We start from the raw sequence: 72,089 nt of genomic DNA on the forward strand, positions 1-72,089 counted from the left end.
CTGCACTTAAACAATAAACCTTCACTGAACTGAATCTGGAGCTGCAATTTACGATCACGACAGGACAAGGTTTACACTTTGATTAAATGTAGATACTCCTTTCTGTTTCACATGTCAGATGGTGTGCCAATGTCTGATAAAACACAAAACATAGGAGCCAAGATGATTACAGCAAGCTCCCTCGTACATAAGCCATTGGGCTGATTAGCGGTACAAGTTATGAGGTGCATTTCCTCAATGGAACTGATTCAACATATTATTCAAATCTGCCACTGCTTGAATGGGAGCCCTCCAAAGAACACGGGGCGCTGCTGTCGTCTATGAGGTGATGATGGGGGCCTCACCATTTCTTTCTTATGGGACGTCCCAGGATTTCGTTAGGGTGCCACTGTGCTGTTAAAAAGTGCTGTCCAACAGCACAGTAACACCGAACACAAGACAAGATCTTGCTTTAGTGTATTAATAAAAAACAGCAATTTAAATATTACTGTTATGGCTGAATCCACACACACATTTAAAACATAAAAAGCACAAACAAAAGTTGGCAACACTGTAGATTAAGTGTCTCTAATTACTTTGTATTTACATAGTAGTTACTTAGTAAATACATGTGCACTTACACATCATTACAATGTTATTATGCAAAGTTACAATTTACTCAATGTGTAAATCTTTTTGCCGGACAAAGTACACAATTGTATCAGAAAAGCGTTAGGGTTAGGATTATATCAAAACAAAATGACACATTAGCACATTGTAACCATGCATAATAACATTGCAATTATGTGTAAGTACACATGCATTTAGTAAGCAACTACTATGTTGTTAATGTAAAGTTTTGCATTGGAAGAAGCTGTTCAGCCCAGCAAGACTCGCCCCTTCTAGCACACCACTTGCCCTGGCTGAAGAGATCTAATGTAATAGGACACAATCGAATTGTTTTTTCAGCAAGCACACAGTGGAAAGTGCTTGTATAGCACACCATGTTTAGTTGAGGTTAAACTCTGCATATACTTTTGTGAGGCTCTGATAAAAAATAGTGCTTCCGAACTTCAGTTCTAAAATGATTCTGACTCTTCTCCCGTAGCTAAAGAAACAAGTCTTACCCTGAAATCCCAAGTGTGGTTCATTGGTTCAGTGGGTCAGCGTTTCTTGGACACAAATACACTGCGGTGTGCCACAGTAAAAGCGTTAAAATATGTGGCAAAGCATAGCAAAAGCATACAGTACACCAAAGTCTTTAAGTGCAGACAGACAGGCCTGGAATAGCAAAGATATGTATGCTAAAGCATTGGGAACACTGTGGTTTATCTTTAGTATTGTACAATGTACCTAGGCATGGAAAATGCAAAATTTACCCAGAAAGTGTTCTATGGTCAATTTTAATAGGTTCCAATCCATTACACTTCAAGACAACAGCTTAGTGGCCTGTGCTAAGCCCTTTAAATAAGATTGTTTAAAAAAAATAATCCCTTAATAAGGAAACATGGCGCCAAAACTTTGCAATGAAGCAGTAACTGTCTAAATACAATAAGCATGCAATGAACACCCCCTTTCTTTCAGATCAATTCTGAGGAAACTTAAAATAGAAAGGAGAAGCAAATGACCTTTTACTTTTTATATTGACAGGTTGATTCAGTCAATCAGTCACTGAAGCACGAGACACAAGAAAGGCATCTGTGTGACACAGGGAAGAAAGGACAATATCAAAGCTGTGTGTCCGAAACGCAAGCAGACGCAGGAAACCCTGCTGACTGTTGGTCACAAGGCGGGGTGCCACTTCGAAAGAGATTTTGGTTTTAAAATATAGGAAGTCTGATGGAAATTGGAGCCAGAGTTCTTAGATGAAAAATAAGGTTGTCACGAGCTAATTTTAAACTTACTATTTATAGAAACAAAACAGTTTTTTTTTGCTGTGTGTTTTTTTATTTTCATTGCAAGGAGGCTAAAGGCAGGAGAAACGAGTTTGAATTTGTATTTACTGTCATTTTGTTTCATTTCATCACTGCAAATCCGCTTTATCAGACTGGACTTTCCAAACATGAAACAAATCAGCTCGTTTATCCATTCCGACAGACTCCTTTTATCTTCCTCTAGTTAAGATCTAATGTCTTTGTAACTCAATTAGGTTAATGTTTTATCAGAAAATCACAGCTTGGTGCATTAGGATTTTATTACGTAAAATGCCTTTGAAACTCATTCAAGACAACAATCACATTTTGAACTGCTGGCTATGTAAATTGTTTGTTGTTAATACCTTAACTCAGCACTTGCCCAATATATATATAATAAGAGGTTAGCATTTTTTTAATGGACTCATCCAGTTGATATTTCCCATAATAACTGTCTGGTTATTACAGGAAACACGCTCTCATTAACACCAGCAACAGAGCGCGACTCCAGCGTGAGCCAATAACTCACTGATACAGACCAACTAGAGGAAGCCGCCCATAGCAAGCAACACACAACTTTAGAACTCTGCCAGGCCAGAATGGCTCACCAGAGATTCTAAAAAATACTGCATGGAGCAGTGTGTGAGAAATGAGCACTGAATGGCCACCCTCAGGGTGGGATGCTTGGATATGTAACATCCCATCCCTTGGGTGGGCATTCAATTCTCATATCACACACTACCCTGCATATATCTCTCTCTCTCTCTCTCTCTCTCTCTCTCTCTCTCTCTCTCTCTCTCTCTCTCTCTCTCTCTCTCTCTCTCTCTCTCTCTCTCGCTCTCTCTCTCTCTCTCTCTCTTATACTGTTTTTCGCTCCTGAAAATTGCACAGTTTACCCGGTCTCTTATGGTATAACAGTGCCTGGGGAACTCTCAATAGTCTCAATTATAAAACACTTTTCATGGCTTGGCTTCTTACAGATCGTATTCACCTTGGTATATCGTGTCTGTAGCTGCTTTAGGAGTGGATACCTGGCACTTATTGAGAAGGAAAAACCCAGCTGAGTAAAATCAGAACAGGTCTCGTCAAGGATAGAAACTGCAGCTGTAAGTAACATGTATAGCTATGGTCAAAAGTTTTGCATCAGCTAGTATTTTAGAATTGAGACACATCAATGCGGTGTGTCATTCAATATGTTAACATTATTCAGCAGGTTTCATTCGACTTTATAAGCAAAATGAGTTCATTCTATAGGGTGATGCAAAACTTTTGGCCATAGCTGTAGGTTCTTTGTTTCCGGACTAGGCTCCTTGTGCTGTCATCATAAAAAATACTGTAAGTTCAAATTATGAACAGAAGGTCATTGTACAGATACAGTTCAAGGCTGGCCAGCAGTTGGGGAGGCTTTGAGAATCAACAGGAAAACAACAAACAGGAATACAATGTCAAGCTGCTGGGGAGAATGGAAAATAGAGTCAAGGGTTCAAAGTCAAACCTGATATTCTTCCTCCTGTCAGAAACTAGAAGTGAAGCTGACAACAGTTTGGGCAAGCGCCTTCATCACTACATGGCTTCTAGTCAAAACGGTTGTCTGATTTTATTACTGTTGTGGGTTTACTATATATATATTATATTTTAAAGGTATAATTTCCAATACCTTCGAGAAATGTTATCACTGTTGAGCTGAAATATTTTGTTAACTGGTGCGTGGACTCATACTATGTCGAAAAATTACGAAAAAGTCATCACTCGACTTTTTTCTTTGAATTGATCTGCTTTAAATGTCCTTCTAAAGGTGTGTCTACTTGACCTAGTTTCATTTTAAAATATAATGCTGTTTTACAAAAAACAAAGTGTGGAAACAATTAGAATGATGGAATATGCTATTCTTTTAACAGCCAGATCCAAATCTTTTCCATATGGTGAAATGAGTCCAGTGATTAATCTCTAAAACACCCCATTCGAATGAGAAAACAGACTCACAGCACACTGAGAGAAGCCGTTTCTCCAAGCTTGTCGGATGTATCTGGATTTACCTATTCAACCACACCTCGGAATTCAACACAGCTTTCAAACATCAGTCCTAGGCTGACAGTAAAAATAAAAAAAGGGTGGGGGGGATTACCAAAATTTTAAATGACAGCCTTTACTGGATAACCCTTTTCTGGTTTCTATATGCCAGTTTAATTATGAAGAGTAGCATGCTGGGACCATCATATACAGACATAAACAAAAAAAAAAACTATGATGGCGTGTGCTGATACCCGCACCCACAATTTCCTTTACTGTAACAAGTATTTATTGGCTTCCTGATGGCTTTTCAAAGTTAATTGCCATTTGCTTGGCACGCAATTGTAAAGGTGAGGGAAGGACAGCATTTCTCGTTTTTCAAATCACTGCATTAACAAATGGATTTATTTAATACCTGCCGCTTAATGAGTACGAGTATCACCTAATTAAGAGTAGAATATCTATAAATATTTGTGCCAAAAAAACAAACAAGCAAATCACTTTGGTTTACTGAAGTACGGTCAGGAGCTTTCCATGCTCTGAAGCTGGCAGCTGCTTGAACACAGCCGAAGCCTCACCTCCAGGATTTGTTTAGAGTCTGAAATGGATTGTCTGTGCACACAAATGCCAGATGCAGGAGAGTTTTTGACAGAGTCTTTCACAGATTAGACCTGGTCTTGGGCTACCTTACTTAAGGGGTCGATGAAACCAGATGTCTATATCGCAGAACTCAACTGTATTTAAGCTACAGTATTGGTTACTTCTCAGTGTTGCGTATCTTGGAATTGGAGCGTATTCAGTCATGTTCTGGTGATAAAATCAAATCAGAGTGGCTGTATAATCCAAGTCAATACGCTACCCATGCTCCCCGATGTAGCTCTCTGTATAACCCCGGGGGTGTTTCGTCATGTGTTATCTGATTTCACAAACTGACGGGAAAAACATTATCTCTTAACTGCTTATCAGCACAGGCTTGTTATCTGATGGTCGGCGTTGATCGGCACACATATGCTGCAAGACCTTTAACCCTTTATTGTCAATGCTGATCACAGGAGATCAGGGGCTCTGGCGTGTGTGCGCGTGCATGTCTGTGTGTATCTGTGTGTGTGCGCATGTGTGTGCATGTGTGTGTGTGAGTGTGTGGTTTTAAGAGTTGTACAGACAGCAGCGTATCAAAAGCACTGTTGAACCAGTATGCTTGAATCTGTGCAAGCATATCTCATTGCAACCAGACAGAACCCATATGAAAAGCAGCCGGGGACTGTTTGCCTGTGACTGTGGTTGAAAAGTACTAAACACTTAGCCCTGGAGAGATGACTTACTAGGGCTGATAATGGCTTCGAGTTTAAATGCATGCAAGCCATACAAACAGACCCCGATTAGTGTATCTAAATTAACATTAGGTATTAGGTATAAGATTAGTGATAATCAGGGTCTGTGAAACCAGCCACTAGCTTGGACACAGCAGTAGGCGGACAGTGTAGTGCAGTTAATTAATGTTTATGATTTCTCCACTTTTTCATATGCAATCAAACGCTGCATATGTACCATCTTGCACCGAAATACATGCCATTTGTAAAAATCAATGCAGGGTCCTCTTACGATGGCTTTTTTGAATACAAGCCGTTGTAAAAGCATAACAAATATGGTTGTGCAAAAACTTGCTACTCTTACACGGAATTTATCGGCATGTATTCACTAAATCCATTTATTAATGTGTGGATTTCAAAACAAGACAAGCTGTCCTTCCCTCAGGTTTACAACTGAGCACCAATCAGTGACTATTGGCTTCCGTGGCGAGTGTTTTAAAAGCAGCTTTGAAGTTTATTTTCCTCTCATCCGGGGCGCTGACATTTTTACATAAACTTTCTTTTCAATTCTGGGGAACGCTTGGTTTTAGAAGAGTGCCTGTTTCCCCCCAACCATGAAATATAAACACACTTTCAGATCAAACCAAAAGGGCATATCAGAAGTTACAGGCATCAAGTTGTCACCCCTGGCTGACGCTATAGTATTCTTTACTCTTTCAGTCCTATTCCACAGATAAGCCCCCAGCGATGCGCGTTGATAAGCCGGCTGGATTTCTGATCCGCGTGCCCTTAAACAATGTCCCCTTGCACACCGCGGCACGCCAGCTTTAGCAAGCTCAACCACTTTGCAGGCGCAACTGAGTGGAAAATGTGCTCTTCTTGCTTTCTTCCGCTTCGGCGAGGTGTTTGATAATCTGTCTGGCTTCTGTTCCCTACCAGTTACAAACAGATACCAGAAACGTTACTCTCGCATGACTGAGTGTGAATGTGTTAGTCTACTGTAGTTTACCTGTAGCGTGCAACACAGGAAAACTCTCAGACTGCAGCTCTGCTAGTCTGAAGTCATAGGGCAGCTGTGTTTTAGTTCTGGTGTATTTAAAAGACTTTAAAGTTATTGGATTTGTTTTTTTAAATGTTTCCAGTGTTTTAGACCCGTCACCTGATAGGCTAATCCATGCATTTATAACTCTCTGTGTAAAAACAGTGCTTCCTACCTTCTGTTCTAAACTCTACTTCCATTTACACCCTCCTGTTCTTCTCTCTGTGCTAAAGTCTTGGGTTAACTTTGTCTAGACCATTTATGATTCTAAAGACTTCAAATCAAGTCCCTTCTTTCCCTTCTAGGCTAAAGAGACTCAAAAGCAGTGGCATCGGTGTGGTTTTTGTCTCTCAAATTGAAATGAAAGTTTTGTAATAACAGGCTGTTCTTGAAGTATCAACAGCTGAAAACTATCCCAAATAACACAAGTAGAGCTGAAACAAACAAGCGAGGGTCAGGGTGCGAGTGCTCCATGTGGGATCGCTCGTTTCAGTTCCAGTGAAGTATGCTGCTGTTTGGTTTAGCTCTGGGGCTCCGTATCGAACTTGGAGGCTGGAGGTTGAGGTGCTGGGGTCGCGCAGCAGGCTGGCTGGGAATCACGTTTCCTCTGTCTCCAGTCAGACTCACATCCCAGCCCCGAGGGTTATCATTATGCCATATGGTTTGAGCAAAGGGAACGTGCCCCCCCCCCCCCCCCCCCCATGCATTTTTCATTAACAACCCCGGTTTAATAACTTAAGTGGGGTAAAGCCATCACCCCAAGAACCGATCGTCAGGGGTATACCGGGGCTCCTTGTAGTCTGAATGTGAAACCAGCAAACCAGTGCATGACCTGGGCTGGAGGCTCAGACAGGCTTCCAGCTTGTTAACGCGCTGTGCTTTCCACATCCTTTTAATCATTAAAATGTGTTTTCCAGGAAAAAATGACACCGAGATGCACGCCTGACGCATGGCTTCAACCATTGCAGACATTGCTAACAAAATTGCGCAAACAACTAGGCCAATATTATTTGTTTATTTAGCAGACGTCTTTATCCAAGGCGACTTAGAGACTAGGGTGTGTGAACTATGCATCAGCTGCAGAGTCACTTACAATTACGTCTCACCCGAAAGACGGAGCACAAGGAGGTTAAGTGACTTGTTCAGGGTCACACAGTGAGTCAGTGGCTGAGGTGGGATTTGAACCGGGGACCTCCTGGTTACAAGCCCTTTTCTTTAACCACTGGACCACACAACCTAAAGGCCTCTATTTATCATGATCTCCCTTACTGGACAGAACGCCATGCTCTCTATGCTTAAATCTGCCATACACAAAATACAATCCAGGATTTTAACCATTATCCAAAAGCTGAATGGACGCCAACACCACTGCACTGAGTCTATGGTAGGCTTCGGACAAGCTTGCTGCAAGAGCAGTGATAGGAAACTGTGTCTGTTATCAACAGCTATGGCGATACGTTTTTAAATCACCCTATAGAACTACTGATTTGTGCTTCATAAAGTCGAATGAAACCTGCTGAATAACGTGCACTCTGAACGCTTAAACTGATATTCTGCACGTTTAAATATGAACAGAAATTGTTAACCCATCACAATAAGCACTCCACCAGAGTTTAAAATAAATGACTGCATATTAACGTGCATATGGACTGGACTATGAATAAATACTGAATATGAAATAAGCAGACTTTATAGTTACTACTGTAGAAAACTAAGACCAACATCCTGGATTTCACCTGCATATTTCTGATCACATGGTTAAGGCAAAATGCTAAACGTTTTTTTAAACTCCAAACTGTTAAGACTCCTAATGCCTATTAAAACACCCTGTTCAGTCTGCGTTTTTTTCAGCTTTACTGCTCCAAATGTCAAGTGCTTTCAAAGGGGTGTCCAATCCCAGTCCTGGAGGGCTATTCCACTCTAGGTTTAGCAGGTAAAATGGTATAATGAACTACTTCAGGGTCTGGATTGGTTCAATTAAACAATTTAGAACAGGGTTGGAACTAAGACCAGGAGTGGAACGGCTAACTTTGGCCACTCCTGCTCTGACACATGGCTCTAGGGTAAAGTTGGTTTTGCAGTGACATTATTTTTGGGGAGGATTTCGAAAGGAACTTGAAACCACAAACCATCATGAGTTTGCCCTAGATGCTGGGTGATACTGTTACGACAGGTGACCTAGTTCTCTTTGATTAATTGATTTAATCACAGAGTTAATCAAAGTGTAATAGTCTAGACAAAGTACAGCCATGGACAAAAGTTTTTCATCACCCTAGAGAATAAACCTGCTGAATAATGTAATGTTAACATATTGAATTACATACCGCTATGTAGTTTTCTCTATACTTAACGTGAAAAATGTGACATTTTGAAATCTAACATGAAATACTACTGCACTACTATTATGGCTTCCGGTAGACTTTTTCTGATATCATGCTGTACTTTCTTTGCTTGCATGTTAAATCAAAGATCAAAATGATGTTCATATGGTTTATTTTTAATTCTTATTATGTCTCAATCCTAAAACTCAAGGTGATGCAAAACTTCTGGCCCTAGCTGTACATTCTAGGTGATAAACAGGATACCCTGAGTATCTCTAAGTCTCTGCAGAATCTTTTAACACGCACAAAGAAAGGACCACACATTCCTTTTTTTTGTTTTTTACGTCGTGACTTTGCGGCGAATGCCTTCTGTTTCACTGACACCCGATACATTTCTACTCTCGGTTCTGAGTGGGAGAGCTTTCCTGTGTCTCACACTTGCACTGAGCACCTACTGGGGTGTAAAAGTGTTCCTCTGCCTCAGACACCAGGCATGCTGAATCATATGTGGAAGAAATGACAGACAAAGGAAAACTGTCACCTTTAAAACACTGCTTAACGCAATAAGTCTCAGGCGACAATATTCTCTGTTGTTACTGTCGAGCCTTGAAGAAGAAAAAAAAAAAGATTCACCACTCTCTGAATCATCTGTTAGTTGTTCTTCACAAGATTGTCGAAGCATCATGTGAAGCTATAGTTTTTTTAAACCTTTTGTTAATGCTTGGCCATTGTGAAAGGATTACAGGGAAGGCAAGTTTAGCCACAAAAATTAGTGTGGCACAGTTTTCCCTTATAATACCACATTTAAAAAATAGTGAAAGCAAGGTACAGCAGAGGGGTAAGCATTGTAAAGAATAGCGAGGTATGAATTAAAACAAATATTGCACACTATGGTAAATGATTAGTACAGAAATGCGATGGGAAAACTGCACATTTTTAACATGACAATTTTCTCTCTCTGCCTCTCCCTCCCTGCTGGACTCTGTGTCTTTGTAACTGTATACAGCACAACCTAGAAAGGAGAGCTAAGAACTCAAAGCCTGGCCTCCTGTCAGCCCACATCTCCCTAGCGCCAATGTGGGGATGGTATTAGCCAGGCTCTTCAGAGCCTTTTCCTGTTGTGGGGCCCCGTGTAAAATGTAACCTCGCCCACTGAAATAAAGAATCCCTCCTAAACTATAACCTTGGGAATCTGATGTCAGCAAATGAGCATGCATTTGCTATGTCAGTAACCAGGGTACAGCTGGTGTTTTCAATTTACTTCTCAATCCGTAATGTCAGTATTTTATCAGTGTTACATTTCCCCACCCCTATCAAACCTCCAGTATGTTAGAATTAACAGCTATTAACAGATGCATCAGTTTCTTTTGTCCCAATGTCTTGGGTAACTGTTTGCCCGGGATTGCTCAACTCAACTGTCAGGCAGGCAGCATCTATTTGCAGTGAATGTCTACTCCCACGGACCTCAAGTCACAAGAAGGTCAAGTGACTGTCTGTGCCAGGGTCACACAGGAAGTAACTGTGACTGATCTGGGATTCGAATCCAGGACATGCTCTCAGTCATGTGCCTCCTGGTACTACCAGATCTATTAACCAGGAACGACTACCCTTCTAAAAAAGCATGGTGACAGTGTGGTAAAGCATAGTTAAGCACTGTAAAGAGAGGTATGGTAAAGCATTTTAAAAGACAAACCATGGTAAACAAGTCCTTATAAAAAGTTAAACCACACTCCAAGCATAGCACATTGTAATAAAGCACTGTGACAGTGTGGTGAAGCATAGGTAAGTATTGTAAAGCCCAGAGGGGTATGGTAAAGCACATAATAAATAAGATTAAAAAAAACATAGCAAACCATGGCAAGTTCTGATAAAAGCATAATATAACCATCAGCAAGTAAAGGAACATTTACTGGGGTAAACTGCTGGTAAAAATAACTGCTGCCCCATATAAAAACCTGCAATGGATTGTAGATCAGTCAGAAGGGGAAAAAAATGTCCTTAGATCCCGATGGTATTCTCAATTTCTTTTCGTTAAATGAATGCCCTAAGCTAGTCTCATATCCATTAGATAAGTGGCCTTCGAAGCAAATGCAAAACATTACACTGCGATGTACGCACATACCTTTGCACGGTTCCACTATGTAACCCCAGCGGGGGCTGATAAAAATTTATGGCAGACTAGGATTGTTTGAGCATGCCTAGGAATGCATTGGAAAAGTACACAGACGCATGAGCAAAATAAAAATACAGCACAATGTATTATTAGCCCAGATCTTCCTCTCCTTTCCCTCCTCTGGCTCCCACATCTCCTCCTGTATCTCTGCCTGTCTCTCGGCCCTCTCCTCCTGGATGCACTCACATCATCTCAAACTCATCCTCTCCAAATCAGACCTCCTATTCCTCCCCCCTCTTCCTCCCCCAACCGCTGATCTCTCTATCTCTATTCCTCTTGAATCCATCACCCTCTCTCCCTCCTCATCCACCAAGAACCTCGGTGTCACCCTCGACCCCTCCCTCTCCTACTCTCAGCACATCTCTGCTCTGGCATGCTCCTGTCGCTTCTTCCTCAGCAATATACGCAGAATTCGCCCTTCCTCACCGACTACTCCACACAGCTCCTAGTTCAGGCCCTGGTACTGTCCCGCCTTGACTACTGCAACTCCCTCCTGGCCGGCCTCCACGCTGCCGCTATTCGTCCGCTCCAGCTCATCCAAAACTCTTCTGCTCGCCTTGTCTTTTCCCTTGTCGTTTCGCCCACACTACATCACTGCTCCGCTCTCTGCACTGGCTCCCTATCGCCATCCAATTCAAAATTCTTGTACTCGCCAAACGCTGTCTTGACCTTTCTGCTCCCTCCTCTCTCCAGACTATTATTTCTGCCTACACCCCCTCTCACCCCCTCCGCTCCTCCGCCACCGGCAGATTAGCTGTACCCCCCCCCCCCCCTCCGCTCCCCTGCTTCCAGAGCCCGCTCCTTCTTCACCCTTGCCCCTCAGTGGTGGAACGACCTACCCACGGATATCATGACTGCTCAGTCCCAGACCACCTTCCGGCGCCTCCTCAAGACACACCTGTTCAGATAACATCTGTAAACCTCACAACTCTCCACTATACTGGACTATATGGCACCCAGTTGTACCAGTACTTGCATCAGCTTGTATTTGCACTGAACTGCTCCACACTTTGCTGTATTCTACTACTGCTGCTCTCAATTATAACTATTTTTTGTATCTTGTACTTGAAAGTAACCGTATTTACATTTTTTGTCATTGCTTTTACTGGAATTTACTCTTATAAGCAAATATTTGTACTATAAGTTTAACTGCTCTTAGTCAAAATCGTTCGCAAACATAATTATTTACTGTTTGTCTTTTATTTTCTCTTATTTTAATTTGCTCCTATTTACTACTGACTATTGTATAACTGCTATTATCTGTAATGTGATATTTTGTAGTGTGATATTTTGTAACAACTGTAAGTCACCCTGGATAAGGGCGACTGCTAAGAAACGACGCTGTGGGAGTTTAATAAAGGAGTCTGATACACACACTTAGCATGTCTGGGAAGCGGGCCAGCATGAAGAGTAAGAGAAAGGTCAACTACAGATGTATAACCCACAAGGTAAAGTTAAACTGTCTCTTGCAAAAACCTTAAGCGCTGGGAGCTAAAACTTTCAAGGAGGGTTTCTCCTTATTGCAAGCAGAACAAGAACTGTACAAACCCAAATCTATATAAAAAGAAAACGTCATGTTGCTGAATAGGCAGATCTCTGTGTCCCAAAGAATTGCATTGTACTTTCCAATAAGGAAGCAGATGGTACTGTATTTAAATGCCTAAAAAAAATAACTCATTTTCAAACAGTTTTTTCTTGTTATTTATTCAGATATTTGCATGCTGTTGTTGTTGTTGTTGACAATAATAATAATAATAATAATAATAATAATAATAATAATAATAATAATGCATGTTGTATTAACTGCAAATGATAATGCAATGCAATGGTTCTGTACTGAGGTGCAATGGTAGAATAAGGGGATCTGAAATGGGATGAGCAGAGTGTACCTAGTAGAATGCTGTTATTATTATTATTATTATTATTATTATTATTATTATTATTATTAATAATAATAATAATAATAATAATAATAATAATAATAATAATAATAATAATAATAATAATAATAATAATAATAATAATTAACAGCAGCCTGTAAATGGAAAAATGACCAGATGAAATTAGCATGGAGCAGTAAACTTAGTCCCAGGAGTTATAGTCTGATTTGCATTCAATTTAATACATTTAAAAATGACCACAAGGCATTTTGTCATTGAGCAAGACTCTCTGGAATGTGCATGTAAATCTTAGAGGGAATGTAAGGAATGTTTTTTAAAAGCAGTGTTTATACTTTGAGGCATTCTGTGATGTGCGACATGATCTATGATGCATTCCTAGAACAAATGCAGCAGCTGGGTTAGTTCATTTGTACTTAGAGGGTAATATAGCTGGGAGTATATACAGGGTTACAATGCAAGATATTTAAATACAGCATAGTTTACAGTAAGTGCAAATAATAATACCTAAAATACAATATGAAATATGATGCAACAAGTTAGGATTACAACAAGTTACATCTACAGTGACAGATCAGCAGTGCAGCAGTGCAAGGAGAGTGCATCAGCTCAGGATCCAGTAACGTGGGGCAGAGTCCAGTGCCGAACAGGAGGGGCGGAGAGCTCTACAAGTGCAGATCTAGACTGCACTGGATTGGAAAGGGTTAACTCAGTGTTATGGTGCAGTTGCTGGATACTATTTAGTTGCTGCAGGACCAGAGATCAGTTCAAATGCAGCTTGTTGATGTGAAGAATCATTGTGAAACAGGCTTTGCTTTGCTTTGCTTACAAACATGCTGCAGACTGAGAGTCTGAGATTCTAAAGTGGAGGGAGGGGGGAGGGGGGGGGGGGGCAAGTCAAAGCCGCGTTACTCCAAAGGATTGAACTTTGAAACTGCCTCTGTCCTCGATCATAAGCTAGAGCACATGAGTTATGTACTGAGAGTACGGCAGTAACGACAATGAGAATAAAACAAATCTTACAGTTCAATGGCAGGTTTTAGGGAACATGTTTTTAAAAAGATTATATGTGTGCATAAATACTGTTTAAACTGTCTCTTTATTTCACTATCTAACTCACACATGCAGGCATCGTGCAGGTATTGCGTCTATTCATCCTAGACTATTATATAATATTCATCCTAGTCTATTTATTATTACTCTTGTATATTTTGTATATTCTATATTTTTGTACATCATCTCATTTGATTTATTCTCAAATTCTTTATCGTGTGTACACAGCAATCGATTTTTAATATCATCTGTGTGGATTCGCTTCCTTCCCAGGTTCTGGTGGATTTCGTCTCCAGGGACTGGTTCAGCGTTGTGTATTTAAACAGGATGGATCCCCTTAACATACTTAACATACTTCCTACAGTTAGGATATCAAGAGCCGGGGTGATGCTGGGAAAATCTCCTCTGGGGGGCTGGCTTGACCCAAAACCAGGCTACGTGAATTATTAAAGGTTTTGTTTAATTTCTCAGAGGAAGTGAAAGCAGTCGTGTGTGCACTTACAGAAGAGTCTGGAGCATCTCTCTCAGAACAACAGACACACAGCATCTCCAGCAATGAAACCCCCAATGAACTGCACAGTAGTAGTTTTTTTGAGGGTTGGTAAGACCACAAACACTGAGATATTTAGATACAAGAGCAGGTCTCATTTAATGATGTGAACAGGGGCAAATATAACAGTGTCCTACATACAGTATATATATATATATATATATATATATATATATATATATATATATTGCTCATCTCTTTCCATTACAGTTAGTAATGTTAACATAACAAGGGGTAGAGGAAGTCAAGCTTGTGTGGGGAAAAAACCCTTATCAAAGTTTTCCATAGTAAAAACACATCAGGGTATAATAAAGCACAGTGAAAGCATCACAACGCATAGGTAAGCACTGTAAAGACCAGACAGGTATGGTAAAACGTATTTTAAAAAAAACACAACAAACCAGGGTATACTATGGCAAACGCATAGTGTAAGCATACAGGAATTGCATGTATAAATACCATGCAAATGTACCGTGGTAAACTTCTATAAGGGATGGCAGCATCGCCTAGCAGTGTGTATTGGGTTATACCATTGTGGGGGTCAGTCTGCCAGCATCAGCTTTGCCCCCCAGTATTGAACTATTGCAATGCAATTGTGGAGCCATTGCATTATCATTGAAGATCTTTAAGAGGTCATTTATGCATTGGTTTCTTTTGCATGGTATCTTTTCTGTATCATCACTTCAAAATTATGCTATGAATATGAAGGAACGCAATACATTTCCCAGCAGAGTTTGCTACAATATTCCAATATTTAATCCAGCACAATTCTTATGTAAATCCCCCATAGTAAAAGCATAGCAAAGTGCAATACAGAACAGTGAAAAGCATGGGGGAAAAACTGCAGAAATACGGTGCACATTCATCGAGGTAAACTTTTATGAGAAATAAATGAATGAGAAATACCTGCATGTTCACAGTATCCACTCCTGATTAATCTTGAAGGCAGATCCGGATACCTGGAAACAAAAAACCTTTCATTTCTAAAATCATTATCCACTGTTTTGTGTTTCAATTTGTCATGTTAGAAAACCGCCATACCTTAGTCTCCTAATACCATTATCTATGGGAGCCCTGAAAGGCATGACTTGGTGTGTGAAGGGCTATACAGTACAGTAGGCTGATCAAATCAATTCCCTGTGGACTCTTGGTTCAGTAGGGTTATCCAATAAAAATGCTATGCCCTCCAGGTTGGAGTTCAGTCGGCTCATGTGAACTCCCAGCTTTGCTGCCCATGAGAAAATCTGTGCGCAGTTCAAACCATTCACAGTCAACATGCCTACAGGATGCTGGCCCTCGGGGGACATGATGCTACTTACAAGAAAATGAGACCCTTCTGTCACATGTCATTTCCACAGTTTCTGTTTTCAATAGTGCAAAACTGTTGGTTGCTGTGCGGGGCAGTGCGGCTCCAAGCAGCGTCATTGGTCTTCAACTCCTAGAGTCCTGGGTTCAGGGCCGGATTAACCTATATGCAAATTACGCTATAGCGTAGGGCCCCCCAGCAGAACTGGGGCCCCCGCGAGGTCGCCATTTGTTTGGGGCATTTTACAAAAATTGTATGCAGGCGGACGGGCCCACACACACAGGAAAAGAGGCGTAAAGAAGCTTGCTTTTGTAATTTTGTTCTTTTATGACGGCTATGCATTTCTTTCTCGATTACAGCACACCTGGTCTCTGAGTCTCTCACGCAAGCAGCTTCCTGCTAATGTACAAACAATACCAAATGCCTCACGCGCTCTACCTCCTGGGAAAGATCCGTCCCTAGTCCTACTATGTCAGAGGCATCAGGATGAAATGTATGAATCAATTTATTTCAGTTTTAGGGCCACCTGTCCGGTCTCAAATGTGCACAGTATGCCTCTTTACATTTCAGAAAAAATAAAACATTGTTTTTGTTTTGCTCTCTCTCTCTCTCTCTCTCTCTCTCTCTCTCTCTCTCTCTCTCTCTCTCTCTCTCTCTCTCTCACTCTCTCTCTCTCTCTCTCTTCTGCTATTGCATATATTAGCTGATGGACTTTCTGGTAAACTAATAAAACAAATGAGCTTTATGATGGGCTTGTTTGTATCCGAATATCTCACAGGGAGCTCAAATCAACCCACGAACACACATGAGTCTCAACAGGGCTGACGGACCTCCCTGTAGTGTATGAACTATCCTTAAGAGTGCAGAAAATATAACCCGTGTTCACAGCACTGTATTGGTGCATAACCATAGAACTGTGTAAGAACAATACAGGCTATGTAATAACCGCAGACAGATGGACACACTGATGACATTTCTCACATTTTCATATGGCAGCTCCTGAATTATAAAGTGCACAATCACATTGAATACAAAAGCTTTTTTTTTTAAAACAATAAAAGTGCCTAATTTTGGTTTGAAACTGGAAAATGAATGGTTACCATGCACAGGCATGATGGAAAATACCGTACAGTGACTGCATCTGTATTTGTCACCTTATTTTTTTGTGCAAACTCCATGGCCGAAAATGTATTTAAGAAAAATAAAACCGTGCTCAGTTCTTCTCCAAGCTGTGAAAGAGCGGGCTGGAAATATCCGATCCGTTCCAGCAACTACCCTGCTCTGCTCCAGAAACTACCTGCTCTGCTCCAGCAACTACCCGCTCTGCTCCAGCAACTACCCCACTCCGCTCCCCCGCTCCATATACAATTGGCTCGCTCCACTCTGCTCACACTTTCTGTCCCCATATTAACCAATATACCAATAACACCATTCGCCATAATATGCATAGGGCCCCCAAAATATGGGTTATCGTAGGGCCCCCATGTCGAATCCGGCCCTGCCTGGGTCCGATTGTTACTTCTTGCACACCACTGAATTATTAACCCTTATGAAAGTGTTCCGTGGTGTACCGTGTTTAAATCATAGCACAGTTCATATGAAGCAAGACCGGTGAATTGTGCAGTTTGTCCATTACAAAATCAACAAGATTCAGCACAAGATTCAGAGAGGAGAGAGAGAGAGAGAGAGACGAGAACGAACAGAGAGAGGCCCAGGGCTGAAAACACTAGAAGGGGGGGGTGGAGTCCTTCGTGTCAGTGTTAAGGCACATTGGCCTTAGCAGAGCATTGTGGGAAAACTCAAAAAATGCACCTGCCTGAAACGCATCTGGCTGTAAGCGGTGCCGTCGTCACAAGCACTAAAATAGATTTGAATTACCGACAACAATGATAAGAAGAAAGCAAAAAACACATAAATAAATAAGAAGTGAAAACGTATTTTTGCTCGGAGGGGTTTCGTTATACAAAGGTTTCAAAACCACAGCTGTGTTATCTTAATGATGGCAGGAGACGGTTTCTTGCTGTGTACAGTTATTACAGATTAATTTCATAACAGCGGAGAGAGGGTAAGAGACAGTTAGACCACAATATTCACTCATCAAAGAGGAAGCCTGCATGTGCACCTGTACAGTCTGTTGCACATAAAAACTACTGCTGTTTTGCATCACCCTATAGAATGAATTCATTTTGCTTCATAAAGTCGATTGAAACCTGCTGAATAATGTTATGTTAAAGTATTGAATTGCATACCGCTTTGTAGTTTTCCATACTTAACGAAAAACTGACAATTGAAAAAAGTGATATTTCGAAATCTAACATGAAACACTGCTGTACTACCATCATGGCTTCCGGTAGACTTTTGTGAAATCATTTTGTAGTTTATTTGATTACATGATGTTAAATCCTAAATTTCTAGGTGCTGCTAAACTTTTGGCCATAGCTGTACACACACAAACCTCAGAATGCTTTCGGAGACTAGTCTATGATAGAAGTTTGGAGAAGATTTGTGATAATTATCATGTTCACCATGTAGAGTTTGACAGACAGACAGACACACAGATGGACGTTGTTTGAACCAGGACCTTAACTAACAAACAAACCTGTCCTTCAAGCAATGAAAAGCCTCTTGCTAGCCTTATGTGACTCTACCTTTGTCTTGGCACTTGTTTAAGTAAAACAGGGCTCTTTGACGTTAAGCGTGCCCTGTCTTGAAGCTAATCAAAGAGGCCGGGAGTTCTGCAGTGAAGGGCCAACATGTGCAAATGACTTGAGTGTCAGAAAAGCTGCGATAGCAATCCGTGGCCCTCGCTTCACATACTGTAGTATACCTTCATCATTATACGTAACCCGGTTAAAGAAATTATCACTAATGCTTACACAATAAGTTGCTAAGTAGATGTATCATTATTATTATTATTTATTTCTTAGCAGACGCCCTTATCCAGGGCGACTTACAATTGTTACAAGATATCACGTTATTTTTACATACAATTACATTATGTTTTACACATTATTTTTACATACAATTACCCATTTATACAGTTGGGTTTTTACTGGAGCAATCTAGGTAAAGTAGCTTGCTCAAGGGTACAGCAGCAGTGTCCCCCACCTGGGATTGAACCCACAACTCTCTGGTCAAGAGTCCAGAGCCCTAACCACTACTCCACACTGACACTATCCCCCGGATTGCATCACCCACCCATCTGTGGTTATCCCAGGACCTCAAAATAAGTGATTGATTCAATCCTGAGGGATTCCACAGTGCTGTAAAATGCTCTAAAAATAATCCAGCTGTAGTTTATCCAGCCGTGGTATGGGTGGATCGAAATCAGCCCCTCGATCCCTCAATAAGTAATAAATGTGCCAGATGCATGTGATGAAATTTGCAGCAATGTCCGTGTTTAGTTTACATGATCCACCTCTGTACCAGTAAAACTATGAAATCACTACAGTGACATGGTGGGATCATTTAATATATGATTAAATATATGAGCATGCACCTTGGCAACAATATTCTGCGCAAACTGCAACCTGCAAATGAGAGACAAACGGACGAATCAACCCTTGAGGAGACTAAAGCATAAATGAACTCCTCAGTGTCTCGCTGATCCTTTCCACGTAGATTTTTCACATCCCAGTTGTTGTAGGGATTGCTTCATCATGACAAAACACATACTCTTGAGACTGTGTATCCATCATGATGAATATGGCTGACTTGTTCAGACTGTCATATGACCATTTTCCCAGCTGCAAATACAGTACCAGATGCAGCTGCTAATGTTTAAGTTTTTTTTCAAGTAAACGCCTAATTTGCAATTATCAAAAGTGGGCCCTTTTCCAAAACAGCAATTTTGTTTTCCTTACCGCAAATGGGGGAACTATATTTGCTGCTATCAAAACATAGTGCTTGTGACCTGAGATTTTGTTTGGCGAACATCCCGCGCTTCTGAGGCTGTTTTTGAGAAATAATAAAAAGCCTTTCTCAACAAACCGCGTGGTGCTTTGTGTGTTCACATAAAATCCCACGTCAGAGAAACGAAAATAGAAAAAAGATAAGCGAGGTTCAAATTGCTACCTGCTTTCCTAGCTTTCATTATCTTTTGGAATACTTTTCTCCTACTTTTATTACTGCTTAAATATTCTCTTTAAAATCTCTTATACTGGGCTCTTATACTCACTCAGCAGCCTCCCTCTGCTCTGAGCTGGTGAAGCAGAGAAGATTAGGCTATTATACTCACTAAACAGCCTCCCACTGCTGTGTGCTGGTGGAGCATAGGGAGGAGTTCTCTACTGGTTTTACAGCTTCACTCTACTGTGTACTGGTGGAGCAGGAAAGGTAGGATATACTCACTTAACAGCTTCCGGTGCTGTGTAATGGTTTGGCGTCCCAGCCCAGTGAACTGAATGGAAAGGAAGGGCTGGACTTGAACCAGTGACCTCATGACAGCCCCGCCGCCACTTCAAAAGGGGTTAGATCTTCAAAGGTTGTATTGTAATTATAAAGCACCTCAGAGCTGGTGTGCGACTCATGGCTGGGGTTATGGGAGGCTTGGTGGTCCAGTGGTTAAAGAAAGGAGCTTGTTACCAGGAGGTTCCAGGTTCAATCCCAGCTCAGCCACTGTGTGTGACCCTGAGCAAGTCACTTCACCTCCTTGTGCTCCGTCCTTGGGAAAAAACTGAGGTCCTATTGGAAGTGACTCTGCAGCAGCAGTTGATGCATAGTCATCCCGTAATAATATCACTGCAGGCTGCAAGGAGGCATTATTTCCAGTGTTTAATTTTGGGTCCATCATTTTACTGCGTTTATGTAATCTGTATATATAAACCTGAGGATGATGGGAAGACAACGGCTGCAGAGGTAATCAATATGCACAATAACCCAAATGTTCCTGTCAGGACAGCTGAGGTAGTCTGCACCTCCGGTCACTCTTACTGACCTTAAGGTTAGGGTTTGGGTGTTTGGAGAGGATTATTCATTGTTTTATTAATATGATAACCAATCAGAGTGCAGTGTCCTGACAGGAACATTTGGTAGTACCTTTATAAGGGTAAGACGGAATTGTGGTCAAGTCACGTGACCTCCGCTTGTGCTTCAGTCCCAGCCCTGAGGCGACACGGGGGCTGAGTCCAGTTCCCATCAGAGGAAAGGACCTTTTGTGTGTCATGTGACGTGTGGTTTCACCCGAGAGACTGCTGTGATACCAGTGATTATATTCTAAACATACCCCTCCCTCCCTAAACCTAATATAACCAACACCGAGACAACGTTGATTTTGATCTCAGATCCACCTAGGGGGGGTTAAAACGGAAAGCAGGGGAGTTTTAAAAAAGATTCCAAAAATCTGAGAAGATACATCCAATCACAGCAGTCCCTGAGCTGAAACCACACCCTCGGTCCCTCCCGGAGACCGTTTCCTCTGGAACTAGGCTTGCTTGTGATACTAAGTAGCCAAAGCAATGGGATCCAAGCATGAAATGTGCAAACAATTTAATCAATGTGGCTAAAAAAAAAAAAGAACCTCCCCTTTAAACAGTTTTTAAAAAAAAAAAACTAATTCTTAACCCTAGCTAGTTTACAATAAGTACTACGGTTTGGACAAGCACACTCTTCTGCTGTTCACATTCCATTCACATAGTTGAGTTCACAGAGCTCAGTGCATTGTACTATCAGTAAGAAGGCCTTGTCGACAGTCCAGTTTGTGTTTATGCCCCCCCCACAAAACAGCGACCAAAATAACTATTGCCCAACTTGTGGTTCAAGAGTGCACCACTGAAATGATGTCACCGGGTCCTTTTATCAGTCACGTGGGAGAGACCTGTCTGATAAGACCTTCAGTTTAGCCTAGTCCGTATTGATCTGTAATCCAATAGCTGGACCTAAGTAATGGCCTTGACAACAGTGGATAGTGCAGCAGGACATGTCAAAAATATCTGGATGTATGGCTGTGGCTGCGTGCGGCGTATGTAGGTGGAATACTGCGCCTCTCAAAAACTTTCTAAACGGAGGAAAGCAGGGGGCTGGAGGGCGGGTTATTAAATATCTCACGTTCAGCTTCCACCAAGGGAGCTGCTGGTGAAAGCAAAACATCTGGATTAGATTTTCTGCCAGAAGAAAAAGAGCAAGACAAAGAAAGAGAGAAGGAAAGACGTTTTCATTGGCTGTAGTAGTAACACACATCGAAGGGGGAGCGGTTTTAAATACAACAAGGTTTTCATACGCCTGGTGGAAAAATGCGTTAATACTCCACAACTCAGAGAGGCGGGTTCCGTGTGTGAAAAGGATTGCTTTGCTCAATACAGGATTGTTTGGGGGATTTTTAATAAGAGACAACAGATTTCAACATTTGGAAAAGCAGCATATTGCATAGCTAATTTTTTCCTCTATTTTTTTAATACGAAATGACTGCGCAAGTCGCCACAACTGCGTAAACGAGAACATTTTAATGACATTTATCATTAATTTGCGGTTGGGACATTTTCACATTTGTTGTACTTTGACTTACACTGCATTTGGATTCCGTGAAGTTTCAAGTTAATAAACGACGTGCCTGGACGATTAAAAAAAAAAAAAAAACCTTTTTCAAGCTGTGTTGAAATGTTATAATCACCGAACGATCAACCTGGAGTTAAGAAATCAAACAAGAGAAGACTTCTCGAAAGAGTAAAAAACTAAAATACTAATAATCTTTGGATTACAAATTGCAATACATGGGGTAAGCGTGCATCCATGTTTTATTATTATTATTATTATTATTATTATTATTATTATTATTATTATTATTATTATTATTATTATTATTATTAAATACATCGATACAAAAGTGCATGCCGAATTGCAATGTATTTTTTTCATTTATTATTATTATTATTATTATTATTATTATTATTATTATTATTATTATTATTATTATTATTATTACATTAATAGACCTCAGACTGTCAGTTGCTGGCATCACCTGCGTTGTGAGAAGCGCCACTGGATCAGTCTAATACAACATAACACACAAATCGACTATATTTTAATAAACAGAGTTGCTATGCAGATTTTCAGAATGCAAAAGAACCGACAGCCGCCTGAACAGAAGTTCAAATCATATTAATATACAATAGCTCGTTCATTTTCAGCACCAGTGTGGCTGTTTAAATTAGAGAACCCTTTCCAACGTGTTTTAAAAGGGTTACAAAGGTCGCTTAAAAACTGTTCTTAACAAAACAGCTCTTAAACCAGTCCTTATAGTTCTCTTTTAATATGTGTGTAACCTCAAGTCGATTACCAGAATGCATTAACAAGCAGGTGAAACGTGTCTGTTTGTCTGGTTACTGGTGGGCGGTTGTCACAGTTAGCCGTATAAATAATGCACCTGCAATATCATTCTACAGATGTGTAACAAGAGGGTTCCTGTGTTGTAGAACCAGGTGATGGGACCCTCATTGTATAGACTGGCTGTATAGAACCATTCTAGAACCACACTGAACAATAGTGGCATGTTTGAGGCATCGAACCGGTGACGCACAGACGTGTTGGGGCTTGTGAAATGTGATCACTAAACAGGGACACTACAGCAACACATCCACGGTGTGGAAAACACAAAGCAAACATCTTGCACGTTAAGTAGGCGTCGGCTCACGCACACCTCTTTAATAAAATAGGTAGTACTGGGACCAACGTGTTTATTTTCGTATGCAAATATTCTTACAAAAACTTTTTTTGTTATTAAATAATTCTTTGATTTTTGCCTCATTTTATAAGCTGTGCGTATCTATCCCAGCACTAATAAGAGACACAGGCAGGGCAACACACAATAATGGACAAGGCATCTGACCCTGAATCTCTGTTGTGGTGCTGAAAATATATTTCTTGTGGCAGCCAAAAAAAATAATAAAAAAAGTTGCAAGGCTAACCACCAGCTATAAATACCTTTAAATATCTTTTACGCATGGAAAACAAATCGCCCACAAGAAACACTGGTTGGAAGGTTGATGTTAGGGTGCAGCCAGCAGCAGCTTTGTGACACAAACCAGTCTGCTAAAAAAAAAAAAAAAAAATGTAAAATTGAGTTCAGGGAAACAAATGATCCTCTTGACGATGTTCTGCACTGAATGCGCAAGCCACAGCTGTCTGGATTTGGACGCCACCATGAGTCCTGCAGCCTGAAGGCTCTTGTGTGATGACACCAATAGTCTCCCTTTAGAAGGACATGTTAATGTGATTGTAACAGAATAATCCCATGCGTTTTACCTGTTCGGCAGGTGCTGTATATTTGTATCTGACTTGAGCTAGTGCGTGTTTTGTCCGTGTTATTAATAATGATAAATAGCCAGCTAGGTAAAGGCAGCTCTGAAGGACTCCAGGGTGTCCGATCTGACTGCTGCGCTAGGCAAGGAGCGTCTGCAGACCCACTCACTCCCAGCAGCCTAAGACAAGCAGACGCCTTTATCCAAGGTGATTTACAGAGACTAGGGTGTGTGAACTATGCATCAGCTGCAGAGTCACTTACAACTATGTCTCACCCGAAAGACGGAGCACAAGGAGGTTAAGTGACTTGCTCAGGGTCACACAATGAGTCAGTGGCTGAGGTGGGATTTGAACCGGGGACCTCCTGGTTACAAGCCCTTTTCTTTAACCACTTGACCACACAGCCTCCTCAGTGGTGTAGTGGTCAAAGAAGATGAAAAAGTGTGTAAACTGACTGTCCTGTTTGGTGCTCAAGGCCAGGCGGTTGGTTGGTAGGCACTAAGGGCGTGCAGAATTGTTAAATGTGCCTGAGTCACTTTATACATTTCGATATTTTAAAATTGGAATATGCTTTGCCTTGGAATAGCCATGATCACAGGAGCGAGTAAATGCTTTATTCCTTCAAAGGAGATATTTTCCCCCCAATTGAGAAGTGGGTAAGGTCAGTTTAGCCTTGACTACAGCACTGGTATTCGGACACTGGCCTTGTAGTAGAAAACAAACAGAACAGATGAATACTACAGACAATTTAACTTGTGCAGCTTGAGAAGATAGCATAGTGGCATGCAAAAGTCTAGTTGAATGGCTCCAGACTACAACTTAAAAGTGTTCGCTAAAAAAAAAAAGAAAATGAATTTGATTATACAGGTGAAAACAGCAGACACGATCTCAAGCTTTGCTTTTCTGACAGCGCACGGTTTCTGATGATGAAAGGCAGTGTGAACCTGTAGCGTTGTCATTAGAATGTAACACAGTTGTCCTGGATGTAACCGCAGATGTGGAGCCGATGGCGTTACACCTTCTTTATTTTCTTTTTTTCAATAGTTCCTTTATTTTAATTCCCCTAAAAGTAACTCCACCAATAGAATCACTATAAAACCCACTTCAAACCAGAAACAGCTTAAAACAATATCGCCAACACCTTGACTAATGTCAATTGTGCTATGAATGGTGCCCTATATGCAAAACAGGCATTTTGCAAGTAATAACTGTATACAGTACAAAGAAGTGTGAAAAGTTTGAGAGGAGAAAAACGGCAGGTTGACAGGAAAGCATTCAGACAGCACACGGAACAGGGGAATCCCTGACCAGCAGTCATGTGGTGCCATGCTTGCCTGACATTGGAGGCTGGCTGGATGCCATTGGTTCCTAACAAGGGTACCCGGCGTGTCACTGTTTAATGTGTTTGGCTCAGCGGCGAGACTCTTAATCTTCAGTTCCGCAGTGAGATTTGATATCATTGAAATCAGCGGTGTTAACAAATCCCATTTTACAATAGAGTCTCCGCCTCCCTGGGCCAGTGTTCCACCCGCAGTTGGGTCAAAAGGCAATATCCTTTGTAATTGATTTCCTTTGTGTATATATATTTGCATCACCCAGAATTTTAAGGGATGAGATATAATAAAAGTTAAAAAAAAAAACTGAACATTTATTTAACGTCATGTAATCAAAGAAACTACAAAATGATATTGCAAAGGTCTACCGGAAGCCATAATAATAGTACAATACTTCATGTTAGATTTCAAAAAGTGGATAACTTTTGTCAGTTTTTGGTTAAGTATATGGAAAACTACAAAGTGAAGCGGCGTGTAATTCAATATGTTAAGGTAAAATTATTCAGCAGGTTTCATTCGAATTTATGAAGCAAAATGAGTTCATTCTATAAGGTGATGCTAAACTTTTAGCCATAGCTCATTCTCTCTCTCTCTCTCTCTCTCTCTCTCTCAAGCACAATTTTTAGAATTTTTTTAACAGTTTGTGAAACTGCTCTGCCAGAACTGAGGCTCCAAATACAATACAATACAATACAATACAAAACAATACAATACAATACAATACAAATGTATTTTTATACAGCGCCCTCCCTTCACACCATGGCATCCCAGAGCGCTGTACAAAGTTTAAAACAAAACAAGAGAGCTCATATGTACAATACTCTTCAGCTACAACCAATAATAGACAAGCACATTCAAAAAAGTATGTTTTCAATTTAGACTTAAACTAATCCACTGTTTCAACTTGCCTAATGTCAACCAGAATCAAGTTACAAATAGACTTCAATTCATTCATCTGGCCAAAGTTTAAATCAATTATTTTTGCACAAGTGCATTTTTCTGCATCAGTAGAGTTAAAGGAAGATCGGTTTAACTGAAATGTAAGATTTGCATATTTTGATTCCCCCCCCCCCCCCCCCCCCCCCGGTATGCATTTAAATAAAATGAACACAACTTTCTTTAAACTGAAAAACGAGACATTGTTCATCCATCAAGTATTGTAATCTGGATTTTAGAAACTAAATGTGAACTTTGTGCATGCTTTCCTCTACTGCAGCATCAAACAGAGCAGTCGCTTACCCTTTTTACTCTGAAAGACAGCGGTTTTCTAGAGAATGTGGTTTTAGATGACACTGAGCATGGTTGCAACCTGAAACGGAATTCAGCTGCAGGTAACTGCTTGTTGGTGCACTTCTTTGCTTAACATTTAAACCAACGTGACCACAGCTTCACAATAACCCAGGCTACCGTTTCTCTTCATCTTATCAAAGCTTATCCCTTTCATTTTCCCCTCTCCCAGTTTACCGTGATTCTCCCTGTCTTTGAATGTGCTTTACCACACAGCTTGGTACAGTGCTTCCCTAGTGTATGCTTTACCATGCTTTCAATGCACCTTTTTATGCTTGCACTTACTACAGTCATCTTTTACTCTATAAGGGGTGCTGTGGGACTTTGTACTTGCTGAAAAATGTTGGTCTTATGGGGATAAGGGAGTTAACTGTGTTTGCGTGCAAAGATTAATCTGTTGTTTTTCTTTTGCATGGACATGCATACAGTGGTAACATAAAGCCTGACGTTGTCATGTGCCTTTATTGTTTCATTTTCAATTAAGCTGAACGAAAAATAAAAAACTAAATACCTACCCATGCACTGCACTGTAAATGCAATTTAGGAGTATGCCAAACCTGGTGTCTACAGTGCTACCTGCATTATAATTATATTACCTATGGAAGCAATTCATCTTCACTGCATATTATTATTATTATTATTTAGTCATTTTGCAGACGTTTCCAAAGCGACTTCCAGAGACTTGGGGGTGAACTATGCACCACAACTGCTGCTGCAGAGTCACTTACAGTAAGACCTCGGTTTAACGTCTCATTCAAAGGATATCACTGTGCAGCCACAGTAAGGTCATGCACTTTCAGTTCAGTGAAAATGACTTGACACAAATATCAATTCACTAACAGTGTGCTTTTCATCTTCAGTGCCCCCGGAACAACGTTGGCCTGCCAGCTGGTGTGTGGTAACCTTGAGTTTGTGGGGTGTTTCTTTCATTTTCCTTGTGCCACGAAAAAAAAAGCATAGTAACTTATCAGTGTGGTTTAATAAACTTGTAGTTCTCCACTCACTGTGTGCACGAATACATAAAAGCATAGGTAGACAACAAAAAAAAACCCAGTAGAGAGATGAGTGCCGTTGCATAATGAAAGGGTTTCTGAAGACATGGCTAGGTTAAGGGTAAACCCTTTTTGCTCCTTAGGGAGCGTAGGTCATCCACTTTGATCCTCCATCTGGCTCTGTTTTGGGCTAGTTTCTCCAGCTTTCGTTTAGCTCAGGACAACAGATCAAGACGTGCAATGATAGACGTACAGACTCGGATTAGGTAAAATAAAAACCCTTTTCTGCATTCCTATAGACCCGGTATAGCAACCCTGGGTTTACTTGCGGCAACGCGAGTCACAGGGTAAAAAAAAGACTGAACAAACTGAGCATATCTTATCTAATACGGGACGTCCTGTATCTGTTTTTCAATCACTGCTTTTGCATAGCATTGGCCTTCATGCAGATAGCATTCGCGTTTCAAAACCTACATACTTCCACTGTGTGCTAATAGGCGTGGTAGTAAAATAACACAGATTATTGTTTAAGCCATGGATTTAACAAAGAGGTCGGGAAGCTAAATTAAGTTATTTGTTTGGACGACACTGCTCCAAACAGTTGAGGCATATTCAGATGGAAATAAGACTCCTGTTGCATAGCAGATTCACCCATTCCAGGTTCCAATATGAGCTTGCTTAGCCACACTGTGTGTAGACGACAAGCTCTTATTAAACTAAAACCAGGAATGGATCAAACCACTATGTCTGAACTGGGGTCCCACTGGCCCACCGTCCACACCTGCACTGTTGCCCGGCCTTCATACAGTGTCAGGTGGAGATGACTTCCTCTATACACATACTCATGCACACATCTGTGCGTATAGCATGATTGTCTGGAGCGCTGAAGCCAGTTACAGATACAGGAAAGCTAGTCTTTCATTGAAAATGCTATCCAGTACATTAAGACAGTCAACAGAATGAAAGTAGGCCAGATTAGGTTGTGAAAGGAGTGGAGTGGAGTAGAGGGGAGGGGAGGGATGTTCAACCTTCAAAACTATCTATCAGCAGTCTGCCATGAAAATTGATATTCTAATGATTCTGTGGAGGACAGAATTACGACGACCTGACAGATTTTTTTTCGTTAAAGAAAAGAAAAAGGTTTTGCAACTTTAGAGAAAATAAATGGTGCAAACAAAATGTCTCCTTGCTCCCCCTCTTCCTTCTCCCCTCTCTCTCCCTCCCCTCTCCCTCTCCCTCTTCCCTCTCTCTCCTCTCCCTCCCCTCTCCCCTCTCTCTCCCTCCCCTCTCCCCTCTCCCCTCTCCCCCCTTCTCCCTCCTCAATAATGTAGAACTGTACAAAACAAAAAGGCAGTGGCACCCTAGAGAGAAAATATAAATAATAGACGCTGTTCTTTTTGGAACACCATTAAGAGCTCTTTAAAAACCAGGACTCCATAAATTAGGAATGTGGGACTCTTGACGTGACCCCAGACCTGCCTTTCCATGTATTTTACAGCCTCAGAAAAAGTTTCAGAAAGGACTCATTCATGGCCAACAATGCAGTACAATTATCTCTCTATGGGGGGGCTTGAGGGAGTTATTAACTGAACGGGAGTGATGCATGAAGACTCTTTGTAAAGGAAAGGAAACAGGATGCCTTGTGTATGACGGGAAAGGGAGGCACAAGACGCTCTTAACAAGAAATAAAAACACCCCAATAAAAAGAAAAAGGCTTTGTGGATGTGCATACACACACATACATACACACACACACACACACACACACACACACACGAGTCTCTGTTCAATTGATCTAATAAATGGCACATCTAAATACCATCGTTGTTTAAATCATTAAAATGTGACGACAAAGCCAGCATCTCCCAAGTGTATTCTCTTCTGTGTTGTCGCCTATTTAAAACAGTGGAAGTACTGAGATCTGCCACTGTACAAAATCTATTACATTTACACTTACAGCACCCAAGTGTCTTTAACCCCTTAAGGTACACAATGAATTGAACGCTTGTTGTTCAAATGGTTTCTTCTTAAAATTACATCTGAGAGCGACTCAAGCATCACGAGGAGGAAACTGACCATCTGGATGACCGGATCCAACCTGTCAGTCCATTTTAAACCCTGTTTCGTGCGCCTCCTTGCAAAAATAAAAAAGTTTGGCATAATTTGTGGGACACTTATGTCCCTTGTGTCTTAAAGGGTTAAGATTTAGTCTTTTTTTTTATCTGCTTAGAAAACTAATAAGCATGTTATTTTTAGTGTAACTTAGTAAAGCTTGAAGAAAGCCTTCAAGTTTTTGTTTTTTTTTGCTTGGGTGCAAATGAATAAGCAAAAAATTGTAAAAACCAAAAAAAAAAAAAAGAAGTTCTCAAAATGAAATGTCATGAGTTTGGTAACATGCTTGACAAATCCCATGCTTTTCTTTAAGGGAATATACCTAGAAAATGCATGACCAAAATTGCACGAACAAAACCACGGTGAATGTGCGACCTTGTGAATCAACAGACTGTACCACATACAGAACGTCCTTTCCAAAGCGTCTCCTCCATTCTTTAATAAAACAATGTTTTTGAAAGGACAAACACGAATCTTTACAAATGAGAGTGCTTAAGAGATCACTTCGTTGTTTGGTTCTAGTTCTATAAAATGAACAGGGAGAACAACACAAGTAAACGCTTTGAAAATACGGCCCAGCGCATCTTTAAAAGGGGTATTTTCTTTCACAGAAACAGTGCTGCTTGTTTAAAAGGATGCATTACAGCGGACTCAACAGATTTTGCTTATGACAACAAATATCAGCTATGCGCTGTCAAATAATTACTCAGTTCTGAGTAGCTCCACGGCTATGTGCAGCTCTCTCTGTGAGATCAGGTTTCTAGTTTCATGCGTTTTAATTTCCCTGCCGTATCTTGATTGCAGACGTCTCAAGAGGAGGAAGGATCTTAGTCATTATTGTTCATGGTTTTCTTTTTGAAGTGTTAACATTTCCTTGGTACTCGGCAAAGTTTTCACAGTCTGTGTCATATGTTTATATAGAGAGATTATTATTATTATTATTATTATTACTAATAATGCTCATTGAAAATGCAGCGACTTCCCTTATAAAAGTTTACTACAGTAACTCTGCAAGGTCACAGTTTTCCCATGGTTATATTATGCACAGGTTGCCATGTTTCTTAACATGTTTTACGGTACCTCTCTAAGCTTTACAATGCTTACCTATACCCGTGCTTTCACTATACTTGATTACACTGTGCTATGCTTTTACTGCGGTAAACCGTTATAAGAGTTAGTTTACCCTGATTTGTTTTTCAACATGCTTGACCTCTCTGTGCTTTACAATGCTTACCTGTGCCGTGCATGCATTGTGCTTTATTACACTTTGCTATGCAATACAATGGGAACACTTTATAGTGGTTGTAACACTGGACTGAATGGTGATTTTGATTTTGTCATGTGGACTTCTGTCCACTGAGAGCTAAATTGTGTCCACCAGCAGTGTGCTGGAGACATAACCAGCACCCATGTGCTAGACAGCTGGGGTGACTTTGCAGTTCAAAGCAGGGGATGGGGGGGGGGTGGGTGTTGACATCCTGGTCAAATTCCTGCACGGGTCAAAACTAAAGAAGCATCGCTGTGCATCGTTGAATTGTGATACTTCCTTTACATGGTCCGTGTGCATTGTGATATATGGCACAGCAAACAACAATTAGAGGAGTTGACACAGTTAAGACTGATGCATCACAGAAACCAGAACACAGCTAGGAAATTAAGTGGATACAAATGAAGGACGGAGAGTAGCGAGCTCAGAAAAGGGTGCATTTATGGAATGGCCGTGTCGTTGATGCTGAAATATCAGGAAACGCATTTCGTGATACGTATCACATTGCTACACCCCTATTCAAAAGGGGCTCCCTAATGCATCATTCTCAATAATCTAACCTGGGTATTCCTTATGAAATGTCAAAATGGTTTAAATCTATCACAGTGAAAGCATGGTGAAGCAGGAATCAGGATAGATACAGCAAGTCACGCAAGCAATGGTATGACATGTGCAATTGTTTTTTTTTTTAAAAGCGTAGCAAAACTGAAAAATTCCATGGGCTTTCACCATGAAATTCTATGCTGTACATTATGGTGCTGTGCTATGGTCAAGGTTGGGTGGAACACTAGTTTGAACGTATTAAGATGGCTTGTGATTTGTGTGAAAAACGAGAACAAAAAAAAAAATTAAAAAAGGGGCAGTTATAAATCTGAGCTGCTCCTGCTAACTAATGAGTTCCAGCTGCTGTGCTAAGCTACAGACACACCCTGGAGAGTTGAGACACAGAAAACAGGCTTCTCTTCGTCGCTTTATTTTCATATGGAAGTGGGAATAGTTTTACACTTTGACCGAATTCCATTCTGACCAACAAGTACAGAAAATTTGAGAAGTCTGGGGTTCATTTAATGAATTAACCAGCAGCTGATTAGTAACTGTTTAGTTCATCAAAAACAGCCCCCCCCCCCACCCCTCCCAACAAGGAAAATGAGATCACCTCCATTTTAAATGTTTGTCATGTTCTGTCATGTCGCATGCACAGAATAAGAATTGGAAAAGCATACTGAGCTGCAGAATTACTGTACCCATGTAGGTTAGTGTTCACTCCTGCGGGTATTTGCATTGTGTTCCCCATGCCTTCTTTGGCACTCTATGTCAGTTAGCTAAGCGTGTGTGGACACATCCCAAGTCAAACAGCTTTATACCAGCCCAGTGTATCCCCATCAGGCACTATCTGCACAATTGTACCATGTTATGTTTCCTATCTGTGTATCTATTTTATGGCAGGGCAACTTCTTGAACTCTGTAGAGTTCACACAAACTGTTTTAAAATTTCTCAAAAATGAAATTAAAAATGAGTGACCGAAAGGGAGATTACAAATGGTTAATCAGAACATAGTCGGGTCAGTCTTTTTCCAAGCCGTGGGGGTTTGCAAAGATAATGGGATAGAGCTTCTTGCACTTGGGACTGTTTACAAGAAATTGCAACATACCTTTTGGCATTCTCTTTCCAGAGGCCGATCTGTAGTCTACAATCTGTTTATATCTGCAGAGTGACTCAGTGGCATGCGCTTCAGAGCAAACAAACTGGGACTTAATGAGAGTGTTGCAAAAGCACCCTTAGACCTTGACTAACAATCTGGATGTGCTTATCAGCAGGAGCGCCCATTGAACCGCCTGTCCAATGAGGGATGGTGTAGTTGAGATGATAAAAGTTATTGGTGTAACTGGATTTTATTGCATGCATTGTGTGCTTCTGCTTGGCTGAGACGATCTTTTTTCAACGGATTACAGGAAACTATAAGTGGATGTTTGCTTCCCCTTCACTCCAGTGAAGCACAGCAGTGGGGTTATCTGGCTCTGCTGCGTTCATCGCCAGCTTTGCAGCAAGAGAAGGCCTTGTAATTTTGATCCGTGTGCAGGCTCTAATTGCACAGCGTCCTGAGGAAGCACAGAAGAACGGCATGTTCATATTTCTCTGTCACGCAGAAAAAGGTAGATTGCAGTCCTGTACGAACCCCCACTATTAAAGGGATATTTTACTACAAGAAGGATCAAGTGAGTAATAAGGTGTGTGGGTCACTAAGCTATTCAAAGTCTGGCAGTGAGTCGGAGCACAGACTCCTCAAAAGAGCACGCAGAAGGTAACACAATGGCAATCTTTATATAAGATTTATCTTCATTTTTCACACAACGCATTTAAAATGAGTCACTGGAAGGAATGCAGAATTTTCAACAGGAATAAAATGTTACTTAATTTATTGGGAAAAAAAATGAATCATTTATAGTGGAGATCATCTTTTAAGAACCAGTCATTATTTCAGGATCCTTATTATCCTTATAAAAAAGTTTCTTCCAAAAACTATTAAATCATTCAATAGCGCTGAATTGATTTTTGACTTCTAGTCGATTCATGTGACATTGAATGCTAGTTTCTTGTAGTATCGGTTAACCACGGCATATCTGCACTGTGTTTGAACCATGGTTATACTCTGGATATACCATAGTTTACCGTTTTTTTTTAATACACTTTAACATGCATCTCAGGGCTTTACAATGCTTACCCATGCTTTAACATGCAGCTATGGACAAAAGTTTTATCTAGCATTTTAGGAGTGAGAAAAACTATATAAACATAATTTAGATCTTGTGTTTAACATCATGTAAATCAAAGAAAACTACAAAATGGTACCGCAAAAGTCTCGCCATAATACTAGTAGGCTACAGTAGTGTTTCATGTTAGATTTCGAAAAGTCACATTTTTCAGTATCTGGAACACTACAAAGCGGTGTGTAATTCAATATGGTAAAGTAACTTTATTCAGCAGATTTCATTCAACTTTATGAAGTAAAATTAGCTAATTCTACAGGGTGACGCAAAACTTTTGGCCAGAGCTGTACTTTGACTAGTGGCACACTTATTTATTTATTTATTTATTGCCAATTATTTTTATTATTTTCTCCCAATTTGGAATGGCCAATTATTTTTAGGCTCAGGTCACCGCTACCACCCCTGCGCTGACTCGGGAGGGCGAAGACGAACACATGCTGTCCTCTGAAGCGTGTGCCGTCAGCCGACAGCTTTTTTTCACGCTGCGGACTCACCATGCAGCCACCCAAGAGCTACAGCGTCGGAGGACAACGCAGCTCTCGGGCAGCTTACAGGCAAGCCCGCATGCGCCCGGCCAGACTACAGGGGTCGCTGATGCGTGGTGAGCCGAGGACACCCTGGCCGACCTAACCCTCCCTCCCCCCGGGCGGCGCTTGGCCAATTGAGCGCCGCCCCCTGGAAGCTCCCGTCCTCGGTCGGCAAAGGAATAGCCTGGACTCGGACTCGCGACGTCCAGACTATAGGGCACATCCTGCACTCCACACGGAGCGCTTTTACTGGATGCGCCACTCGGGGGCCCCATTGCTGTGGCACACTTTTCTCAGGGTGTGTGTGGTTGGCTCAGTGTCTCGGTTAATTTAGGTCACCTGTAGTAACTATATCACCCTGCATCTAGGGCAAACTCGTGATGGTTTGTGGTTTTGATTGCCTTTCGACATGCTTCCCCAAAAAATAATGTCACTCAAAACGACACCTCAAACTGGCTAGAGCCATGTGTCAGAAAGCGGTGGTTTGGAACGGTAAAGCTGAAAAAACGCAGACTGAACAGGGCCCACAATGTGTTTTAATAAGCATTAGGAGTCTTAGCCGGATGGGAAACGTTTAGCATTTTGCCTTAATGATTTCATGTGATCAGAAATATGCGGGTGAAATCCAGGATGTTGGCCTTAGTTTTCTACAGTAGTAACTATAAAGTTTGCTTATTTCACATTCAGTGTTTATTCATAGTGCAGTCCATATGCACGTTAATAGCGCAGTCATTTATTTTAAACTCTGGTGGTGTGCTTATTGTGACGGGTTAACAATTTCAAAATATGTTCATATTTAAACGTGCGTGATATCAAAGTTTAAGCGTTTAGGAAATTAAACAGATGTTTTAAGACCCTCCAGCGCGAATGCACAGTACACTCCTAACCCTGGTAGTCAGAACACTCATAAAAATGTGTGCCAATAGCAGTTACAGAAATCAAACTTTATTATCATAATTCCGTAAATAATTCACAGCGCTGCACAAGAATCGAAACTCTTTTTTACTGGTCCGATTCTCGTGAGGGTTACAAAGTAGATATTCCGTGACAACCTGTATCTTTAATACCAAAAAATGCACAAAGCGATTACTGTATATATGTTTTGTATGGTATAGATTACGATCAGCACTCTAGACAAAACACATATCCTGTACTCCCTGCTAAGTAAGCCGATACTGCCACGTGGAATTGATGATGTAATGGGGGGTGGGGTTAAAGATCCCGCCCCCCATTGTGTAGTATTCTCATTCCCATTCCAGAACTCAAAATCAGTACTTTGGTTTCCCGATCCCGATGCAAACTTGTGAATCAGTCATGTCAGGAGGTCATAGAAATCTGTGCACATTTCTGTTGGCAAACGCTTAATGGTTTACAGAAAAATACACATAAATAGCCTTTGAAACTTGGGAGGTCGGGTGGGTTTTGGGAAGTGCTTAATCACCGCTGCCGGTTTTCTGCTTCTGCATCCATCCCACTTACACATGACTGATAAACTAACAACTAAGTGTTTGTGGAATAGAAAGGGAATAAGCCAGCACAGATTCAGGATAACTCAGTATATGTTAGTAATGTTTTGTTTTTAAATAGGTTTATAATCTTGTTTTTTTTTCGTGGGTTTTTTTTTTGGAAATGGTTTAGTACCCTACTGGTCTTATTCTTTCTTAATAAAAAATGTTCAGTGCTTTAGGGTGGGATACCTGATCTTGTCCACTTCGGCCACTAAAACCACAAGCACTAAAAATTAGATATTAAATATATATAAAATTAGATATTAAATATATATTATTTATTTTTTAGCAGATGCCCTTATCCAGGGCGACTTACAATTGTTATAAGATATCACATTATACAGATATCACATTATTTTTACATACAATTACCCATTTACACAGTTGGATTTTTACAGGAGCAATCTAGGTAAAGTACCTTGCTCAAGGGTACAGCAGCAGTGTCCCCCACTGGGGATTGAACCCACAACCCTCCAGTCAAGAGTCCAGAGCTCTAACCACTACTCCATACTTTTTTCTTTTTTTTTTTTTCACCCCTTGGAATAAATACATTAATAAACAATACGGCTCCCAGCTACAGCGTTATGAAAGGGAGCACTGTAATATTAATCGATGCTGTTTGAGCTGCACAAAGTCGTGTCTGAAAGGGGCAAGCTGCAGCTGTCTTGGCCCACAGCGACCTCACAGAACACACAGTCCTGATAAAGACCACTAATAACAAGCCCTTCTCTGGCTAACTTAGCAGAAGATTTCATTAACGAACACTGAAGAGATAAACCCTCCACTCCTCCACTCCTCCTCCTCCAGGGTCAAAGACAACAGGACACACTGGAGAGCACATTGCCCTGTCAACACGATACACAGTGCTGCTGAGGGGGGAAAAGGGTGGGGAAGGGAGGGAAGGGGAGGAAGGGGGGGGGGGGATTGAAGAGAGGGAGGTTAAGCAGAGGTTTAGTATTTACTGGCTCTTCAATTCATATGAGTCAAGAAACAAGTTCTCTGGTCTAGGAAAAGTGACACTTATGAGCCATGAATAAATATATAAAGACAAGTAGCTTTCAAGGTAGGGTGGTAGAAAACAGTAACTATAGAATTATGGGTAATCTGGATATGCAAATATCAGCATTACAAGAGCCAATCAAATAGTGTGAAAGTCTACATTCACAGTGTTTTAGAAGTCAAAGCACAGCAACTTGCAGGCGTGCTTCGTCCTGTTTGGGGCTCATCAGTGCAGCATATGCATTAATTAATCCTAGACACACTGAAGGACTTTAAAACCTGTGAAGTATGCAAATATATTTGTAAAGATCAAAGTGAAATCGCAAAAAGAGAAAGTAAACATCCACATACAAAGCAAAACTAAAATGCGGTGTACACCACACAGGGTGGCAAACCAGGATAAACTATGGTCAATGCATTGTATAACCACGGGGAAAGCGTAAAGCGTGGGAAAACTGCAAATCTACTGTGCAAATATATCGTGGTGCTCAATTCTGGTGCCACTGTATTTATTTTGCATTTTAAATAGCAAATCATTTTTTTGAACAGCACATGTTTGTTTGTTTGTTTTTTGTAACTTTGCACACATTGCCACCCGGTGGTATAATTATTATTATTTTTTTTTCAAACTGTGATTCCTTTAAGAGCAGTTATACCACAGTGTTGATTTTTTTTATTTGTAATGTTCCCGTTGATTAAATATTGTGCTTAATCTTTTAATGCGATGCAATTTTTATTTCAATACAAGCTATTCAAATAATGTTTGAAAAAGCATTTAAGCAAATTCTTTAGAAACTTGTTTAAAAAAAAAATTAGCAAAGGAAAGTGTGGCACCGTACTATGTAAAGTTACATTTTTATACTCCACAAGAAACTTAAATAGTTGTCATAACAAACAAACAATCAAAAAAACTTAAATACACCTTCCTTTGTATGACTCGTAAAATAGTCTTGCAATGTAGCTAGGATGTTTTCCTTTGACACAAAAAGTAGTGCAAATTTTATTTAATAAATGTGACAAATAGGACAAAATGTGTCCGTTTACAAAGCCATAACTGCAAACCTACAAATTGTCATTGAAAAAAAAGTCTTTTTTTGTCGGTTACCTTAGATGAACGTACTCGTGCACCAGCCCTTTGTAAGTAGCCCAGAGGGGGAAAAAAAAGTTTGTCAAGTGCTGCTCATGCAGCCTGACTGGCAATACCGGTTCCACAAACACAACTTTACAGAGGCTGAATGCTACAGTACTGACAACGCAAAAACGGCTCTCACTTCCTGTAAACCTGTGGGGAAGCGCTGCGACTACAACAGCTGTGAGGTAGACCAGACTTGAAAACAAATGTCAGCAGATCGCTTCTTTCCCCTCCCAAAGGAGAAGCTGCTTACTTTTGTGCGGGATATCGAGATTGCCGTCCAGTTTTTTTTTTTTTTGTTCGTGGTGGGAGATGCTGTGCATATGCGTTGTGGATGAACGTCAGCTGTACTGGACTGCAAGAGTTCTTGATACTAAGGATTCTTATGACTTATTGAATGACCAGATTGTGTAGCAGCATTTACCGATTCCCACCGTAACCGAAAAAAAAAAAAAAAATGTAAGTCGCTTTTGTTATTCATTATTATATTTTACTTTGGGGTGTTTACCGTTGTGGTCTTGAAAAAAGGACCATTTTAAAAAGAATACAGGACGACGCTACAAAACACACGTTTATGGCATCGCATGGGTGTTTTTTTCTAACCTGTTAATACATGTCTCTAAATACTTTCCATTCCTGCCAATGGAAGAGGAATACAAAACTGTGTTTCTGAAGGAACTGATTAGCCCACGCCACCCACGCTGTTAAAAAGTACAGACATTTTTGGAGACAAAACAAAAGATACAGGTTATTAGCTGGGATTGCTGTATCTTTAGAACCCCGTGTAATTGTTACACGAGTCAATTTACTAGCAACTTTTATCGCCTGCGACCAAATCCAGTGAGGATTGCCCCGTGTAACAGCCCTGACAACTTATTGTCAAAGTTCTGGCAACGCGATGGCTTGAGTGGACAGCGATCTGAGTCCGAGCAACAGATTCCAGGTAATATCCAATCAGAGCACTGGTGTGTGTCACGTGATTCTGTCTGCTACATTGAAAACAACACTTGGAAATGGAAACGAAAGTCGCAATTCTCATAGAGTTTTATGAAGGTTGGTCAACACGTCGTTATTTTGGCAGTGGACTATTTTGATAACAACCAATGCTGGGAGAGTTACTGTTTAGCAAGTTTTTAAAACTAATTAAAATCTTTGTCCAACTATCGTTAACTACGCCCGAACTGCACCTTTGTTCAGGTCTCCCCTTCTTAATATTTAAAATACCTTTGTATAAAAGACAGCAATATAATAATAATAATAATAATAATAATAATAATAATAATAATAATAATAATAATTCAGTAGTTCGGGACAAACACCAATCACAAAATGTTTTAGTACAAATATTTATTGTAGAGAATGCGGAGTATGCGATTTAACAGAAAAGTATGCTGTATATACACATTCATTTGGCATCAAACCTAACTTGGTTTGAGGGTTCGCTGCCTGGCCAACTGGACGAGGCTGAGACCCCCATTTGATAAAACATAAAAACTGTTATTAAGAAAGGTGGAGATGAGGAGGTGGTGGGTTACGATGAAATCAAAACGCAACTGAGAGATAAGTGAAGAGGGTATTTATAGTGCCAACAATTTAAATTAGCTAATGTGTAAATTGAATGATTCAATTTCGTGACGCGGAGATTGGTGTCTGACCCTCCTCCCGAACTTTAATTATAAATTTCATTAATAATAATAATAATAATAATAATAATAATAATAATAATAATAATAGGGGAATAAAAACGTAGCTACTGTAACTCTGCTAAACCGATGTCCATAGTATGTTATTTTGTTACCTTTTTTTAAACTGTTACTCCGCAGCACTGTGATAATATAACCATAAAAGGCCGGTTTGTTTTATTATGACTGATATATATATATATATATATATATATATATATATATATATATATAGATATATATAGATATAGATATAGATATATAGAGAGAGATAGATATAGATATATAGAGAGATAGATATAGATATATAGAGAGAGATAGATATAGATATATAGAGAGATAGATATAGATATATAGAGAGAGATAGATATAGATATATAGAGAGATAGATATAGATATATAGAGAGAGATAGATATAGATATATAGAGAGAGATAGATATAGATATATAGAGAGAGATAGATATAGATATATAGAGAGAGATAGATATAGATATATAGAGAGAGATAGATATAGATATATAGAGAGAGATAGATATAGATATATAGAGATAGATATAGATATATAGAGAGAGATAGATATAGATATATAGAGAGATAGATAGATATAGATATATAGAGAGAGATAGATATAGATATATAGAGAGAGATAGATATAGATATATAGAGAGATAGATAGATATATAGAGATAGATATATAGAGATAGATATAGATATAGATATGGATTTAATTATTCTAATTGAACTGTTTAGAGCACACATTCCTCTGGGACCCGAGGGATGAACAATATTTTAGAAGAGGAAAACGAGAGGCAAAACTCTCTGAACTCAGTGCGATTCTAGGCGTTAATGGCACGGGAACAGCACATAACAGCAGGTATTTTACAGCATTTAAAAAGAATTACCGTTCATTTTTATCTACGTGTAGTACTGTATGTTAAACTGAGTTTTACATATTTGGCTTATTTGCTTTTATTCTGTAAACGTTATTACTTTATTATTATAATTATTAGTTGTTCAATTATTTAAAGATGACAGCAATACTAAATAGTTGTACTGATGCTTGGTATTTGTAAGTGTATGACCTGAAAACCAGAACCACGTGACGTAGTTCTTAAATATGATTGGATATTGCTTGGATTAAAGGCAATTTGTATCGCATGCGAGTTAACTGTTAGTTGTAACTGGTCGCCTTTAACCGCTGTAAGGCACAAGAGACAGATGTCCCACGAAAAAAAAAAAAAAAAAATCTAAAGTCCTTTTTTCGCAGGGTGATGAGAATTAGTGATGAGAAGACTATTGTGAATTGCAGTCATTTCAACAGCGATGACTCTGAATAATGCAGCAGTACTGAATCACCCCGCTGCGCCTTTATAAAAGCTTACCGCAGCATTTTTGCACAGCATTTTATTTTTCAGTTTTAACATGCTCCTCTGGCGGTTATACTAGGCATTTAGCATATTTTACCCTTGCTTGACATGTTTATTAATATGCTTTACCATGCTTGCACTGGGCTTTATTACACTTTGCTGTTCTCATACTATGGGCCACTTTTATAAGGGTTTTTTTTTCACACAAGGGTGACTTCCTCTGCACCTTGCTAGCATTACTAACTGCAGTGGAAAGAGATGAGCGATATTTATATCTATATCTATATCTAGATATAACACTTAACATTTGATGTTCTCATCTTTTAAACGAGACCCGCTCCTCTAGAGAGAAATACCAGTGTTTGTGGTCTTACCAGCCCTCCAAAAAAACAACAGCAACAAAACCACAGTAAGTTCAGATCACAGTCAGCTTTGTAAACAACTCTTGTGTGGCTGTTCAGAACTTCACTACATGAGATACAGCACAATGCTTGCGGAATACAGCTGTGGCCAAAAGTTTTGCATCAGCTGGAATTTTAGGACTGAAACAATATTTAAAAAAAAAAAAACATCTTTTATTTTGCATCCTGTAATCAAAGAAACTACAAAATGATATCGCAAAGAGTCTACCGGAAGCCATACTAGTAGTACAGTGTTTCATGTTAGATTTCGAAATGTCACGTTGCTAACACTTACCTGTGTGTGTGTATTTATTTATTAATTAATTTATTTTTAATTATCAGTAAATCCAATTAAAAAAAACATGTGTCTTAAATATTACCATTCCTGTATCAAACAGACAAACACAGAAAGATGAATCATAAGTCATTTCTGTAACAAGAACGATGCAATTAGACTGTGTGTGAGTCAGTTTCTACTGTAGGCCAGACAGCCCTTTTCTATGAAGAGAAGTGTTTCTTTAACACACTTCTCCTTTGCGGTTTCGATTGCTGTGTCGCTGTGCTTTGGGTGATGATGACAGAGATATCTATCACACTTCAAGGCTGCTCTGTGTGTCAGAATGTTGCTTGGTAGCACGTTTAAACATCCTGATTGAAACTAAAGCCGAGGGAACAGAAAGACACTTTGTGGCTTGGAACCTGGTTTCCGCAGACTAGGTTTCAGGCCACTGCACAACACACCGGGGGAAACTTGGGGTTTGATACAGCAAAGTTGCCCCATTATCTTCTGAGAGCAGATTGATATCAAGACTGAACTGTATCCATAACTAAAGGAGTGTTAACTTGGTCCTTAGGTCTTTCTGTTTTAATTTTAATTTTGATATGTCAAAGACAACACCATATATGAAAATGCGCCTGCCACTTCCTGGTGAGATTTCATGTGTTTTGTCATTCAAACTCACTCCAATGGTCCATCTGCAATTAGACCATGTGGCCTACAGGACTCAGCAGGTCATTTACAGTCACTTTTGCCCTCTGACATCACTCAGCAGTCAACAGCCGGAACACTATTACCCTCTGACATCATCAAACAAAATAATTCCATTATTATTATTATTATTATTATTTATTTCTTAGCAGACGCCCTTATCCAGGGCGACTTACAATTGTTACAAGATACCACATTATACATTATTTCACATTATACAGATATCACATTATTTTTACATACAATTACCCATTTATACAGTTGGGTTTTTACTGGAGCAATCTAGGTAAAGTACCTTACTCAAGGGTACAACAGCAGTGTCCCCCACTGGGGATTGAACCCACAACCCTCCGGTCAAGAGTCCAGAGCCCTAACCACTACTCCACACTGCTGCCCATTAGATTGCATTTCTATATTATTATTATTTGTTTATTTAGCAGACGCCTTTATCCAAGGCAACTTACAGAGACTAGGGTGTGTGAACTATGCATCAGCTGCAGTCACTTACAACTATGTCTCACCCGAAAGACGGAGCACAAGGAGGTGAAGTGACTTGCTCAGGGTCACACAATGAGTCAGTGGCTGAGGTGGGATTTGAACTGTGGATCTCTTGGTTACAAGCCCGTTTCTTTAACCACTGGACCACACAGCCTCCATAATAAATGGATGTGCGTGGCAGATACATTTCATGGGACTATTTAGTTAGCTACAATTAATAAAACTGATACTCACATACCTTAAAGAGGCCCCCAGTGAGCCAGACTTAACTCCAGTCAATATTGCTGTAATAAAGTCAGTATTTTCGTACAGTGAAAACCTATCATGGCCACAGCATAGAGAAACCAGACTTGTCCTCTGGCTTTAAGAGTATCTGCTCAGCCTAAAGCTCAGAAGGGTTATGGAACACTTGATTGAAATTCTTAAAATCCTAAGGAGCTGAGTGCAGGGCCACCGAGAGCCATCATGGGCCCCGGGGAAGGATTGATATGTCCCTCTGTCGCCCCCCCCCCACTCCCCCCACCCCCCCATGATACTACATTCATCCGACTTTGTAGTATACTGTAGTCTAAACCAAGCTTCTAAACCAAGCAATGATATCTGAAATCTTAGCAGTGTCTGAGGGAGATCATTTCAACCGATACAGTATTCTGATAATGAGTTTGAAGGAAACTGTCAACGACGCGTAGAAGCTTCAATATCTCTATTAAAATCTGCAGCAGGATAGTTTACTTTTTCTCAAAGTAGTTATGTTTAAGTTATTTACAGTATTCAAATTTATTTTTTAGGTAAGTGAATAAATTTTTTTTTTTGTACAAACTCCACGTGTAATACTTATTTTATATATCCAGAGCCTCATCTCGGCTCTTAACTAATAGCCTGTATTATAAATATATTTGTATTTTAAGCGATATAACCGATCATTCTCTAATTGTGTTTACCACCAGCTGAAGAAAGTACTTTATCTATTTTACTCAATACAATTTTTCTAACAAACTGCAGCACCACATTGTTCTGAGCAAATTATAGATCTTAGTAATAGAATAATTCATACTGTGGTATATATTGTGCAACTTTAGGGTTCTTTTAAAGTTTTTTAAAGACTTAAAAAAAATACATAAAAGGAAGTGAAAGGAAGTGTTTGACAGCGCCTGGATACACAATCATTACATCACAGAAGCACATCGGCTCGCTGTGCAGTACAGGAGTTTTTCTTTTTAATGTGGTGGTGGGAACGCAAAGGGTCTTGAGCAGGGCTAGTTGTTTTAAAACATTTTATATATATTTAAAAAAATAAGTTCCCTCTTCATCAGGGCCCCCTTCGGGGCGTTGGGCTCCCTTCGAGGCGTTGGGCCCCGGGGAAATTTCCCTGTCCTCTCTGCCCCCTCGGTGGGCCTGGCTGAGCCATTTAACCCTTAACAATAATGAAAGCAAAGCTCTGAGACTCCGAGAAATTCAGCTGAGTAAGACAGGACTGAGGGCAGGAGGCAATTACATTACGAGGAGAGAGAGAGAGAGAGAGAGAGAGAGAGAGAGAGAGAGAGAGAGAGATTGTTTAACAGACTAACAAATGTAATCGTGCGGTAGTTGAAGTTTCCATTTTCAATTTGGAACAAGCGCCTCCGAAAACACATTTGACATTCAAAAGTGGTTTTCTTCCCCCGTTGGATTTGAATGACTTGCTCAGCACAGCAGTAGGAGTTTGTACCTCTGAGGCCCAGACATTTCATGGGTGTCTGACGGCTTTATGCCGCGGCACACAGGGGGGAAAACCCGACTACAGTCTGGTGATGTTTTCAATTTCACTTCTGCACAGCTTTCCTGGAAGTGAGATCTTAAATCCTGAGATGAAAGTGCTTTCGTACCCCCACGATAACCACATTTATTAACGCAGAGTTTGCCCACCTGTTACTAAATATAAAACTACCTACACACACATATATATATATATATATATATATAACTACCTACACACACACACACACACACACACACACACACACACACACACACACACACACACACACACACAGATATATTTAATTTTATATCAGTGTTCCACAGTAAGTTCAGGAGTGTGATATTTACATAACTTCCATGTAACACTATCTAGAAACGTGGATATCAAATTCCTTATTCATTTTATTTAAACAGCCTGAAACACTACAGTCTACGCTTCTAAAAGTGTGCTATGGTGTGCTGCGGTTTGCCATAAACTACAAAATGATATCGCAAAAGCCTACCGGAAGCCATAATAGCAGTGCGGCACATTTTTTCAATTTGTTTGTGTTAAGTATATGGGAAACTACAAAGTGGTATGTAATTCAACATGTAAACATAACATTATTCAGCAGGTTTCATTCCACTTTATGAAGCAAAAATTAATTATGTAGGGTGATGCAAAAAGGTTTGGCCACAGCTGTAGATACTTTGACAGAAAAGTTTGAAAAGTAGGTCTTGTTGTAATACTGACTTATCACCCTGAAGAATCCTCCAGAACAAAAGTGGTGCAGCATCACAAAAACAGGTCAAACCCATTGCAAAAAGTTTACCATAGGAGCAAAATGTAAGAAAGCAGTGAAAGCATTGAAAAGCCCAGTAAATGCATATTATATAAAAAGGGGGGGGGGTTGCTAAATTGCCATGGGAAGCTTTTAGAAGGGCACTGGTTCATGCCATAGTGAATGTGGAGATATCACCACTGGGATGCCATGGTACCAGTGGGTCATACCATTGACATGGCCCTTCAATGCTGAACCAGTGAGCTACTATCATACTGCATTGCCAAGGAAGGTCATTTGCAGTTGTGGTGATGGGCAGCAGTGTGGAGTAGTGGTTAGGGCTCTGGACTCTTGACCGGAGGGTCATGGGTTCAATCCCAGGTGGGGGGGGACACTGCTGCTGTACCCTTGAGCAAGGTACTTTACCTAGATTGCTCCTGTAAAAACCCAGCTGTATAAATGGGTAATTGTATGTAAAAATAATGTGATATCTTGTAACAATTGTAAGTCACACTGGATAAGGGCGTCTGCTAAGAAATAAATCATAATAATAATAATGGCTTTGGTCAATAGCTCTGCTTGGCTACAAGACCTCTGTTTTCGCTGCACTCCCCCTGAGCTCAAATCACTAACAGGATGCAGTTTAGTCATATACAGCGGAGCTAGATCTTCCTCTCTGCTTATTTTAGAAAGCCTGTACAGTCAAGCAGAGAGCTGCCATTGTTTTAGATGCAAAGTAACAGCCCCTGATTGTCATGCAAGTCAAAGGATTTAAAAGATTTGCACAACCAAAGTTCAGTTATTATTATTATTATTATTATTATTATTATTATTATTATTATTATGATATTGATTATCATGATCTATCCCTCCTGCTATGCACTGGACTTGCCTGACTTAAACACCACGTTCTCAGCTAATGTATTACTGCACTAATGTGTCATTATAGAAATGACTTGTAATCCTAATGCATCCCATTTCATATTGTATTCTACTAGTATTGTTACACTTACTGCAAACTACACTGTATTTATATGTCAATCTTGCATTGTAACCCTGTACTGCCCTGTAAGTCACCTTGGATAAAGGCATCTGCAAAATTATTTAATTAATTAATTAATTAATTAATTAATTTAATTAATTAATTAATTAATTAATAATAATAATAATAATAATAATAATAATAATAATAATAATAATAATAATAATAATAATAATAATAATTTAGAGGGAATCTTGCAGGACATTTTAAGCTCAGTTTGCAATTAACTGACATCAGCAGTGAATGTTTTACAAAACAAAGCTAAATTGAATCCAGATACACTGTGCACCACGTTCTTCTTCTCCATGAATCGCATTATAATTGCATTGCATTGTAATCTTTCCAGTGCATCTTTCTTCAACCCAACCGCAGTTGTTGACAGAGTAAGTTGTTTCACTGCCTGTCTGTTGTTTCCGGGCATTACATTTTTGCGTGGTTTTTTTTCTAACAAAAAGTCCCTTTAAAACCTCAGATATATTTGAGACTGCCTTTATTGTTGCTTATTTCAGATGGCTGTACAGTATCACATCAATATTAGTGTGTGCTATGTATTAGTAAACCATGCCCGACAACATCAAAATACAGAAGCTGAAGATGAGGGTGATTTTACTTCTTTAAAATGGTAGTGACAGCTCTAAGCATTTAAAAAAACTATGACAAAAATTGACACATTCCAATTTTACTGCACTCTTCGGAATGCAGTTTTACAGCATTTGGTTTTCACTCCACATGGGCAACAGAAATGAGCCAATAAGACACTGCATTCCTCCAATGCGATGCAATGCAGTTTTAGTTCAACAGAACCAGTGTGTCGAGTTTATAGCGCCGCGGAATTCAGTTCAGTGATGACAGGGGCTGAATACCGTGCTTCTGGCGTCAGTCGAAACGGTTTTAATGGATGCATTGTAGAGACAGGCAAGGCTGCACATTTTTATCACTGTCAACATTGTCTCAGCACAGGCATGTTGAGTCTCTGCATATTCGCAAGTTCAGTTTCCAAAGCGGTGGTTCAGGCAGGGAGCTCACTCTTAACCTTCGATCAAATCACGTAAACGTCTATTTTAGGTGCTTCCAATACCAGATCAAATCGTCAATGAAACAGCTAGTATCTTGTTTGTCCTCGGATAAACAATATGTCCAATGATCGACAAGGAAGGGATTTATATACCTCAATCCGCTGCGTCCCCGCTGTGCGTCAGAGTTTGTCACCTCCTCCTCCCCAGCCTCCACTTGCTTTTCGGCTTCGTCTAACGGGGGAGGGCAGCTATCCTGCCCCCCTGCTCATGGCTTCCCCACGGTCAGCCTCTCCACTTATCTGCGAGCTAATTTAGGGATACCTGGAAAGGCAAGACCAAAGAATATAGTGTAAAAATATGTATAATGTAGTAGTGTTATCTAAGCTTTAATAAATAATCTATGGGATGAGTTGCCTGACAAAGTGACTGCTTTTGATATAGGCTGTTCATTTTGACACCTTTGAAATTGTGTTGACAAATATATAGTGGGTGTGAACTACAGGTCTGAACTACAGCTGTGGCCAAAAGTTTTGCATCAGCCTATAGAATGAACTAATGTTGCTTCATAAAGTCAAATGAAACCTGCTGAATAATGTCACGTTAACATATTGAATGACACACCGCTTTGTAGTTTTCCATATACTTAACGAAAAACTGACACAAAATTGAAAAATGCGACATTTCGAAATCGAACATGAAATATTACTGTACTACTGTTGTGGCTTCCAGTAGACTTTTTCTTTTTCAATATCATGTAGTAGTTTCTTGATTACAAAAGATCTAAATTATTTTCATATAGTTTTTAAATTATGTCTCAATCCTAAAATTCAAGGTGATGTGAATTTTTTAGCCATGTTGGGATGATGTAAATTATTTTTAGGTGTCAAATTAAAAACTGTAGCTTGTCGCTCGCGGCTGTGATGCTACAGGTTATGAAACCGAGAGATTTTTCAAAATAAGAAGTAGCTGAAAATACACTCAACTGGGTAAGAGAACACGAATGAAATAACAGAGAGTGAGTGACTGAAACCGCATCTGAACGAGCGAGTGAGGCACAGACAGGCATGCAGACACACTGGGCAGCCGTTGTTTTTTTTAAATTTTTTTATCTCTTTGTGTGCTCATCTGGGCATGCCCTGGAACAAGAAATCATATGCTAGTTTATCACTTTATCCCCAGGTGTAGAATATCTAAGGTAACGACACAAGCATCCACACTCCACCCCTCCTGCCTTCATGCTCTCATTCTTTATAGCCTTGTTGAAATGCAGACCCTCATGCATGCATGTGCCTGCCTGTCTCCAAGCCTCTAAGCTTTCTATAAACCTTGCTTTTGGTAGTCTGAAAAACCACAAGATCAAGGCATATATTGTGTATATTCTCTTCAGTCACTGCGTGTATAATTGTACCACGTTTGCAATCTATGTATATATTTTATAATGCATAGGTGTTTCATCAAAGTTTTGGCAGGGTAACTTCTCAAACGCCATCGACACAAATGGGTTTAAAAATTCCAAAACTGTAAGTAGCAACATTGTTGCAAAAAAAGAACTCTATATACATAACATGCACAATAAAAAAATGTTTTTTCCACAAATTGAATGACAAAAGTGTACTGTAAAAATATATTTTAGGGTGTTTATGAATAAGAAATTACCAGGTTTTCTTTTACACCCGAAGCCCCCAAAAACTAGAGCTCTTAACAACAACAGTATCATCGCTCCTGTTCATCAGATCAGTCGCCCCGCCGCTGGTATTGTTCAAACCTGGAGATTATGTTTAAACACAGCGAGGCAAAGGCCAGCATGCAGCTACCGACACAATCAATAAGGCATGAAACTCCGATCCACAAGCAGAGGAGAACTTGAATCATAAATATGAGATCTGGTACCTTTTTGTTTGAAAATGAACCCCATGGCTATATTAAAGTTTTTAACGTTTGATGTTTTTATCAAAGGTTTTGCATTCGGTCACATAGAATTAACATCCGATTTTCATATTAACGGTTTCATTTATTACATCTGCAGCACTGATCAGGCGAAGAACATTGGAACGTCGTTGTTTTGTTAACCCTTCGTTGCACTGATGAGATTTGAATGCACTGCTGCACGATGTATGCAAACAGGATGCGTCGCTAGAGATTACAAAAAAGGGTTTGTAAAATGCAAACTGGTACAGATAACCAAGTCTTCGACTTCACATTCAGCACAGAGAGTAGAACCAAAGAGCATGAATGGAAGCTGTGTAAAAGTAAGTTTAGAACCACCTACTGTAATAGGAGGCAGACCGTGTGCTTAGAAGGGAGGAGTGGAGAACCACCAGCAGACCATAGCATCTGCAGAAACGGCAACACCATGGATTTGGAACAAATATTGCAGTGGTCCTGCCACTGAAGCACTGGTACAAAGGTACTGGACTGCAGTTGATCACCAGCAGTACGTTTGTGCCCCAGGACCCTAACAAGCGGGCTGTGCACTGCACAGTGGCATGTATTCTACTAGGTACACTCTGCTAATCACATTTCAGATCCCCTTATTCTACCATTGCACCTCAGTACAGAACCATTGCATTGCATTATCGTTTGCAGTTAATACAACATGCATTATTATTATTATTATTATTATTATTATTATTATTATTATTATTATTATTATTATTATTATTATTATTATTGTCAACAACAACAACAGCATGCAAATATCTGAATAAATAACAAGAAAAAACTTTGAAAATGAGTTATTTTTTTTAGGCATTTAAATACAGTACCATCTGCTTCCTTATTGGAAAGTACAATGCAATTCTTTGGGACACAGAGATCTGCCTATTCAGCAACATGACGTTTTCTTTTTATATAGATTTGGGTTTGTACAGTTCCTGTTCTGCTTGCAATAAAGAGAAAACCTCCTTGTCAGTTTTAGCTCCCAGCGCTTAAGGTTTTTGCAAGAGACAGTTTAACTTTACCTTGTGGGTTATACATCTGTAGTTGACCTTTCTCTTACTCTTCATGCTGGCCCGCTTCCCAGACATGCTAAGTGTGTGTATCAGACTCCTTTATTAAACTCCCACACCGTCTACTGTGAACACAGACTATATAACAGCGTTTCATTTTTCAACAGTGATCTGGAAAAGTTCCATAACCTTCCACTACCTTAACCCTGTAATTCCCATTTCTGCGTCCCGTACTGTACGATGCAATGCTTAGCCACCCCCCTATATTATTATTCTTTTTAAATCCATCCAATAAAAGTAGCTTTTCAAATTTCAAAAATGTGTGGGCATTACTGGGTAAAGTGACTGCAGCTATAAAATTCCTTTCATAAATTTTGCATGCACTTCCGTTCTCTGTACAGCTTTGAAATGTGCGGTTTCAATAAAAACATGGCAAAGATGTTGCACACGTGTGTTATAAACATGTGTACTACACTTGAAAAGTTCTCTGTTTGCGTGACTTGCCTTCCAGGAAATGTATTACACTTGGCGACTGACTCATTAGACTCATAGTCATCTTTGTGTTTCCCTTCACAGGTGATCCTCAAGTGCTTTCCTGGCTCCTTGGGTTAACGACACTGACATGACCACTGCTTGCGTGTCAGGAACAACCCCAGGACAAGAATGACTCCCTGCCAAGCCTTCTAGTACTGCAAAACTGTCACCATGAGGAGCCTATATGGACAGTATTACAACTTGTCCGTCATCGAGGAGCATTACAGATACACAAAGAATGTCTCCAAGGCTGGCGTCATGGCCAGCACCAAGGACGGCCTCCCCACGGTGTCCATCTTGTTCGTACTGGTGTGCTGCGTCATCATTTTGGAAAACCTGCTGGTCCTGATCGCGGTCTTTCAGAACAAGAAGTTCCATTCCGCCATGTACTTCTTCATCGGCAACTTGGCGTTTTCAGACCTTCTGGCCGGATCGGCCTACATTGCAAACATCTTGTGGTCCGGACGCAGAACCTTTGAACTCTTCCCTGTCCAGTGGTTTATAAGGGAAGGTACAGCTTTTATAGCCTTGGCAGCGTCTGTTTTCAGTCTGCTGGCCATCGCCATTGAGCGCTACATCGCCATCACCAAGGTCAAGGTCTATGGAAGCAACAAGAGCTGTCGGATGTTCTTCCTGATCGGCGCTTGTTGGATAACTTCCATAGTTCTCGGCGGCTTACCAATAATGGGGTGGAACTGCATGAACAACCTTCCGCTGTGTTCGGCTGTCCTGCCTCTGTTCTCCAAGATGTACATCTTGTTTGTGGTCACCATCTTCTCCATCATCCTCCTGTCGATTGTGATCCTCTACGTGCGCATCTACCTGATTGTCAAGTCCAGCCGCCGGGAGGCCGCCGCGTCGCCGGCTTACGCCTTGCTGAAGACGGTCACCATCGTTCTCGGGGTCTTCATCGCCTGCTGGCTGCCCAGTTTCGTCATGCTCATCCTGGACGTCTCCTGCCCGGCCCAGGGTTGCCCGATACTCTACAAGGCACATTATACCTTCGGGTTTGCGACCCTCAACTCTCTCCTCAACCCAATCATTTACACGCTGAGGAGCAAGGACATGCGCAAGGAGTTCTTGAGGGTCCTCTGCTGCTGGTGGATCTTGAAAAACGTACGCTCCAAGGACCGCTGCATGATTCCTCTTAAGAGCTCCAGCTCTTTAGAACACTGCACCCACAAACACGAACACCAGACCCCCATCATGCAGGACTGTACAACGTGCGTATAAGCTTTAGTGTTAAGTCTACATCCCGAGTTTTTGTTGGGGGATGGGTGTTATATATACAGGGCGATCAAATATCAAAGACTGTCAGGTTATAAGGAGAAGAGTTGTGCTTGTCAAACAAACAGCCCACTAAGATCAAGTTGCATGGAGACAATTCTAACCCAAGAGGTGAAATTCAGAAAAGATTCAGTCCAGTCATGCTGCGCCGAGCTGCTCAGAGATATTAGGAATGCATTCACCAAAAGGTACATCAGATTAGGTCCTGAGGTTCATTTCCATCAATTTGAATCTCACACAGGGATGAGTTTTGATACCAAAGTAACCGTCATAGTGAGGTTCTGCTGTCGCTTTGAGTCTTGTGTGGGATGTGTCTTGTGGGATCAATTGCAAGCGTCTGTGCCGTTGTGTTCAGTGCAGTATATCGTACAAAATCTGGTGGAAGTATAAGCGAACAAAAGCAGGACGAGGGAGGTTTTGTGTTATGCTGGGTTTTTTTTGTTTTAAGAAATTGTGAACAAATCCAATCTTGTTATAGGTGGAAGACTGAGAGGACAGGAGACTGAATCCTCAACCCTGGACTGGAGGGAGCACCCTTTCTCTTACAGGGTGAGGGAGGGAGCAGATCAGTCTTTATAATTCAAACCTACCCTGGACTGGAGGAAGCACCCTTTCTCTTAGGGGGTGAGGGAGCAGTTCAGTCTCTGTGCCTCAAGCCTGCCCTGGACTGGAGGGAGCACCCTTTCTCTTAGGGGGGTGAGGGAGGGAGGGAGCAGTTCAGTCTCCATGCCTCAAGCCTGCCCTGGACTGGAGGGAGCACCCTTTCTCTTAGGGGGGTGAGGGAGGGAGGGAGCAGTTCAGTCTCCATGCCTCAAGCCTGCTCTGGACTGGAGGGACCTTGAAGTGTAGTCCCCATGCTCAAGCAATGGTTTGCATCTTAGCCATCCAAGAAAGTTGTCTAATCCACTAAAATGCATTTCACTTAGGCCCCTGTATATGTAGAGAATATGGAATTGACTTTAAAACCACTACTAACCAAGGCAAGAGCCTACAGCCAGGAGTGGAAAGGGTTAATACAGACACAACATTGCAACCCATTGTTGTAGGTGGGAGGAGATTGCTTTAGGCACAAACAGGCTATAAATATATTTGAACCTTGCTTCTATTATCATGCTTGAAAATATAAACATAAAAATGTAGGAGATTTTAAAAGGCATAAAGCAGATCATATATATAAAACACACTTAATTAAAAATACAAAACATTATCTTAATATGACATACATACGGCAAACCCTAATTTTAAACAGTATTTATTATTTTAAAACTATAATTTGGCTAAACGTTTTTTCTGATTTGCAGGGTAAGACCCTGCTTAATCAGGCTCAATACAGAAATCTACCCCCCTCATCACTACGGTACTAGTAGGAGTAAATGCCAAACCAGAATGAGTGAATCTGGGAAAGCCCACAACAATTCACTGATATTTAGCGGCTGCAGTTCACATAGTTTTAGTTGCTGCAGCAGAATGATGGTTTTGCAGGACTGCCCAAGTTCTGCTGCAACAATGAAATCTTGACCCTTTTTACTGCAGCCACAAAATCTGTAGATTTGTAGTTAAAAAAAAAAAAAAAAAAAGTGATTTGATCTGTTTCTCAGCATAACCCCGTATTTTGGTTTTTGGTTCGATGGGATGCTTTTTGCTGTACACACAGCAAGGTTAGAAAAATAATCTGGACTCACTCATTCAATGGGGGGTTTCCTGCTTCGCTGACAAACAGTCGCTGTGACCCCTTGTGTTTTATAGTCAAGAACAAAAGAAAATACACCTTGGGTCAGTTTTCGATCTGACTAAATATCCACCCCTCTGTCCATTCCATGCACAACCACCCAGTGGAGTCATAAGACAAACTAACAATTAACTAATTGAACAGACTGTATGCTGCACGGTGGTCGTGAATCTAGTGAAAATACCATTATAACACAATGTGATAACATTCTATTAATACCCACGGATTAAACCATTATTGAGCACCGCTGACCAGTGGCTGTGGCTGGAATGTTTTAGAGCAGCAAAAGAAAAGTAATATACAGATTTAAAAGAATTTAAAGTCTGACTATAAGCGCTGCATCGGAGCTGTTATCTATTTAATCTTGGGCCGACGCACGCATGTGTACAAAAACCGACACAGTCTGTGAAACTTAAATAATGAAAAAGCACATTGAGCAAGGCATCCTTCTGTCGCTGCTGGTTTAACCTACAGTCTTCATAGGAGAGCAGCCTTAAAAGTGTCCGTTCTTCTAAAGAACAAAATAAAAAACAAGGTTCCCATTGCAAAGCAGTCTGAAGCATTCCAGGTTTTACTCTGATTGCAAAACCTGGACTGGATCAAGCAGCAGTGCAACGGGAGTCTTGTTTCTATCCTTGGGGATGATTCATATATATATATATATATATATATATATATATATATATATATATATATATATATATAGTATATATAGCAAGTATTGCATGTAATGTGTTCAATGTGTCTCCTGCCTACTCTCTATGTTAACAGAAATATGTTTTTCAATCCATTGCCACTATTGAGGATATATATATATATATATATATATATATATATATATATATATATATATATATATATATATATAGCTAGAGTTGGAGGCAGATTCAATTGAAAAGATACAGAGGAACTTGTACAGGCTGGACACACATGTCACGTGAAGCAGTATGAAGAGTTAGTACGTGGTACAGAAAGACAAGCCGTTTTCATTTTATAATGTACCGTACTGTGGAAACCAATACGCCGATGGTGCAAGGCTTTTTCTGAGCTGGAGTTTATGCTGTGTTGGGATGCTATTGTAATCCCAGTGTATTACCCTGGAGATAGATCCATCAGCAGACCATCACCAGCCATGGCGATGCATACTGAACAAACGCTGCACCGTGGTCCTGAGACCTTTAGCATATTACCAATGCATCACACCATCTTCTTGTCATGTGACAGACATGTATGCATTGCACTGCAGTCTGAAGTTGCATGCTGCATGCATACTGTAGCACAGAAGATCCACGCTGCATGCCGTATTGTTCCATAACACTGTGTGTGCGTGTTCAGCCTTAATTAGGTCTAATGACTCACTTAAACAGAATCATTCACTGTTGCTACTTGTGTTTAGGGTGTGCCCTTGTGTAAGTGCCGTAGGGCTGTGGGAAAAAAGAAAGTTGCTCTGTATTTTTGTACTGAATCCGACTCTTGTCTAGAATGTTTAATGTGAAAGTGTGACGTCACAGCACAGTATTATTGTTGTTCGATGAGAAGTTTTTAATGTGTAGAAAAATCGTAATTTTTTAAAGCACTTCCAAAAAAAAAAAAAAAATTAATAGAAAAAAGAAATTTGAAGATATATTGAAGTCATACCCAGACTGTTTGTTGGCGTTTTTGTTTTTGTTTAAAAAGGACGCAATCTGCTAATGTGATTTCAAAGGCGACATCGTTCAAGCGGTTTGTAAATTTCAGTTCAATGCATGTTAAAACTACGATTGCAATGGCATTACTGTGATATGTTGCAGTTACAGTGCTAGCTAGTGCAGATTAACTGACAGTCACGCATCTGTATTGCCATTGGTTCCAATTGACTTCTCTTTTGATTCAGTTATTTTCATCAGGGGCAGCAGAAACAAGATTTGATCTATTCCAATCTAATCTGGACAGAAAATATGTTCTATCTGTTTTGAATGTGATAAATTAGAAATGGTTAGTAATACCTGATTGCATCCTAGGATGTCCCCAAAGGATACGTTAAGCAGTAAAAAAAAAAAACATGAAACCTTTTTTTTCTCTTGAGATTTTCAGCATATTCCTATTTAGAAAATTAAAAAGCGACCCTAACCACTAGCCCCCCCCCCCTCCCTTCCTTAAAATAGAAACAAAAAATAATAATAATCATGCCGTACCTTCGTTTTGTTTAAACCCACCGACACACACACAAAAAAAGCATTGTATCCTACTGTAGAATAAGAAAGGGCTTTGGCCCAACTTATTCAAAGGAATTCCTGTGTTTTACACCAGGAAGTTCCTGCTGTTTACAGGATACTGTTATTATTAAAGTGTTTTGATGACATTGGTCTGAATTTCCGACAGAACTCTGAACTCGCAGAGAGCTGTTGCTTGCACGTTCCCTACAGATGATGGGGAGATGGTCTCTTTTAACCCCTTCAGGTACACAAGGAATTGAGCGGTTGTTCGAAATGACCATTTGGATGACCAGATCCAACCTGTCAGTACATTTTAAACCCTGTTTCGCACACCTCCTTGCAAAAACAAGAAAAATAGCATCTATGTCCCTTGTGCCTCATTCATTTCTGCAAGCTTGCTGCGCTTTGAAAGCCAATAGAGGGATGGAAATAAGACTCCTACTGCATAGCGGTTTCACCCATTCCAAGTTTTACTACAAGCTTGATCAGCCACAGTATGTAGGTGACAAGCTCATTTGTGTCTTATTACACTCATAGTAAAACCAAGAATGGATCAAACTGCTATGCAATGGGGGGTCTTATTTCCTTCCCTGCAATAGGTGCATGACCAGCCAATCTGATTGGTACAACTAAACTACCTGTATTATATTTGTGTTACTCCATGGGAAAATACCCTTAAGAGCACGTCCCATGTTTAGGCAACCCTACTAAATGAAATTGGAACCAAGACTATATGTACACGTTGACTGAGGAATAGTTAAGAAAATAGTTCCCTATTGCACTGTAACTGCAGTCCAGCTAATCTATAACAGCTGTATGTTTCAATGTAGATCTGTGTAATCACTGTAGACTGCAGATACAGATTCTTCTCAGGAAAATGCCACTGCGTATCGGGTTCGAGATCAGCCCGCTGTAACTGTGGTTTAAGATGAAAAGCAGAACTGCACTGAGATATATTAGAGGGAAACATCTGTTTAAGAAAATCTGGGAGGCTTTGGTTGTCTTAACCTTGGCAGTCCTCAATGCCAAGTCATTTAATATTGAAGAGAAAGAAGCAAAACGGTTCCATTTCAGCGTGTTGGAATTTGTTGTACTTTTTGTGGTGTTCACTGTTCTCGGTGATTTCTAGCTTTATGCTGCCATTTTCTCCACATGCTTTTAGATTGGGTTTGCTCAGTGCAAACTTGCTGGCCATACTTTTTGGTATTTGACCCATTAAGTGCTATTGTTTTTGTTAAGCGTTAAGTGAAGTCTAAATGGAATGTGTAAAATTACATGAATACAACTGTTCCGATTCGTTGAAAGAAAAATTAATTGGCCGCTTAAAATAGACAGTAAACTGCTTCTCTGATCATGAAAAGAATGAAGGGGAAAATTGCACTGAAATACCCCAGACTCATTGTCAAGACCACAAAAGGGCAACGGTAAACAGAGAGGGGGCTTCTTTCTCTTCTGAACCAATCAGAACTGCCATTACAATCACAATTAGCCAATCACAATGGCAGTAGCACTCCCCTGTCATGAAAACGGGCAGCATTGCCCCACTGCGGGGTTAAGCAATTGTCTATTGAGCTCAACAACCAATGAGAAATAGCTTAAGCACTTTGGAGGGACATTACTAGCCCCGCCTACTTTTTTTTTTTTTTTGCATTCTGGTGTCTGACGTGATGTAACCCTGTGGACTTTTGTATGTGTTTTCTTTTTTTTTTTTGTATGCATTTGTGTGTGTATGTGACTGTATATCTTTCCGTGTGCAATGCATTGTGGTATACCAGTTTTGTATAGCACGTGTACCATCGGTACAGTTCAAAGCTACAGTGTTTTCTATTTGGTACAAGAAAAAAAGAAAAAAGCAATGCTGGTGCTTTTTTCATGTTTCCCTTTTTTTTTATTAAAACAATCAACGGTACTAAAATATAAAATCGGCATTTGTCATTTCCTATGTTAAAATGATCTGAACAGCACATGCTTTGGAAACAGACAGAAGGGTGCAATGTATTTTTGCACTGCTGTTCTTTTCTGTATTACATTGCTTTTCTGTTTCCGTATATCTTTTTACTTCGCTCCTGTTCCAAATGTCTTTACGCTGTTATCCTTGTCTTGTGGTAACAAAACAGCCCAGCGCTTCCCAAAGGAACCTTGGGGGGGAGATCGACACAGAAAACAATAATGGATGAGAGAATAAAGGAATAGAAAGAGCGAACATGCATCTCACAAACCAAGCAAAGAATTTTCAAACCAAATTGCGAACGTTTTTCACTCTCTTAATTGCATTTCTATATATTTTTATACCAAGGTGTTTGCGCAGTTAAAATAGTCCAGTGCTCGATTCAAAACTTACATTCCTTTCACTAAAAACTACAGCTATTAGCATCAGCCTATAGAACGAACTCATTTTGCTTCACAAAGTCGAATGAAACCTGCTGAATAATGTTACGTTAACATATTGAATTGCATACCGCTTTGTAGTTTTCCATATGCTTAACGAAAAAACTGACAAATTAAAAAATGTGACATTTCAAAACATGAAATACTACAGTACTGCTATCATGGCTAAATTATGTTTATATAGTTGTGTTTTTTTTTAAAGAATGTCTCACTCCTAACATACATTCTAGGTGCTGCAAAGCAGTTGACCATAGCTGTATAATTGATCTAAACAGTAGCAGATCTTGTATCTTTAAAAGTACATGAGATGGCAGGTTTGGTTCTAGTCTATTACATTTAAAGGGTGTCGGTATTCAGATCAATTGAACAGACCCTTCTTACTTCACTGGCTTCACCATGCATCAAAACAGCTCACAAGTGTCTCAGTTACTGACAAATAAAAGCACACATTTCTGCACGCAGTCTTGGATGCGTGGTACAGATAAAACAGTATGACGAGACTCAGCAATTGGACCAATGGTAGTGCATTGAGAGACAGCATTTCCTGTAGCATCTAGGGCAGCAGCAGCATAGGGGAAACAAATAATCATAATCATCATTTTAATTAAAAAAAAAAACAATTTCCACAAACTCAGTATTAACAGGTATCTTGCACCTGAAAGTAACTAGGGTATTTTTTCATATCAAATGTAATCTGTTACCACATTGCGTTACCTGTCTGAAAAAGGAACCATACAAGTTACAAGTTACTGGAAAAAAGTAATCAGATTACAATAATGAGTTACTTGTAATGCATTGCTCCCCAAAACAGAGTGCTGCTGTAGCCAAGTAATCTAATGCCGATGCATGATATCAGTGCTACGTTCTGAGTGTATTGAGGCATATAATACTACTGTTCACGCTGCAGTGTTGTTTTCGTGCACAAAATATTAAATGATGGACCCTCAGAATAAAAGAGCTGTATTTTTTTTTATTGTATTTTAGTTTGCAAGCAGGGTGAGTGAGTCATGTACTCCCTTTTAAAAAAACAAAACGAAAAAAGAAACACTATGTAAAAATAAAGAATGTAGAGGTACGAAAAATTGTATTTAAAGTGTTTGTGCGTATTAACGTAATTGTTGTTTTTTTTTTATTAAATAAATGAAATTCCATTTTTGGGAAAAAAAAAAATAATGCCTGGGTGATTTATTTATATTTTCTCAAATGTTTTAATTTCTTCCAACAGTTAAAGTTCGTGAATCTTAACAACTTCCTCAAAACTGAACTTTAAAGTGTGAAGTGAAATGAAAGCACTCTGCAAATAAAGCTGATGAAACAATTCTACCAGTCTTGTTCCCTTTCAGGCGTTTCCATTCGCTAAATTGGTGGCGCGTGTGCTGATTGGAAAGAAAGCCAGTTCCACAAATTAGGCAACGTCACAGTCGAAATTGAACAAACCATCCTCACAAGTGGTGTTATTTGGAAGGTAATTATCTATAGTTTTAGAAAATGTGGCTTATTTATGGATTAAGTCAATGGTTTGACACACACACGAAACTGAATGCAACCATGTGATAATTGACAGTGTCCAGGGGATGTGTTGTAATTATTTTATCGGTGATCTTGAACTGGGAAAGGTTTCTCCTGCTGCTGTGGTGATCTTGTCTTCAGGGATGTGGAAGCATAAGATTAAAAACAGGATAAGATTAAAAACCAGTGTCCCAGGAAGGCGTATTGAAATCCCAGGACACCTTCCTAAAAACGGGGACGATCCCAGGAAAACAGGGACAGGTGGCAACTCGAGACACACATGAATACTGCGCACATGTGGTCTCATCCTCATCAGTGTTGTGGGGCACCAGTACAAAGCAACAGCATTCTAATGGCGTGCTTTGTGATTGGTTACAAAAAAAACGCCCTCTATGTTAAAGTTTATACATTTAAATGCGTTTTAACGCCAGGGAAATTAAACAGAACTTATCATCTTTCGCTGATCCTTATTTATAGTGCCTATAACATGTCTTGCAATGTTGCAATGCCCACTGATCATGCTGAGATGCCAACCTACCCACACATATCCTTTCTCTGGTGATTACACAGCGCGTTCACAATTCTATTTTTTGATGTAAAAATGCTATCTACCAGATACGCAGAAGAAAAGAAGCAAGACCTGATAATACAGCAGATGCTTTGATAACACAACACAAAAAATTCCCATAGTAAAAGCATGGCCAAGTATAATTAAGCAGAAGAATTGTAAAGCCCAGAGGTATGGTACAGTGGATCAGAAGCCGCAATAGTAAACGATGGTAAATGCATTGTATAACCATGGGAAAACTGCTAAATTAACATGCAAATTCACCTTGACAAACTTGTGTAAGGGCCATAGCCTCAAAGAAAGGTCACATCGTCGAGACGATTTTAAAAACAGCACAAGGTATCATTTTCCCTGGGGCACACAAAAGCACTGTAGAAACCAGCTTGGTTAAGCAGATTGAAAACCAAAATACAATACTATCCACCGCAGTGACTTGGTACTTTGTTTGTAAACCCCCAACTGAAACTCTGAGGCCACAAAACGTTCACTGCAAACGCTGCAAAGTCACAACAAATTTCCAAGTGCTGAGCCTCTTCTGGTCTGTGAGCTACTCACTGTCACCCACACTTTCAGAGTGCTATTGCGACATGATTAATCCAGTAATTACAGTATGAGTGAACGCATAACGCAAAACCAAAATGCTGGTAAAATTAAACAAGGGCGGAGTTGATGTTTCTGGTGGAAACAAGTTAAGGGAAGAAATCCACGGGCTGTTTTGTTTTCTTTGTCTGTCTGTCTGTCACCGTGAAGCGTCTGAAACTAGGTTTCACTTTGATATGAGTAACCAGGGTTTTTTAGAACAGAAACAGTTTTGGGAACTGATGTGTAACAAACACATGCTTTTGAAGAAAAAAAAAGGACCGAAAGTAAACAATTTAGTGCTAACTTTGTGGTAAGGTTGAGATCGGTGTTAGATGATAATATGAGACTTGAATGCGCGTCACGAGTTGAGCACGGCTTTCCGTGCAAAAAAAGCAGACTCAGTTATTTATTTGTTCCCACAATTCTCCCCCTTCCAGTTTGTTAATCGTAATGGTTCAGCTGTTATCCGGAGGTGTGTCAAAGAGCATTTAACATGTTTAAAATGGTAAATGACCCGAGCTGTTTTCATTTAGATCAGGCCTCACAAACAGCAATACTTATAACAATAGTAAGGACTAGATTCTCAAAGCTACTCCAAAACGTCGTTCGCACGAGATTTTCAGGCAGTAAAAACACACCCAACAAACACAGCTACCAAATCAGAAATCAAGCGTTTAGTTTAGGGGCTTGCGTGCAGTCCAACATTGTTTCAGAATTATTTTACAATTGTAAAAAAAAAAAATAACGGTAATGGTGGTTTGGAGAATCTAGTGCTAGACTCTGGTCTTCAGAACTCTAATGAACCACAATGACAAATTGATGACCTGGAACACGGAAACCAGCGTGAACTTCCTTTTTCCTTCCAGGCTGATGAGTTCGAAGAGCCTGGGAATTCACCTGTCTCTAGTTTCCATGGCAACGTGTCAGAACAGCAATCAGTGGTGACCGCAGCGGCCTACAAAAAAGAAAGAAAAACAGTCCTGTGTTCTGTTATGACAATCTGGCAAAAAGGGGCCATTGTTCACAAATGTGGTCGTTTGGGAAACGCTGGTTCGACCAGATGTGAGAGGAAGAGGAAAAGCACTAGCCGGAGGGGGGGAGGGAAGGGGGGGGGGGGGGGGGGGCTACTGTAATTCTTCATTGTTTTTATTTAATCTTTATTTAGGGGAGTCCTGGTGGTGGTGCAATGTACCTAAAGACAGCAAAGCCATCTTGTCAATCTTTTAATATTATTTATTTTATTTAGATGGATCATAATCAGGAAAGTAACAGCACACCATTTGACGTGCAACACCCAACTTTATCCCTTGCTGCCCAGTGCCCAATATATTTGACACTGACAAAATAGGTATGAAGCAGGTATGGGAACATACCCAGGGCTGTGATTGTGCTGTAGGTGAGGATGCTTGACCGCTGCTCCCTTCTGATTGGCTGAAGAATATCACACAGCACTGCCCGTTACACTCGTCCCCCTTTTAACCTTGGCGATCTATGAGATCCGGGTCACGGCACCAATGTAACAGGGCGGAGGCTGGGCGTGAACTGACGAGCACCTTAACCGCTGTGCAAAAGATCTGGGTTCATCTCTCGTGGTTTTAGAGCTTTTAACCTCCTCTCATCTCACCGACAGGGGACAGGACATAATCTGTAATTTGTTGCCACTGTTGCGAGAAACTCATTTTAACAGAATACTGCTCATTGCAATTTTGATCAATGGTGTGTTGGACCTGTTTAAAAGGGCATGGGAATTGGAATTGGAATTGGAATGGAAAAACAGGAATTGACCTCACCCCTGCCCAACACAGATCCATGACTCCTCTCTTTTGAGAGTTACTATAGCTTGCCTCTGCCTCACCTCTGTTAGTAGAGGAAAAAACAAAGCAATATATCCTTGATCTTTAAAAAAAATGTATCATCTGTTTGAACATATGTAATGAATCTATTTTTATCCCACCAAGCTTTCACACTTACAGACAGCAATCTTGCATCTTCACCTGCAGGACAGTTGCAGCTCATTCTAAAGCAGTAGTGAACAAGAAGATACGGAGCTCAGTAATGGAAGTCTGGCTACCACAGGAAAGAGACCGGAAGGCAACAGCTGTATGTCTGTGAAAATCACAGAGGGACAAGAATGTGTTTATTTAACCAGGAGTTTTACCCATTGAGACCGAGGCCTCATTTACAAGGGGGTCCTGGAAAACAAATGAAAGACACAAAGACAAAAGCAATTACAAAGTACAAACACAGTAAAACACACGTGTGGTTCAAACTTAATCAGCTGCACGCAGAGATATAAGAACATAATAAACAAGACATGTATCTGTTTGTTAATGTGGACTGAAGGAGAAGCATTGGCAGGAGGGTCTATGCAACTCCCAAATGCGATCTGCGAAACCAGAGAAAGAAAAATGATCAGATTCCATCTTCGTACTATGACAGAAACAATTCCACGTCTGCAGGAGTTTATCTGCAAAAGAGAATTCTCTCCTACGTGTTCCAACCCTTGAAGAAGGGTCCAGCATAAAATAATTTTGTGAGCCTGCTACAGGAGGTCACAATTTGATTTTTTTTTTTTCAGTCCGCAAAGTGTAAAACTGAAGGGGAATGCGGACCACTGCGTCTTTAAATGAAGTTGTTGTTCAGCTGCTGTAAACCAAGGTCTCTCTTGCTCTCCTCCCCTTCCTCTCAGGCAACAACCAAGCTGGGAATTGAACATGAATTCAGACATGTGTGCCTCTTGGCAGCGTTTCAGCTCATATGGTTCATAGCTGGGGGTTCTGTCCCATTTCTCTGCCTGAAAGCACTGTGGGACGCTCTGCCATGGGAAACTGATTTCATCTCTCCTCACAACATAACAGCACACGCTGGCTTGGGGACTGAGTTTAGACATGTGGGACCTCCCCCATATACAAGTACACTACGGTAGAAATCAGAGATGCAATTGACAACCAATTTCCTAATATCGAACTTGTAACAATAATCAATACATTGAGAACGCTTTCTTTTTTTTAAAAAAGATAGGAAGTCACTATTTGGCGGACTACAAATAGCAATGCTGCAAGTTTGGTTATGTGTCCCAAAGGCACGTCCCTATTGCACGATACAAAATAGGAAGGATCACAATTTGTTGATTTTGTGATGAATTTGTAAACCTGCTCATATTTAGGACTGGGTTCTGTTAGGGCTCTGGATTCTTGACCGGAGGGTCGTGGGTTAAATCCCAGGTGGGGGACACTGCTGCTGTACCCTTGAGCAAGGTTCTTTACCTAGATTGCTCCAGTAAAAACCCAACTGTATAAATGGGTAATTGTATGTAAAAAATAATGTGATATCTTGTAACAATTGTAAGTCGCCCTGGATAAGGGCGTCTGCTAAGAAATAAATAATAATAATAATAATAATAATAATAATAATAATAATAATAATAATAATAATAATAATAATAATAATATAACAGTAGCATTCCATGCTGCTGTGTTCAAACAGAAGAAAAAGAAAGAGAAGGTTATTATTCAAACAAAAGAAAAAATGGGGTACAAAATGGGGTACAAAACGTTCTGTTGGCGTATTTTTAAGAAGATGAGAGCGGGGTGTATATAGAGGATGACGGTGAAGTGTATTCCGAGCCTGACTCGTTAACGATCCCTGGGAATAATTCTCTCCAGCTTTTCACACCCCAATAAACGCGCTCTGGCAGGGGGGACACCAAGGCATGCTCAGCAGATGTGCCGACTCCACCACCCAAGATGGGACGAAGCCCTTTGAAGCTACAGAGCTGAGACTTCAAGCCTCGCCCTCTCTCCTCTGCCGAGACTGTAATCCAGTGCAAAGTTGGAGATGACATTAATAGACAGCACATGCTCCAAGATGTCTAATTCAAACCTTGCAAGGCACTGGTTAGAGAGGCTAGAAATGAGTATTGGTCTGGTCAGAAATGAGTGGTCTGATCACATCCAAATGCTAACACATACAATCCACAAACTGAAATCTAACTGTAACTTTTTTTTTTCTACAACCATGCTACCAGTGAATTGATCTGGTCTTATTTCACTGCCATACCTATGGCTGCTATGATATTCCTAGAAAAAAAAAAGTTGGTAAAAACAAAAACAATACGACAAACAATTAGGCATTCGTGAGAATATTTTAATGCAACAGAGAGGCAATTAAATGTATTTTTAAGCCTTTATTATTTCCCATTTAAGGCAAAAGCTGTAATGCCCATTTTCGGTATACAAGCTACCACCCAGTGAAGAATAAGAAGAGCTAGTGAATGCAAGACTTCTTTGTCGTGTCTGATTTCAGTCCGTCTTTGTTTGAGTGTGTTGCTATGTACCGACACAAATCCATCGTCACCTGCTCTCCTCACTGACTTAAAACAACTAAGAACATTCAGTTCTATAGTGAATTCCTATGTAGCAACAACCGATACTTACAACAGCTGATCCGTATTGTAGATCAACCAAAAACAGACAGATGCAGGAGACACTGCAGATAAGAAGGGGATCTACCTGACTAGTAAAACCAGATCAGGAAAACCAGGATTAGTCAAAACTAAGGCTGAGAAAGCATACCTCAGCCCTGAACTGAATCCAGCATTCAGTCCTGGCCAGTGCTGTAGTCCTAAATCTGAAGCGACCGGAAACGCCACTAAACTTAAACAATGATTATACGCAATGTATTTGTATACTGAACTTCTAGCAACACATATAACAGGTAATGCATTTATCTGATTGTTTTACCAAGTGTCTTTCTCCTCTATCGTTTTCCGAATGCTTAACTTTACTTGGCGTGTCTGTGTGTGTCAGCGGCTTCGTTTGCGTTTGGGTCCGCACAGTTGTAAAGGAGCTTTAAGATAAGGAGGTCTTCTTTCATTGCAGCAAGAGGAATCGGACAGCTGTGCGGGAGATGCGAGTCATGTGACTTGGCTTGTCTTTTCTGCGAGTTCCGGTTCAACTAAACCGCTGCTGCCTATAGAAAACAAGGTTCTGGCACAACTAGATCCTGGGACTATCAATCAATACAGCCAATTGTACATCTGTGTATTATTATTATTATTATTAGTATTATTTATTTATTAGCAGACGCCCTTATCCAGGGCGACTTACAATTGTTACAAGATATCACATTATTTTTTACATACAATTACCCATTTATACAGCTGGGTTTTTACTGGAGCAATCTAGGTAAAGTACCTTGCTCAGTGGTACAGCAGCAGTGTCCCCCACCTGGGGTTGAACCCACGACCCTCCGGTCAAGAGTCCAGCACCCTAACCACTACTCCACACTGCTGCCCCAGTGTAGGATGGAAGAGTCCACTAGAGGCTACACTTAGACATTCAAACTTATTGCAAACGTTTCCTGAAAAACAACTTGAACCCAGGTCTTCTGAGTTAGCCAATTGCGCCACCTAGCCCCAAAGAGAGAGGACGAGGATGATTGGATGGGCGTGGAGTATGAACTGCACCCTCACTTCCCAAGAGAAAGGGCAGGCCTTGCAGTCCAGTGCAGGCTTGAGGCAGGGAGCCTGAGCGAAGATTCACCTCGACACTGCGTGTGTGCTATCTCTTCTCCAGAATGCACATTATAAAAGCTAATCTCACTTCCTAGTGCTGTCAAACCAGTACAAATAAAAAAAGAAACAAGCTTGGAATGGTAGGTTGAAAGTTGTAACTCTCTAATAAAATTGCTTTTTAAAAAATGCATCACTTTGTTCTACTGTTGATGTTAGTCTTGCATTTCACATTTTGTTTCGATGAGGTGGCAGACAGACATTGTTTTCACTTGCACAATCTGTATAAGAAATCTTTTTCACAGCTCATTTGCTCCAGAACCACCTACTGTATTACCTTATACAGCTTTCCAATAGTGAAAACACAGCAAAATGTAATGATGCACAACATGGTGAAGCAGCAGGCAGTGTGGAGTAGTGGTGAGGGCTCTGGACTCTTGACCGGAGGGTCGTGGGTTCAATCACAGGTGGGGGACACTGCTGCTGTACCCTTGAGCAAGGTACTTTACCTAGATTGCTCCAGTAAAAACCCAACTGTATAAATGGGTAATTGTATGTAAAAATAATGTGATATCTTGTAACAAAGTCGCCCTGGATAACGGTGTCTGCTAAGAAATTAATAATTATAATAAAGCATAGGGAAGGGTTGTAAAGCATATTAAACAAAAAAAAACCACACATGGCAAACTATGGTAAATGCACAGTATAACTATGGGAAATTAGTGTGCAAATTTACAACCATAAACTATCCACAAGGATTACAAAAGAGTAGTGAAAATGTCAAGATTTTTTTTTACATTATTATTGATTTCACACTTAAACCAAATCTTCGGAAAGTACAAGATAAAAAAAGATAGGTATTTCTATTAAACAAAATCATTTCTAAAGAGATTTAATGATATGCAACGGTATCGGCAGAGGATGTGGTCAGATATCACAGTTGTGTTGGAGTGGAGGGGTTTTCCACTCTCTCCTGTACTTACAAGGTTACGCTCAAAGCACTTTAAAATGCTTTTTCTTTGTTGTGTCCCCCTGTCCTTTTTACAGTGTTAGCAATCCTCTTCTCAGTGACTGTAAGTCAATGTTAAAGCTGCTTTGCCCATGAGTTCAGGAGCTGATCTTCAGGTTTATCTTCCTGCCATAGACATATGTAATGCAGACTAGATTAGCCAGTGTCTTTATATTACGACAGCATCTGTAAACCTCACAGCTCTCAACTATACTGGACTATATGACATCCAATTGTACCAGTGCTTGCGTCAGCACTGAACTGCTCCACACCTTTTTCAACTACTGCTCCTAATTATAACTATAGCTTGTATTTGATTTAACTCCAGGGCAACTTACAGTTTTTACAAGATATCACATTATTTTTTACATACAATTACCTATTTATACAGTTTTTTTTTTTTACTGGAGCAATCTAGGTAAAGTACCTTGCTCAAGGGTACAGCATCAGTGTCCCCCACCTGGGATTGAACCCACGACCCTCCGGTCAAGAGTCCAGAGCCCTAACCACTACTCCACACTGCTGCCCCATGCTGCCCAGTTATAACTGCTCTGAGTCAAACTCGCCCTTGCTTATACCTTACTGTGTTCTTTATTTTGCTCTTACTTAAATTTGATCTTATTGTTCTTTCATAACTGCTCTGATCTGTATTATGATATTCTGTAAGGTGATATTTTATAATGCGAAACTTTGTACTGTGAAATTTTGTAACAATTGTCAGTCGCCCTGGATAAAGGGTGTTTGCTAATAAATAATAATAATAATAATAATAATAATAATAATAATAATAATAATTAGGAGCCAAGCCACCAGATGGTGCTGGCTGTTAACGTGTACAAAGGCACTGTGGTTGATCTAGCCTATGTTAGATATATCTATGGCGGGGCACTAGATCTGAAGAGCAGCTCCTGAATGCAGATGCAAATTCAAACCATTATTTGAATAACTGCAGTAAGTACCACTCTGACAGGTGAAACGCCCTCTCTTGTAAACTGTGTAGTTTGTTGTGATTTATTTTGTGTTAACCTATTCAGTACCGGTACTTGTTCTCAACCACCCTCATATTCTACAGCATAAAATGTGCCTAATTATCCCACCAGCTCCATCAACAGCAGTATTATCTTAAGAATATGTTAGTGTGTTAAATAGATTTCTTTATACATTTAATTATTATTATTTATTTCTTAGCAGACGACTTACAATTGTTACAAGATATCACATTTTATTTTACATACGCTTACGTATACTGCGGTTGATGTAGTTGGCGGGAGAATTACTAAGAAAATGTAATTTCAAGAACAAACTATGACTCATGTGCGTTTTGTCAAGTTTTTTTTTTTCTAAACTAGTTTGTCTTCACATTTTTTTTTCTAACCTCACTTTATAACCAACAATGTGGACATACCATGCACAATTTCCTGTAAGTACAACAACACAGCCATTTCCCAGGAATGCATTCTTTCTCGTAAAAGAGAGAGGGGGGAGAGGAACAAAAAAACAACAAGAATTCTTAAGAAGAAAACAGTATAGATTGGCAAGCCCAGAATGAAAGATGAAGTGAGAGCGATAAGGACCACCATCAACACATAGTTGAGGTTGTTTTCTTTCTTTCTTTCATTCTTTCTTTCTTTCTCCACATTTATGACTAATGACCCCTATCCGAAGCGTCTCTGTTTCCGATGCCCAGAGAGAGATGTTGAGATGGGCCCTCACGTCCACACAGACATGTTTACATTCCTGGTGCGGAGGGAGTCTGGGTTGGGGGGGTAGGCTGAACTACTGTAACCGAACTGTAACCGTTTATTGCCAACTAGACTTTGTTTAGGAGCAAAAGGTTAGCAATCTATCCAATAAAAACTAAACTAAAGCTAAACGCTAATCTACTTTCTCTTATATCCTTTTTAAAAAGCCTCCTTTTAGCACCACAGTATACTATGCCAGTACAGAGATGATATAGGAATCACAAAATAAAAGTCATACACCCAGGGTCCAAACAACATCTCCAGGGCTGGAAATAAGACTACCATTGCATAGCGGGTTGATACTATGAGTTTAATAAGACACACCTGAGCTTGTTACCTATACACTGCTGCTAATCAAGCTCGTTGTAAAACCTGGAGCGGGTGCAACTGCTGTGCAACAGGAGTCTTGTTTCCATCCCTGATCTCCGAGGACAGAATGCAAAACGAATGATTCAGGTGTTACAGCTGGAGGAGTATTTTTTTTTTTCGTTTAAGTCTGAAAACAACAAGGATCTCTCGCATCCCTGACCTGGCTGCTGTTTTAATAAATGTGTCACTGAATTTATTCTTTGTGAGCAGAAGGTAAGTGAACTGAGGAACCCAGCGAGCAGCAGGACTGGATACTGCAAGCTCTCCTCTAGACAGGAGCATACTGGCTGATAACTGACTCTGAGCAGCAGTGCCTGTCTGACAGGCAGGTGTCTCACAGGACCTGTCTGTTCCGCCCTTTATCCTTAGTTATCTATTTCATCGTCTCATTTTTCAGCAGGTCTGGATAATAACACCTACCGTACAAAACCATTGTAAGCTTTTATTTTAACGTTTTTTTTTTAAACAACAGCAATATTAAAAAGTGAACAAGTCGAATCAACGTGAGGGGCCCAGCACTGCAGGAAAGTTAACGGCGCCCCCTGCAGGTACGAAGATGAGTTACGGAGAAATGCAGCATCCGCAACTAGTGCCGTGATGACTCGCCTCATTATACATGACTTAAAATACCTTTTCGAGTGGAAATTGTCAATTTTTTTTAGACTTGAAAATAGACCACGTAGTCTTCATTATAGCGAAAGCTGCTGCCAAGACATTTAAACAAAACTGAAATTCAACGCCAACAAAAAGGTTTCGACTATAAGTGCTTTTTCAGACGTTGAAGACTGCCAACTGAAATGTTGGCTTTTTAGTGTCTTAGCATTTCTAAATTCAGCAGACGTGTTGAATCGTATGTTTAATAGTTGCGGTTGTCAAGACGCGCTTTTAAAAGCGGCTTTTTTTTATTGCTGGTGCATTTTAAATGATGTACACTAAGGCAAAGACAAGCAAAACTCTTCCTGTAATGATCGATCGCATGATATGGGCTCTTATAATAACACAGACAACTGTCTACTGCCTTCATCCACGCACGATAGGACACAAAGCAAAGGGTGAATGCAACCGAACACAAAAGCGCGTTCAGAAGCTGTGAACAATGCCTCAGTGCCTGTCAGATCGATAAGGATCTCACGGCAAGCGAATCAGTAAGGGGGACCGGGGGACAAGTGTTGAAATGTGTTTATGGTTTGTTTAATAGGTGTGAATGGTAAGCTTGTTTGTGGGTTTTGAGAGAAACAAGATGTACGCCACTTTTTTTTCTGGTTTTGGCTTCGGACACGTGTGTGAGGGTCATTCAATGGGTAATTTTTTTGTACGTAATGAACCCTAAAATATTAAGTTGTGAAATGCTTTTTTTTTTTTTTTTTTTTTTTAAAAGAAACCGCTTTGTTATTTTTGTGTTTTGTTTTAATGTTCATGCCACTTAACTATATTTAGTGGAAAGCGGGGCACGGTGAGACGTGGGGGGCACAGTGACTGCCAGCGCTCGAATTTTACACCATAGCTGGCCTCCCTCTGGTGGTAGAAACAGTTACTACAGGCCTTCATTTCAACCATCTTTGCAACCCAAGCGTGACCTTCAAGAGGTAAAAGTTACTTTTTTCTCTTTGAAGCAAATTTATATTATATTGGTGTAAACAGGGAACTACCAGGGCAGCATTTGCTGTCAAGAACTAGTGACAATTACACAACAAAACAATGATTTGATGAGAGAAATCATTGAGCATAAGAACGGCAATTTCAGATTTAAATCTGTACCGAGCATCAAAGAAACGTATCACTTCTATTTGAGCATCAAAAGAAACGTATCACTTCTATTTGGATACAATTCACTAGATGTGATTGAAAAATGACAAACTTAAAGCAGGTGCAGTGACTTTTTATTTATGTTTTATAGAATTTATTCTTATTCAGAATCCTAAAAGGTATCGACAATGTCGACCCAGGGAACTTTTTCGACCTGAAAAAAGAAACAAGGACCAGGGGTCACAAATGGAGATTAGATAAAGGGGCATTCAGAACAGAAAATAGGAGGCACTTTTTTACACAGAGAATTGTGAGGGTCTGGAACCAACTCCCCAGTAATGTTGTTGAAGCTGACACCCTGGGATCCTTCAAGAAGCTGCTTGATGAGATTCTGGGATCAATAAGCTACTAACAACCAAACGAGCAAGATGGGCTGAATGGCCTCCTTTTGTTTGTAAACTTTCTTATGTTCTTTATTGTGCTGATACAATTGACATCACGAAGATGCTGCAAAATGATCTGCCGATCTTGGGCAGGTTTTCTGACTCTTGGTCTCCCAGTTGGTGGCCTGTCATTGGCAGAGTGTGTCTGGTTATACCGTCTCGCCAGGTTTGAAATCGCTGGCTGTGAGCACCCAAGACGGCGAGCCACAGCACGCTGCCCTAGTCCAGCCTCCAACATGCCGATCGCACGAAGGCGCTGCTCTCTTGACAGACGTGGCATATTGTTTTTTTATTCTGTGATTTTCTTTATTGCTTGCA

The 72,089-nt window shown here is 40.2% G+C and overlaps 1 protein-coding gene across 6 annotated transcripts; it reads left to right on the forward strand.

The window, feature by feature from the left end:
- The first annotated feature begins 21,595 nt into the window (after nucleotides 1–21,595).
- Nucleotides 21,596–55,755, forward strand: LOC117962366 (sphingosine 1-phosphate receptor 2-like). Of its 6 annotated transcripts, XR_009310659.1 has the most exons (4): nucleotides 21,596–22,264; nucleotides 40,148–40,271; nucleotides 50,735–52,167; nucleotides 52,458–55,755. XR_009310659.1 is itself a non-coding variant. In XM_059007946.1 (3 exons), the coding sequence occupies exon 3, from the start codon at nucleotides 50,864–50,866 to the stop codon at nucleotides 51,923–51,925; it is 1,062 nt and encodes a 353-aa protein (XP_058863929.1). In that variant the 5' UTR covers nucleotides 21,596–22,264; nucleotides 40,148–40,271; nucleotides 50,735–50,863; the 3' UTR covers nucleotides 51,926–55,755. The 6 variants fall into 6 exon arrangements, 5 of the variants coding, with proteins under 5 accessions (XP_058863929.1, XP_058863930.1, XP_034769457.2 ...); XM_059007946.1 differs by having other exon boundaries at nucleotides 50,735–55,755; XM_059007947.1 differs by lacking the exon at nucleotides 40,148–40,271 and having other exon boundaries at nucleotides 21,597–22,264; nucleotides 50,735–51,915.
- Nucleotides 55,756–72,089: the final 16,334 nt, after the last annotated feature.

This window comes from Acipenser ruthenus, chromosome 36, assembly GCF_902713425.1.
Source record: "Acipenser ruthenus chromosome 36, fAciRut3.2 maternal haplotype, whole genome shotgun sequence".
In the NCBI taxonomy this organism is placed as follows: Eukaryota; Metazoa; Chordata; class Actinopteri; order Acipenseriformes; family Acipenseridae; genus Acipenser; species Acipenser ruthenus.

Coding starts and splice junctions, on each gene's coding strand:
- LOC117962366 (XM_059007947.1), top strand. CDS start 50,864: ATGAGGAGCCTATATGGACAGTATTACAACTTGTCCGTCATCGAGGAG. Junction 51,916..52,457: donor ATCATGCAGGACTGTACAAC/GTGCGTATAAGC, acceptor ATCTTGTTATAG/GTGGAAGACTGAGAGGACAG.